The sequence below is a fragment of the Anthonomus grandis genome, chromosome 22 (genome assembly GCF_022605725.1).
Source record: "Anthonomus grandis grandis chromosome 22, icAntGran1.3, whole genome shotgun sequence".
Classification (NCBI taxonomy): domain Eukaryota; kingdom Metazoa; phylum Arthropoda; class Insecta; order Coleoptera; family Curculionidae; genus Anthonomus; species Anthonomus grandis.
The window spans coordinates 7,711,721-7,782,642 of NC_065567.1; the positions used below are offsets into that span (position 1 = coordinate 7,711,721).

Sequence of the window (70,922 nt, forward strand, 5' to 3'; positions counted from 1 at the left end):
GAAGCTATTAAAGAAAGACTCAACGAGGAACAGGTTATACAAAAGAAGCTATTGCGGCTGCAGAGCATAAACTCCAACCTTATTAATATAATTAAGTTTAAGAGCTGCCTCAAAAAGATACTCTATTCCATACAGTACTTTACAGTACTATCTGTCTGGTCGTCGTGGCAAAAAAAGCCAAACTAGAGGATGTTGTACAGCGTTAAAAAAAGAGGATGAAGAATTGCTAGTCGAGTATCTAAAAACTTTAGAAAAAAGTGGTTTTGGTCATTCACGAAAGGAGCTTTTGGACGTCATTCAACAGTATGTGAATCGGAGTCAAATTCAAATATCCTTTAAAAACGGACGTCCTGACAAAGACTGGTTTATTCTTCTTAGACGGCGTCATCATCTAGCAATAAAAAAACCGCAGTCGGTTGAATACGTTCGAAAAAAGCAAACCGATCCGTTTATTATAAATGAATACTTATTTCAATTTACTTGAGGGAACCCTTCAACGGTTAAATTTCGCTGACAAACCACATCTCATATGTATTTTGGATGAAACGAGTATATGTACAGATCCTAGTAAAACGAAAGTTGTAGGAGAAAAGGAAAAACCATCGTCTAGAATTACTGGAGGCACCGGAAAAGAAAACTTCACGTGTTTGGTAGCTGCTAATGCTAGTGGTAAAAAGACCACCACCTTTAGTAATTTTTAAGGGCTTAAACTTATGGTCCAATTGGATTCCTGGAAGTACGGATAATAAATGCCCCAACATGACTTTTGCTGCTAGTAAAAAAGGCTGGATAAACTGCGAAATCTTTATTACCTTTTTAAAGAATAATTTGGTTACCATATTCACTGAAGAGAGACCTGTACTGCTGATATACGACGGACATGCCACCCATATTACCGAAGAAGTTGTACAGTGTGCAAAAACTCAAAATATTGAAATTTTAAAATTACCAGCCCATACAAGTCATTTGTTGCAACCCCTTGACCTTTCTGTTTTTAAATCAGTTAAAGTATCTTGGGATGAAAGTTTGTGTGTTTGGCAACGAAAGATTCCAGGAAGGCGTGTTTCAAAACGAGAGTTTGCACTTCTCTTTGGAAAGATTTGCGCCAATTTGGAAACAAACATTGTTAAAAGCGGATTTCGAAAAGGAGGAATTTTACCATTTAATAGGAATGTTATAACCCCTGACACGTATTATCGTGAGATATGGTTAAAATACCAACAATTTCAGCATCAAAACAATAATAAGCCAGTATCAGATAAACCAATACAGACATTATAACCGAAAAGACACCGGAGCAAAGTGAACCATGTTTTAAAAATATTTTATTGGATACAATACGATTGAATAAACCGGAAAATCCTCAAGCGATTAGACCGCGAAAAAAAAATTCAGCAGGTGCTGAAGTCTTAACTTCTATAGTGGCACACACAATTCTTGAAAGCAAAACTACGAAAGTCGTTATCGAGCAAAACGATGTTCCAAGCACTAGTGGAATCAACAAATGGAAACCTAAAAAAAACAGGAAGATAAGTTCAAGTTCTGAATCTCCAGATTACGACGAGCCACAGAATTGACACCGAGGATGACATAGATTTGGAATCAAATAGTTCCAGAGAAAGCCTCTCAAGATTTTGTGATGTACAGAAAATTACTGAAGAATCTGATGCCTCAGAAAACATACCTTTGAGCGAATTAAAAAAACTCAGATAATCAGTCTAAAGATCTAGCTGTAGGCACATACATAAAGGCACTCAAATCTCGAAGTTGTGAGAAAATATACGTTGGCTTAGTGACCGAAATAATTGAGCCATTTAAAATGTATGACTGTTCATTTATGAATGCTGCTGTAGGACAAAAATATCCCAAAAATACTTTTATTTTCCCAAACGTAGAAGACAAATCAGTGGTGTATAAGTATGAAGTTTTGGAAAGTTTAAATAGACCGGTGGTCAGACGGGGGCTTTACACTTTTTCTCCATTTTACGTTTTTACTTAACTAAATTGCGATATGGATTTGGTTTTTTTTGTACTTTTTATCAAATTTCCACTTATTTGTTACATTCCTTTGGTTTAAATAAAAAATATGCTTAAATTTAAAAATATTGTTTCCTTTTTTCTGATGGTACGCATTTTATATTAAAGATATATCAAAAATATAATTTATTTCCATTTTATAAGCTTACTGGAAATATTATGCTCTTTCCCGTTCTTATTTATAATACGATTTAACTTCTTATTTTGTCCGATTGCACTTTCCCCTTTCGGTTGGGAAAGAGCAATCACCTGCAACTAAAAATATATATTATTATAGTTCCAAAATTTGTAAAAGTCTTTATATTTTTAATACTATATCTTTATAGGAAACTCCTGAATAAGTTCGCAAGCAAAAATTAATTCGGAAATGTATATATTTAAAAAAAATATGAAGATGTAAAGAGGCACCCCACGTTACCTTATATAAGAAAGAAATACATAGCCGCAAAATAGGGAGCAACGAAAAAAATATTATAATTATAGTTATTATTATAATTGTCAGTTTAAAAATTACACGAGAAATTGAAGAGAAGAGAAAGAGATAGAGAGAGAAAGAGTAACTAAAAAATGAAAAAATAATAAAGATCAGATAGAAACTCTTGTAAAATAATAGCTCTTGAACCAATTTGGCTTTAAAGTTTCTTTTAAAGATTGGTATCGGTAAAGAAAAGTCCATTATTTCGTATTTATTAATTACAGAGGCAATTTGATAGGTAATTAACTTCTTAAATGTTTCGGTTTAATTAGGTGGTACAGTTTAAAGGTTTAATATTGGGATATTGATGTTACGAACCTCGGTGTGATATTTAATTTTGCAGTTAAGACATGTAGGACGTTTAAATTTTATAATTTTATAAAAAAATACTGCCGAATGTAAAGATTTCAGACACATGACTACACTCTAAGTGAACAAGCCCTTATGTACCCCACATTGAAGTTTTAACATCTTCCCAATGTTTTTTTTTACACAATTTTCAATTTTTTGTACCGGTTATTCTTCATCATAATCCTCGGTTTCCTAGATAGGCCGAATTAGAAACGACAATGGCAACGCCGCCTGAGAGCCCTGCACGTGCGGCCGAGGACTGTACCAGATATTTAAAACGTAGAACAGGTTCAAACTTAATCGAGTGGCCGCCTTCGTCAAAGTTTTTGAAGAAAAAGAGGCAGTTTAAATCAAAAGAAGAACTGCCAGCAGTAGGGACAAAGACCCACCAGCAGGGTTTATGTTAAAACTAATCCTTCTACTAAAAATTAATTACCTCTATGGTCATTAAAATTATTGATATGTATTATTGTAAATAAATCAGTAGAAGTTGCAATACAATTTATTAGAATATAAATATTAGAAAACTTATTTAATTTATTAACAGATGTAATAAACCTTAATAAAATAACAAAAAAGATCTTAAAAAAGTTGCTTCATGAATAACCTATTTTTATTAAGCATAACATAGTTCATATTTTTGTAAATTCAACAAACAAAAATTTTTACGATATATCTGACTTTAACATTGTATTATGATTATCACCTAATCAAACATAGCGAGCAATGATGTAAAAAGTCCACATGAAATAGATGTTCTAATGGTAAAGGTCAATATGACTAATAACATTTCGCGGGTAAATAATAGGCATACAACAAATAATTTGTATTTATAAAATATTCATTTTTTTTTTCGCCGAACCGAAGTCCAAGAACATAAAACTTAACCAGATGCCACAATTATGCCAAGGGTACTGCAAAATACAAACATTTTATCGTTAATTTATTGTTATTGGTCTAAACGTGTTGAAATTTTTTTTTGGCGTTTATGGAAGGACAAAATTACCATATTCAGAAACAAAAATTCATAAAACAACAGTTTTAATTTAATAATATAAAATGTTTTTTAAATGAGTAGCAGTATTAAAGAGATTGATTTTTGAGTCAACAGAGAGATACATCATTTTAAAGGGCATACAATCAGTGTATAAAAAATGTAACTTATAAATAGTAAGGGTGTAAAAAGGCGTTTAAATAATAAACAATTTATTGAGTATTTATTGAGTATTTAAAACTTATTTTACTAAGTGCTCAAAATGTGTTCCGTTATTCGCGAGACAATAATAAAATCTGTTTTAAAATTACTCATGAATATTGTATTCATTTACTCGGAAATCGCATAAGAACAAAAACTTCAAATCAGCTAAAGTCTTAAACGCCTTGTAAGGTACAGAAATTTTAATAAAATTTTGTGTATATAGTTTATTTTAAATAAACTTCACATCACGTGTGACATCATTTAGTTTTCCGACGATATACATTTTCCGCGCGGCCAACTATAACTATATAAATTTTCATTTGCCCGCCATTGCCAACTTTGATTGGTTTATTTGCTGACCCTAACATCATTCAATCAGTCAGCAATCTGACTACATTTGACACAGCTACCCACTCAGGGGGCTGTATATACATAGAAGCCTGTCTCTGCCGCCCCATCGCTTATTACGTCGGGGCGTACTTTGCTGCTGTTTTCGTCAGTTCGCTTGTTAGGTGTGGGAGTTGGAAACAATATGTCTTGGCATGATAACGGGAATAGCTAAAAAAACTTATCAAAAACTTGGAACTCTTTTTAAAATGAAATGACTGTATATACAGAAACAGTTTTTAACGCTTTATAAGACCCAGATGCCGTCCATCTCTTTAGTATTGGTTTCACATATAGAGCTCTGCACTCAAACACACTTTGGAGCTACTTGATTCCATCCAGAACAGAGCCTTATGTCTTATAGGACATCCAGAGACAGCTAGAATCTTGTAATACTCAAGTACCATAGGGTTGGGTTGAGTTAGGTTAATTTGCATATGGTAGTATTGGTAGATATTGATGGTATGGATTTATCTCAAAGTAAAAATAATTAAAACTCCCCTTTCATCTCAAAGCAAACTCGATCACGATAATTCTTTTAGAATCACAGGTTACAGGTTTGTCAGGCGAGATCGAGCTGGAAGAGGGGGTGGTATGGGAATCTATATATATAAAAAGTAAATTAAAATTTGAAACTATTGATTTTAACATTGCGTCGAATGAATTTGAGTATGCTAGTATTAAATTTAACATGAACAAAAAGTCAATTTTGTTCATCACTATTTATCGTCCACCATCCTCTAATATTAATCATTTTATTGATTGGATGGAGCAATTATTTGGTTTAACTATTCCTTGCTATGACCAGGTAATATGTGTGGGAGATTTCAATATTGATTTTTTAAGGAAGAATACAGGAAAAATCAAACTCCAACAGTTACTTGATATTTTTAATTTAAAGGAAGTCATTACTTAGTAGTCATATTACTGTCTACACGACATTACCACAAACACTTTAAGTCTTATTGATCTAATAGTAACTAACCAAACCTCCATAATAAAAAAATTGGGCTCTATAAATATATCAGAAAATATAACTGACCATAATATGGTATTTTCAGTATTAGATTTTTCTATGAATAATAATAACATTAAACGAAATTCAATATAAAAATTACAAAAATATAGATTTAAATCAGTTACATTTTGATGCAAGTCAGTTAAATTGGGATCAAATTTATTACACACCTGATATAGATAGGAAAATTGAAATTTTCAATAAAAATATATTGTATTTAATAAAGAGGCATGCGCCTCTTTTAATTAGAAATATACACGATAAACCATTTACGCCATGAATTACCAGTAATATGAAATTGCGAAAAAATTACTTACTTTAATTTAATGTCTCAAAAACACGGCAAAGAATTCTGGAAGGACGCAAATAATTTAAATCTCGGCCGTAACAAGGATTCTGATCTTTCTGATACGTTTTCTGATTCAACGGCTATTAATACCTATTTTACAAATGTTAATAATACAGCTAATACATCTAATGAGAAAATGCAATTTTATAAATGACATAAACATGATAAGATAAAATCTGAATTTACTTTATTGGAACTTTACTTAAAATTGTAAAAACTATTCACTCTATTGCAATTGGTGAAGACGCTTTTTCTTTAAAAGATTTACATCTCTGTATGCCTTTTTGTTTAAAGCCATTACTTAATATTATGAACAGTTGCATTTTACAAAATTTTTATCCTACACTCTGGAAAAAGGCAATTATAAAACCCTTAGCAAAGATCAGTAGTCCAAAGGAATTCAAAGACCTCTGGCCTATAAGTATACTGCCGTTAGTATCCAAAATCTTGGAAAAATTTATTCACCAACAAATTTGGGCATATATTAAATCACATTCTTTTATTCCTGAATGCCAGGCAGATTTTAGAAACAACTTTAGTACTTCTACCAGTTTGGTTAACCTTCTTAATGAAATCAGAAAAAAATAAGAAAAAAAAGAATTAACATGTCTTGGGTTGTTAGATTTTAGTAGAGCCTTCGATACAAAGTCACAAAATGCTATTAGTAAAACTTTATTATTTTGGATTTTCTAGTGATGCAGTAATTTTTTTTAGGCTTTATTTAGCTGGCAGAGCTCATTGCGTAGTTCTTAATAAGAAATTTTGCACTGAAAAATCAAGTTACCACATTGTATCTACGGGTGTCTCGCAAGGTTCCATTTGGGGCCCATTGCTCTTTTCTTTATATGCTGCTGACATGATATCTTGGGTAAAACGCGCAACATTACAGCAATATGCGGATGATTCCCAACTATATCTTTCGTTTTCACGCCAAAATTTCCCTATAGCTCAATTTCAGTTTCAGTTCTTTTGAGGTTTCTCCCAATTTTCATGCACAGATTCGAAATGCTCAGCTACCAGTAGTCAATGAGGTCAAAAATCTGGGCGTGTATTTTGACAGTGGTATTACATTTCAAACTCATATCAAAAATAAACTTAAAATTGCATATATACGCCTAAAAAACTATATGGTCTAAAGAACTATTTACCATCTAATATTAAATATTATTTATGTAATTCAGTAGTTCTCTCTTTGCTCTATTACTGTGATGTTTTGTATTCTGATTCCTTGACTGAAACAACTGCTTACTCTATACAAAAACTCCAGAACTGCTGTATGCGTTTTGCATTCAAAATACCATTTAGGAATCATATTACTCCCTATTTAAATAACAATATTATTTTGAATATGAAAAATCGTAGAAAATGCCATATGTACACTTTTATTTATAACATTTTAAAAACTGGAGAGCCTTTATATTTAGTAAATAATTTTAAAAATCATCTTTATATGTATAACACTAGATTTAAAAATTTATTTAGAGTCCCACAGCATAGAGACACAAATTTTCAAAAATCTTTTGCTTTTGTAGCCTCTCAACATGCCTGAGCATGTTAAACAATAGGAGTATTTAAAAAATATATTCAAAATTATCTCCTTAAAAAACAGCAATGAAATGCTAGTGTTAAAAACCATGAAAATGGCTGTATACATTTTTTTGTAGGGCTTTGGTATCCGCTCGCCTCCATCTAAAATTTCTTTACAAGTAGCATTTGTTACATGCCACCTTTTCCTTTGCACCCCTTGCGCGTCTACCTACCTCCCTCTGGTATTTCTTTTACTGCTAAAAAAAAGATAAATTTGTATTAAGAAAAGTACTTATATTGGCCAGGTTAATATATATTAAGTTATATTATTATTCTTTGTTTTTTTTTTAAAAGGGCCTTGCTACACAGGTTTGCACCTGTACTAACGGTTTCATAATAGAGGCCTGGTTCTATTTATCATAATGGTTTATTAGTTGTAAATTAATAATTATTTTTGTAATTTTATTGATAAATAAATTAATTTTAAATTTGAATTCAAAATTCAATTACCTCTTTGCATGGTTTCCGCTTAAAAAAAAAGAAAACTGTTACTCTGCATGGTCATAACATATTTTGCCTGTTAAAAGCTACGTCCTAAAGATAGATGTTGCATTGAATTTACAATTTATTAAAAAAAAGGAAATACGTAGTTTATTAGATATTTGATGTATGCAAAAGATGTAAAAGCAGAAAAAAAAACAATAAAATTTTAAAAATGAGGCCTATTTTATAATTTATTGTTTCAAAACATTGATTATACAAGATAAGTAAATATATAAGCTTAGGTTTTACTAAAAAAAAAAACTTTAACATTTTTATAGAAGATCTTTTATCTCAGGAACATCAAAAACTTCTCGATTTCCTCTGCGTATCGGTTTATCTATGGACTTTAGTATCTCGTCATTACGATAATAGATTTCATCTTTACGACATGGCCATTTCCACTGCTTTCCATATGATTCCATTACGTTTATGATGGCCCCATTTTTAAGAACCTTTGTAATTTGCCCAGGGTAGTATTTGCCATCAAAAATAACCAACACGTAATTCCCGACCATTCTATTAATTTCAAAACAGGCAGTTTCTTTGCCCGTTTCTTCCTCTGCCTTCAGAATCCTCTGAGAGTTCAGAACAAAAAGGGCTGTCATTGCTTTCTGCGTATATTACGGTCACAACGCTCTCATCAGTACTTGAATCCACCGAATTATTCTTTTGCCTTTTTAGCTTTTGTTTCTGCTTGTTTGCTTGCGTGATCAATGGCAAATTATCGGAGTCTGAACTATCAGAAGCTATTTCTGGAATATTAATACTATTGGGAGCTTTGGAGGTGGAGGGTTGAGGCTGAGAATAGTTAATAGGTACGGGAGAGACCGGGTTTTGTATGTCGGAGACTGTTATTCCTTTCCCAGGAGGTACTTGGAGTTTCTTCTTTCTTCGAATCCGTGATGTCGTTACTTGTTCACACTTTTCATTGAGATGTTCAAGAAAACTTTGTCCCACAACCGTTTTAATTAAAGGATCGTCTGCAACAACATTACCGCACAACCTACTTAACACAACTTCCCTATTTAAAGGGTAAATGCCGCATTTTTTAAATCCTGCTTTGAGACTCTCAACACCGCGTTCTTCTAATTTTGACATAAGTGTCTTTAATAGTCCAGGAAAAGTGTCCTTCGGTATTCCATTAAAGTGGCTTCCTTCTGCGGTATTTTTCCAGGCATTAAGAATTTGCCGCCAGTTACTTTTCATTGGGCGAAAATAGGCAACATCCAAAGGCTGAAGGAGATGAGTGCTATTAGGAGGCAATGCAATGAACCTAATATTATTCAATTCGCACAATCTGATGACTTCCTGATTAAGGTGGGAGCTAAGGTTGTCCCCAATCAATATTTTACGACCCTCCTGTCGTTTTAATAAGGGTAGCATTAAGTTTACAAACCAATCTTCAAATATTTGGAAATCAAACCCCCCACTGCTAGTACTATTGTAACGAGTATTTAAGGGGCCACCTTCTGTCCAAGTTGACCAAAGCCTTTGGGCCTTGTAGTTGACATACACGGGAGCAACCTGTCCAGCAGCATTTCCACAAATCATAAAGGAAGTACAGGCTTTTGAAGAATTCTTTCCGGGTATTTGGTCCCTTTCCTGGTAATTACTTTTGATCGGCCTGGATCGTCAACGAGATTTGTCTCGTCATAATTGTAAATATTAGCTGGGGGTACTCCTTCCAGCTCAGTTTGTAGATTATCAAAATATTCATTGATAATTGCGTCACTAATAGCCGCTCGAGCGCGACTAATATTTTGAGAAAACCGTTGACTGAGTTCAGGCCTACGTTTTAAAAATAAGCTTATCCAATCGGGTCCTGGATAGTTATCCTTAAAACATTGCACTTTTCTGCCTCGCTTTTCTAAATAAGACTTAACAATGGTTTTTAAGTCCTCACATGTCACCGGAAACCCAAAATTTGATAAAGCAATTAGGTGTCCAGAAAATGACTCTTCTTCCTGGTCTGTAAAAACCCTTGGTTTGCCAGGCATTCGCGAATGTTTTCCGTGAAGCTTATTCCATAACGTATTTTTGGAAATTTGGTATTTTTTTGCTGCATTTCGAAGAGAAATTGACTTATTTTTAATCTCTTCAAGAGCTTGCTGAAGTTTCTCTTGGCTATAATTTTTGTAATTGCGTGCACCGAGGATACGCTGCTGCTGTCGAGGCATGACTTATCTGAAAAAAGAAATAAAAAACATAGAAACATACACTGCATCAACGGTGTAACTTTGGTACACTATATTTTTTAAATTTGTCCCCTACTTAGACATCTGCCGTCTAACTTTGGGACATGTACCAAAGTAACCTCCATATGTTATGATTTTTAGAACAAATTCAAATATTTCTTTTTTAATAAAAATTACAATTTTATATATGTTGTTAAAACTATCCTAGAATATGACTAGCTAACATGTACTTACCAGAAATTAAGTAGTTATGCTAGATTTGGATACACAATAGTAAGTTTACAGAAGTTTTAAAAACACCTGTTGACACCTGTCTACACTAACGATAAACTGCTCCCAACGGAATAAATGCAATGTTGCCAAACTTTTCAGTTTTGCAGAGTATTACCTTATTTTAGACTTTAAGCACTAAAACTTAACGTATTTAAAGAAAAAAGTCTTTTTGAAGAAAATAATTTAAAAAAACAGCTGTTGTCCCAAAGTTACAAGCCAAGTCACAACCCCGGTTTACAGTTACTATCTAAAATTAAATTATTGTTACTATCTGTGGCAGTCAGAATTAGCCCGTTGTCATGTATGTATTGAACCCAAACAATCACTTGAGAGCACCAGACCTCAAAAACTTGACAAAAAAAAAATCCTGAAAGTATTGCTAGAAAAATTAAAAATGATTTCAATATCTTGAAGGTTTTAGTTTAAACAATTCTTGTTTGTTCAAAACTTGTTGTAATTAATCATAATTAATTACCTCAAATAAAAATCCTAACAAAATTTAAGTCATTAACAGAATAATCCAAATCCAAGTAAAAAGCGTGGGGTGTATCTTACTTCATTTTCATAACTCTTCTCTCATAGATAGTTATCAACAGAATATTTGTCATATTTAATATATCGAGCACCACACACTTTTTACTCTGATTTGACTTATTCTGTTAATAACTTAAATTTTATTCGGATTTTTATTTGAGGTAATTAATTATGAGTGATTGTCCGACCTTCTACTGTAAAAAAAAACTCTGAAATTAAAAATTATTTTCTACTTTTTAGTTCGATTAACAATAAAAGCGTGTTCTTATAGTTTTTTTAAACTATTATTTATTACGGACAAAGAAATGTTGTCTACAGATGAGCTGGAATTACTAGAAGTTACTTGTGGGTTTGTAATCAGATTGGTGGCTCCGGTAAAAACCAAATGGCAAGAGTCATTTTCTATTTAGTTAGACCTTTTTTCCTGATAAAAATTCTAAAAAGTTATCGCCGATTTCTAGAAGTGAATTTATTTTGGTATATTGCTTCGTACCAGTTTTAATTAGAAATATAATGGCGGCATGCATGCTCAATTAAGAAAGTATTAAGTTAGTCTATAGTTAAGTTAGTCTAAAATACTGTTAAGAAAAAATAGTTAAATCGCACATTAATTACCGATCGGTAGGTCGTGGTGAACTCAACCATGACCTCCCAGGAATCTAGATTTATATAGTTTGAACTCATTTTTATAGAGCACTTTAAAACTTCATTTATTATACAGGGTGAAAACGAAACAGAGGTATTTTTGGTATGAAAAAAAAATTTTTTTACAAAAATCTCGAACACGTCGATTTTATTTTCGAGGGGGACAACTTTTCCTTACCAAGGCACCCTCATACCAGTAACCCTCTTCGAGAGGGTGGGATCACCCCTAAAATCTTAAATAGAAAGAGGGGTCGTGTGATACCTTATTTTAAAGGTCTTTTAATTCTGAATATAACTGCCAAATTTGAAGTGGCTAAAATTTTTTATCCGGATATGACAGCTTGTCAAAATTGTAGAAACACCGAAAATGAAAAAGGTATTTTGAACTCTGTTTTGGATAATATTTTTAAAAGAATAAGGAAGTTCTAATTTCAAAAGGGTCACTTATTAATTAAGAGGCCACCCTAATACCTGGAACCCTTTACGAGGGGTTGAAAGCACCCCTTAAATCTTAAATAGAAAAAGGGGTCGTGTCATTCCTTATTTTGAAGGCCTTTTTACTCTGAATTTAAATGGTGACTTCTGAGTGACTGATGGATATCTTGTGGATATAAAAATAGCAAGAAATATAATCTTTACTGCCAGTAAAAGTGGAGAGATAAGAAATACCTACCCTTTTCCTTTTGTGTCTTTTAAATAAAACAAGTTTATTTAAATTGCGTCAATTTATTAAATGTTCAAATTGTGCCCCGCCTACTTCCATGCAGGAATACAGGTTTTGCTCAAAACGATGCCTGACGTTTTGTAGAACTTCAGGTGTTATCATCTGACACTTATTTATAATTCTCTGGCGTAAGTCTTCTAGGGTGTCTGGTTGGGTAGCGTAAACTTTTGTTTTTAAATGCCCCCATAAAAAAAATCTAATGGGGTTAAATCGGGTGACCTAGCTAGCCATTCCATAAAAGGTCCTCTCCTTCCAATCGAACGATCAGGAAATATCTCATCAAGATATTGCCTCACACCAGCAGCATAATGTGGAGGCGCTCCGTCTTGTTGGAAAACGACTTGATCATCATCAGAATGATTTCCGCCTTCCATTATTTCTACTATTCTTGGATATACGGCATTTTCCAAGAGATCTCGGTACATTTCTCCATTCAAATTTCCGGGCAGAAAAAACGGACCAACAATGGAGCCGCCCAAGATTCTCGCCCAAACATTTAACTTCTCAGGGAACTGGGTATGAACTTCACGAAACTGGCCCGGATTTGCATTTGACCAGTAGCGGCAGTTATGACGATTTACGTTGCCATTAAGAAAAAAAGTACATTCATCTGAAAAGCAAATGTTGTAAATAAGACGCGAATTAACAGTTATCATATCACTAAGCGATTCACAAAATTGCACTCGTCTGTCAAAATCGTCCTCATTCAGTTCTTCCACCAGATGAATTTTGTAAGCATGGAATTTATTATGCTTAAGTATCCTATGAACACTACTTTTGCTTACTCCTGTACTCGTCGCCAATTTTCTGACACTTATTCCTGGCTCGGCATGAAGTTGACCTAGGACAGTTATTTGCATTGCTTCATTGACAACAACAGCATTTTGAACCTCACGCTTTTTATTTAAGACACTGCCAGATTCCCTAAATTTAGCAACTATTTCTAGAACGTATTTTCTGTTGACTCGTTTTCTGGATGAAGGTCATTAAATTCTTGTACCGTTCTATTGGCACAATTGTTATGCCGAAAGAAAAACTCTATCATCTCAACCCTCTCTGCAGTAGAATAAACCATTGCTAACAGTGTTTCAACACGTAAAAGACTGGGTAATAATTTAAAACTATTTAAATAAATGCTGTTTTATGAAAAAAGTACCAATGATATTTAGCAAGCTAAATAAATTCTTCAGATACTTGTGTTTGCATTTTATTTGGTATTTTGTTTTTATTTATGATATGCTGATAAGGTGTAATAACAATAATATTAACAATACTAATAAATTTTTAATCATGTTTTAATGATCCAATAAAAAAAATTGTAAGAAAGGGTTTCAGGCATAAAGGTTTATTTAAAGAATTTTTTCATAATTTTATTTGGCTTTCATATTCAGAAGAAATCCATCAGTCACTCAGAAGTCACCATTTAAATTTAAAGTGAAAACGCTTTCAACATAAGGTATAACACGATCCCTCTTTCTGTTTAAGATTTAAGGGGTGCTTTCAACCCCTCGTAAAGGATTCCAGGTATTAGGTGGCCTCTTAATTAATAAGTGACCCCTTCGAAAATAGGATTTCCTTGTTCTTTTAAAAATATTATCCAAAAAATGGTCCATAATACCTTTTTCATTTTCGCTGTTTCCGCAATTTTGACAAGCTGTTTTATCCAGAGAAATAATTTTAGCCACTTCAAATTTGGCAGTTATATTCAGAATTAAAAGACCTTTAAAATAAGGTATCATACGACCCCTCTTTCCATTTAGGATTTTAGGGGTAATTCCACCCCCTCGAAGGGGGTTGCTGGTATGAGGGTGCCTTGGTAAGGAAAAGTTGTCCCCCTCAAAAATAAAATCGACGTGTCCGAGATTTTTGAAAAAAATAATTTTTTTCATACCGAAAATACCTCTGTTTCGTTTTCGCTGGGACACCCTGTATTGTAAGAAATCTACAATAAGCACTTTAGAAAATGTGATTAATCGTTTTCAGTGATCGCATCTTTGCTTTCGTTTTAAAAAACCAAATCTATCGATCGTTTTTTGATGGAAAAGCGTGAATTACAAAATTATGAACAAAAACTTATAATCAAATCAGCCTATCAATGATAAAAGAGTTTGAACAATATTCTTAATTTTAAAATAAATCACGAAATCAATATCTATCAAAATATGCACGTCAGCGTTCCACGCAAACGCGCCACGCTTTTCATGAAAAATAAGTATGGTGCATAAAAAAATCCTTAATGCGTATATTAAAAGGGTTAAATATCTAAAAAACTAATGGTTTTAATTGAATACTTCAAATTTTTAAGATCGCATTAATTTGCAGATTAAAAATGGTTTTTTTTTTTATTAAAAACTGTATTGAAATTAGCTAAGAGGTCTAGTCTCTAAAAGTTTATCTTGTATTCACTTTCATATTTCTATAGTAAATTGTTTTTTTTGTAGTTGTCAGGGCCGTATTAAGTGCGACCTTGGAAAGGAAGTCTGATAAGGGCTTACCGGTTCCTCCGAGTTATAGCTTATTTTAGACATAATGAAAAATCAACCAAAAAGGCAATTCTATATTATATTTAAAAGAATGGAGATGATGATGATAGTATAAACAGCGTAAGAAGTAATCAAATACACCAAATCGTAGCAGGACAAAAAAATACAAACTGTTGTATTTTCATCTTATCTTTATGTTCATAAAGTTTTGAAATATTTAACAAATTGCATGTCGGCACTAAATGATGTAAGGTAAGGTGCGGTAAGTGCGACCAAGAATTTTAATAGTGCCTCTTTACATCTTTATATTTTTTTTAAATATACTCATTGCCGAATTAATTTTTGTTTGCGAACTTATTCAGGAGTTTCCTTAAGAGATATAATATTAAAAATATAAAGACTTTTACAAATTTTGGAAATATAATAAAGGGGAAAGTGCAATCGGACATAAAATAAGAAGTTAAATCGTATTATAAAAAAGAACGGGAAAGAGCATCATATTTCTAGTAAGCTTAAAAAATCGGAATAAATTATATTTTTGATATATCTTTAATATAAAATGCGTAGAATCAGAAAAAAGGAAACAATATTTTTAAATTTAAGCATATTTTTTATTTAAACCAAAGGAATGTAACAAATAAGTGGAAATTTGAGAAAAAGTACAAGAAAACCAAATCCATATCGCAATTTAGTTAAGTAAAAACGTAAAATGGAGAAAAAGTGTAAAGCCCCCGTCTGACCACCGGTCTATTTAAACTTTCCAAAACTTCATACTTATACACCACTGATTTTTCTTCTACGCTTGGGAAAATAAAAGTATTTTTGGGATATTTTTCCCTACAGCAGCTTTCATAAATGAACAGTCATACATTTTAAATGGTTCAATTATTTCGGTCACTAAGCCAACGTATATTTTCTCACAACTTCGAGATTTGAATGCCACTTTTATGTATGTGCCTACAGCTAGATCTTTAGGCTGATCCTTATCTGATAGGTTTTTTAATTCGCTCAAAGGTATGTTTTCTGAGCCATCAGATTCTTCAGTAATTTCCTGTACATCACAAAATCTTGAGAGGCTTTCTCTGGAACTATTTGATTTCAAATCTATGTCATCCTTGGCTCTTCGTAATCTGAAGATTCAGAACTTGAACTTATCTTCTTGTTTTTTTTAGGTTTCCATTTGTTCATTCCACTAGTGCTTGGAACATCGTTTTGCTCGATAACGACTTTCGTAGTTTTGCTTTCAAGAATTGTGTGTGCGACTGTAGAAGTTAAAACTTCAGCACCTGCTGAAATTTTTTTCGCGGTCTAATCGCTAGAGGATTTTCCGATTTATTCAATCGTATTGTATTCAATAAAATATTTTTAAAACATGGGTCACTTTGCTCAGATGTCTTTTTGGTTATAATGTCTGTAGGTTTATCTGATACTGATGGCTTATTATTGTTTTGATGCTGAAATTGTTGGTATTTTAACCATATATCACGATCATACGTGTCAGGGGTTATTTATTTTATTTATTTACACCACATAAACAGATTACAAAATCCAATTATTTAGTGGGAAAAATATCATAATTACAACTTAAAATTAACTATCCAAATACAAAACTAACGTACAATGAATAAAGATAACAATTTAATGAACTTAAACTACAAAGTTTACATTTTTAATATTTCTAATGCTGCAGCTAAATATGTCACACTGGCTCTGCACAGCATTATATATATCCCCAGCTCTGCGCAAGGGAGAAAATTTAGAAATATTAGTTCTGGCTCTTGTTGAGTAAAAGGTTGAAGGATTTCTTGTTAAGACTATTGGAAGGTGAAAGTTTAACATTCCCAACAAGTCTGGTGAGTCGATCAAGTGGTTTACCAATTTATATAAAAACTGCAGATCAGCTGATTTACGTCAAACATTAAGCGGTCGTATGGAAAATCTGTCAAGTAAAGTTTGATGAGGAAAACCGATCTCCGGATACACTTTGTCACATTTAAACCAGAGATATTTCAAAAATTTTCGTTGGACATTTTCGATATCTTGAATATGACATTGATAAAAAGGAGACCAAGAATGGTTCTATCGAGCGAAAAATATATCATTTTAACGTAAATATATTGTTAAAATGCTGTGTATTTCGAATAATAAATCCCAAGATTTTATAGCTTCGGCTCACTATATCTGCAATATGTGGAACAAAAGATAGACTGGTATCGAATGTAATCCCCAAGTCCTTTAACACCTCTGATCTAGGAATAGGTACATTGTCTATAGAGTATTCGTAGTGTATGGGATTTTTCTTCAAAGTATATGAGATCACAGTTCACTTGGCAACATTAAGAGGAAGATTGTTGTTTTTACACCAGGTGTGTATGAGGCTAAAATCATTTTGAAGTACAAGGCAATCAGATATATTGTTGATTTTAAAATATATTTTATTATCATCAGCAAACAATAGACTTTCTACTTTAAGATGCTTGGACATATTATTAATAAATGAATCAAAAAATAGTGGCCCCAAAATTGAGCCCTGAAGTACACCAGATGTGGGAATTATTTTAACCGAGGTATGACCATAGCACTCAACAGGCTGTATGCGTTTTGTTAAATAGGAAATAAAAAAATTATCTAACCGTGTGGAAAAGCCATAATATTGATCAAAATTATTTATGAGAATGCTACGGTCAAAAGCCTTAGAAAAATCGGTGTATATCACGTCTACTTGAGAATTTGAGTTAATTGAGTCGGCAATAAATTCGGTTATAGTAACTAAATTCGTGGTAGTTGATCTACCCTTCATGAATCCATGTTGGCGAATATCAATTATATTTTGCATGCGTGGATAAAGTATAGAATGCAGAGTTCGTTCAAAACACTTTAAAAAATTATTGATAATAGTTATAGGCCGATAGTTTTCAATTTTATTTTTATCATTCTTTTTATGTACAGGAATAATTTTTGAAGCTTTCCATAAATCTGGAAATGTTTCTGATTTTAAAGACAAATTAAAAAGAACTGTTAGGGGCTTGGCAAGTACGTATGCACAATCAGAAATAAAAAACGCTGGAATCTTATCTGGTCCCACAATACTTTTAGGTTTGATTGTTTTTTAAGGCACATAATACTTCTTTTTCTGTAAATACTGTTGTGTTAATTGTGTCGGCATTACTATTGGTATTATTTTCCATATTAAGGGTATGTGTAGAAGTGGTATATGAGCTTTGAAAGAATTTAGCAAATGCATCAGCTATATTTTGGGGCTTAGATAAAAGATTTTCATTTGTATCAGACATATTCTGGGGTAGAGTATTATTGCATTGTGAACTTTGAATTAATTTCCAAAAACTATTGGGATCAGTAATCAAATTATTTTCTGGTTGTGCACAGTAATTTGTGTATGAAAGTTTAATATTATTTTTTACCTGACAACGTAATTGTTTAAAGTTATTTAAATCTTGCTCAAAGCCATATCGCTTACAACGCTTCCAATGATTAAACTTAACTTTTATATCTGAAATAATCTGCGTCGTGAACCAAGGAAGATAGGTTCGTTTCCTACGGGCAGTTTTGGGAACATTAACTTTTATATCTGAAATAATCTGCGTCGTGAACCAAGGAAGATAGGTTCGTTTCCTACGGGCAGTTTTGGGAACATTAACATTATAACATTCCTAATAAATAGTAAAATTTCTCCTTTTCGAAATCCGCTTTTAATAATGTTTGTTTCCAAATTGGCCCAAATCTTTCCAAAGAGAAGTGCAAACTCTCGTTTTAAAAACACGCCTTCCTGGATTCTTGTTGGATTTTCTACTATACTCTCTTCCTGGATTTTCGTTGCCAAACATACAACTTTAATCCCAAGATACTTTAACTGATTTAAAACAGAAAGGCAAAGGTCTAGGGGTTGCAACAAATGACTTGTATGGGCTGGTAATTTTAAAATTTCAATATTTTGAGTTTTTTGCACACTGTACTACTTCTTCGGTAATATGGGTGGCATGTCCGTCGTATATCAGCAGTACAGGTCTCTTTTCAGTGAATGTGGTAACCAAATTATTCTTTAAAAAGTTAATAAAGATTTTGCAGTTTATCCAGCCATTTTTACTAGCAGCAAAAGTCATGTTGGGGCATTTATTATCCGTACTTTCAGGAATCCAATTGAACCATAAGTTTAAGCCCTTAAAAAGTTACTAAAGGTGGTGCCTTTTCACCACTAGCATTAGCAGCTACCAAACACGTGAAGTTTTCTTTTCCGGTGCCTCCAGTAATTCTAGACGACGACGTTTTCCCCTTTTCTCCTACAACTTTCGTTTTACTAGGATCTGTACATATACTCGTTTCATCCAAATTCCATATGAGATGTGGTTTCATTTGTCAGCCAAATTTAACCGTTGAAGGGTTCCCTCAAGTAAATTGAAATATTCATTTATAATAAACGGATCGGTTTGCTTTTTTCGAACGTATTCAACCGACTGCGGTTTTTTTATTGCTAGATGATGACGCCGTTTAAAAAGAATAAACCAGTCTTTGCCAGGACGTCCGTTTTTAAAGGGTATTTGAATTTGACTCCGATTTACATACTGTTAAATGACGTCCAAAAGCTCCTTTAGTGAAAGACCAAAACCACTTTTTTCTAAAGTTTTTAGATACTCGACTAGCAATTCTTCATCCATTTTTTTAACGCTGTACAACACCCTCCAGTTTGGCTTTTTTGCCACGACGACCAGACAGATAGCACTGTATGGAATAGAGTATCTTTTGAGGCAGCTCTTAAACTTAATAGGTTGGAGTTTATAATAATAATAATAATAATAATAATAATAATAATAATAATAATAATAATAATAATAATAATAATAATATAATAATAATAATAATAATAATAATAATAATAAAGTTTATTATTTTACCATGGAAATTACATAGAATATAAACTTACAGGTGTATTCAATAATTGAGGTAAATAAAAGCTAATGTATCAGACTCCTGCATTGAAAATGCAGGTTCTGTTCTACCTACATAGCTACAACATAAAAAACTTTTTAAACTAAACTACTTTTTAAATAAAACTAACGAATTAAACTAACAACTAATAAATTAAACTAACTACTAGATATAATGTACATATATTACATCTAGAGAGTTGATTATTTGGTACAGATTACAACAATACAACAATTAAATACGGAAGAATATATCTAATACTAGCCATTCAATTACAATTTATAAACAAGAAAAATGAAAAATAAATCTTCTAGTTCTAATATGCATGTCACTGATTATCCAATAAGATTTGCCTTACTTTTGTTTTGAATCTATAAATGGAATTCGAAATATCAGTTATATCGGGTGGTAGCGCATTAATGATATGAGAAATATTATAAGAGAATGATTTTTTGAAAATTTGATTTTTGTGTTTAGGAATAGTTAAAGATTTACTTCTTAAATTTAAGTGATGAATGTCTGTCCGAAATGTAATTTTGTTGTATAGGTAGGGAGGACTGCGGTATTTAATAATTTTATAAAATAGCACACTGGAATGTAGCTTACGTCTATTAAACATATTAAGCCACTTAAGATCATTAAGCTTATGTGATACATGACCTCGCCTATTAATGCCATAAATAAAACGAATACAAGAGTTTTGCATTTTTTGAACTCTATAGGAGTCTTGACCATCTAGGCAAGGTCCATAAACCACATCACAATGATTAAAATTTGACAACACAAGACAGTCGCATAGCTCACGTTTAATATTCAGATCTAAGTAATGTCGATGAGGGTACATGGTTTTTAGAGCACAATACGACTTTTTAAGATTATTTGATATGTGTCCACTAAACTTTAGCTGTGAATCGAGTGTTACACCCAAGCTCTTGGTGCTCTCAACTACTTGAAGTTTTTGATGTCCAACAAACAAAGAAAATTCTTCATAAATAGTCCTTATTTGAACGTTACTTCCAAAGAGAATAACTACACATTTTTTAGGGTTTAATTTTAACATATGCTTACTAGAGACTTTAACAAGTGCGTCAAGATGAGCATTTATATGGTTCAAAGCAGTTAAATAATCAGAAGGTGCAAAGGAGTGATACAACTGCGTATCATCTGCATAGAAGTGATACTTACAGTATTCAAGATATTGAGGAAAGCATGTCGTATAAATACTAAATAGTAGTGGCCCCAATATACTACCTTGAGGCACCCCATTAAGAACTGAAAGACGGCTTGAAAAGGTTGCATCAATTTTTACCATTTGAGACCTATTACTTAGAAATGACTTTATTAAAGCTATAGCATGATTTGAGAATCCTATGTAGTGCAGTAAGGCTACCAATATTTGATGATTTAAAAAATCGAAGGCTTTAGTAAAATCTAGCAATACCAGAGCGGTGACTTTGTTATTATCTCGGGCACGAAAAATGTCATCGGTAATATCTGCCATTGCTGTTGCGCAACTATATCCACTGCGAAATCCAGATTGCTTAATGGGTAATATTGAAAATCTATTAATATGGTTCCTTATTTGTACATCCAATACGCGTTCTAATATTTTAGACATAGTTGGTAGCACACTAATGGATCGAAAATGTGTATAGTCAGTAGGGTTACTTATTTTTGAAAGGGGTAAGACAATGGCTTCCTTCCAACAATTGGGAAAATAGTTAGTTTCTAAGCATTTATTTATTATGTGTGTAATATATTCGCAAATATGAGGACAGCAAAGCTCAAGACGAGTTATGTTAAGACCGTCTGATCCAAAGGCTTTACTTATTATTTTTTTAATTATGTTAAATACCTCATAATTTTCCACTGCTCTGAACTGCAAAGAGAAATCTATGTCACTTTTTTTATTGGTTGAATAAAAATTTAAAAGTTCCTGATCTAAAGGCTGGTTTGAGATAGTAGAGTTTATAAAAAAATTGTTAAATTGATCAACATCATTAAACTGCACCGGAATATCTTTTTTCTTAGACGGAGTTAGTTTATTAAGTTCCACCCATTTTTCTCGAGTACTGCAATTTTTAAATTTATGCTTATAATAGGCTTTGCGTTCCATTCTTATTGAAGCTGTTGTTAAGTTTCTTAATGATTTATAATATTCCCATTTTTCTGGACGTTTAGTGCTTTTAAACTGCTGAAGAGCTGCATCTCTTAACTTCTGCATTTTCTTAATATTCTCTGTAATCCAGGGTAGGAAGGGTTTTTTAGGCAATGTAATTGTTTTAAGAGGAGCGTGAATATCAAATAGGCTAGTTATAGCATTGTTAATAAATACGACTTTTTGATTAACATCAACGATATTGTCAACATTATTAAACGGTATCGATTGAAGGTCATTTTTAAATAGGTTATAGTTTATATTTTTTAGATTTCTAGAAATGATAGTTCTTGGTTTATAATTTAATTTGGCCATTTGTATCTCACAATAGACTACGAAGTGGTCGGAAAAATCAGAACAGATAACACCAGTGCTTTTAATTTGGTCATAATTAGTGACTATTAAATCAATTAGGGAACTAGAAGACTTCGTGACTCTGGTTGGCTCCATTATAACTTGTTTCAAATTAAAGGGCTCAAACATCGAAACTAACTTTTTTGTGAAAAGATTATCGCATTGTAACATATCAATATTAAAGTCTGCTATACAAAATATGTTGTTATACAAAGAAAACAAGTTAGAAACAAGGTCCTCCATTCTGTTTAAAAACTACTGAATATTCGATCTAGGTGGTCTATAAATTATTCCAATAACAAAATGTTCTTTCTTTATTGTAATTTTTGCCCAGATACATTCTAAAAACTCATGACTCTCAGAAAAGAGAATTTCAGTTTTAAATTGATTTCTAATATAAAGAGCCACGCCGCCCCCGCGGCCATACGCCCTATCGCATCTTTTTAAGGTATAATTATTTAGTTTTATATTATTGTTTGGTATATCTGGACCTAGCCAAGTTTCAGTCACACCAACAATGTCGAAATTATTGTTGAAAATGGTAGTCTTAAACTCGTCCAAATGCGGAACTAGTGATCTAACATTAATTTGAGAAATACGTAAAGACATATTGTACCTACCCTAAACAATTATTTGAAGTGAGACAAAAGAATGTTTTATACTCTCACGAGATGTGTCAATAGCTTCTTTTGTATAACCTGTTCCTCGTTGTGTCTTTCTTTTATAGCTTCTAACCATCTAAAACCATAAAACACCCATCGAGAAAGTTCAATCAAATGATAGTTGTATATCGGGAAAATGCAACCTAATTATTGCACTTTCTCTACAATATGTGGTTGCACTTGCCCCACGGTCGATTTTCGACGAGGCAAGTGCAATCATGTAAACAAACAAAAAATAATTGGCGATACTTATTTAAAACAATACACTTCATAAATAATACCCTTATACCCTATTATTTTACCTACAATAAAATACTTACCTTCAAAGTTTTTCGGCAAAAGCCAGCAAATTAAAAATACACGTGCTTCGCGTTAATGCAGTCTCTCGCGCTTAGCTTGAAACTAAGACGTATAAACAATAGATGCATTACTATAAGGATTCGGTCTTTATGATGAGCTTTTAGGTTCACGTTAGGAACCAAATGGCGCTGGTTTTACTGGCTGAAATATACTAGCTTTGTGTGTGGCTTGCGTGGTTGCATTTTCCCGCTTTTTGCACTTACCCCACCTTACCTTATCTTAGAAACTAAAATAAATATCACAACAATGAAAACATATTTTTTTACTTCATCTTAAGTACCCGTGTTGTAACGTTGCTTTATAAAAAAATAGTAACCACCCTGTGCAGTATATTTTATTTATTTAAAAAAAATTAGCAAGACAATTTAATTGGTGCCCTCTATTCTCTTTTATTTAAACTAAATTAGGTTAAACGGTATGAATAGTACGACACAGTTTCCTTGAGTAAGTTTATTGATTGATATGTATATGCGTTTAAAAGAAATGAACAACTAGTACCATCTGGTATCGGTTCCTCGTACTACAGTAATCTTTTAGGCGGTACCGACCGAACTAGACCCGACATTTTACCTGCTCAGGTATACCTTTCAGTTCCATTAATTTTATTCGAAGTGTTGTTTTTGTGCTACGGCGCAAAAAAATTGTGCTTTATCTACTTATATATACTTTGCTAAAACGCATTAGAAATTAAAGTAAGTACCTTTTTTATATTTACAATGTTTTAGTTGGTTAAGCCTAAATATTGATCGAAAGAAGTGGATACTGTACGTAAAAATTATTAAACACAAGATACCCTAACAAGAACGAAAGGTTACTTCCTTAAAATTATATTGTCACAAAGCTAGATAAGGTGGCTATGATCGTTAAATTTTCAATTATTTTGATTTTTTACATCATTTTTTAAATTCTCCAAAGTAAATTTAAGTAATTGCAATAGTCCGAAAAGAAAATAAATACAAAATTATATTTTCTTGACCAGACAAAGGAAACATTGGTCTTCATTTAATCTCAAAGGTAGTTCTAAGGTACTTAACCTGTTATGCTATCGAATGTATCCACTTTTGAATCGCCTGACAATTATATTTCTCAATTAGATATTACAGTTTATTTGATGTTTTTTATATGTGGCAATGATTTACTTAGTATGAGTGCTACTGTTTTACCTCATAAAGGTGAAGGTATTTACGCACGTATATCTTCCCATAGATAAATTTATAAGTAATACTAATTATTAATAAAATTGTACCATGTGGTGGTATATGAAACAAGAATTCTTAAAAAATCGCACATCAAAATTATTATATTTATTGTCAGACCTACATTTACTTATTAGACTGTTTAAAATTTAGCACCAGTAAATTAGTACATATAATTCTAGCTTCTTATCGAATGTTTTTTTATGTTTATCTAAATTTATTTAAAACTTATTTACAAGTTTCATATCAAATTACACGGTATACAATTAACAACCAGAACATCTTTAAAAACGTGTGGTATGAAGTAAATAGTAAGTGTGTCACTGGATAAGTTATTCTTTAGAATTTTTTAAGAATTATATTCATAGGTATACAATATTATTAGTGGATTTAACTTGTCGTGATTTTAATAACTTATGCAACAGTCTGTTCAAAGTTTGATCATTTAAAGGCAAAAAAAAGTTTTGTATGTATTCAGTTAAATAAACTCTTTTTAGGAATACATTTCTCACATTTTCTTACAAAGCTCATGTTAAACAAATTTGTCAATTTTTATTTACTGTACTCAGTATCCATACATTTATGCTTAGTAATCTTAATACACAAAATAACACCAAATATTATTACAATAGTACTTTGGAGTGTCGGAATGTTCCTATGCTATACAAAATATTGCTAGTTATTAGTCTACCTTTGGTATCGGTTAAATTCACTGTATGAGAATTTTAGGTTTTGTGCAATAATTAGGTAAAAATGAGTTTTCAATGACGTTTCAAGAGAGAGTTGAAATTATTTCCGTTTTCTTTAGAACTAACGATTGTGATAGAGCAACTGCATTGTCCTACAATGAATTGCATCCAAGTGCACACTTATCCTATACGTACATTATAAATTTAGTGGCAAAATTTCGTTAAACAGGGTCAGTTGCAAACAGACCTAGAAATGTAATAAATCCACTCCTAAATGAAGCTGTAGAAGTTGCAGTTTTGGGTCATATATCACACTCAGTACAAGGAAAGTGAGAAAAATATGAGATGTTTCACGTATAAGTGTCCAGAGGATATAAAAAAACAGGTTTTATCCCTACAAAATTAGCTAGTCCCGAAACTTAACGAGAATGTAATGACCGGCATTTACAGTTATGCGAAACTATAAGTGAATGAATCATTGGCAACCCAGAATTTATTTTGAATGTTTGTTATTCAGATGACTGCAGCTTTTTTCTTATTGGTATAGTGAACAGACCAATTGCATTTCAACCCTAGATTATTTAGGAAAGTACATACTCAATATCTTGAAAAATTAAATGTATGGGATGGAATTTTCGGAATCCGCATTATTGGGCCATATTTTTTTCCTGGAAATTTAACTGGGAAAATCTACACTGAGTTCCTGGAAACTACTATTGAGCCAGCTGAAATATTAACAGTGTCTATTTTTTGTATCTCAATAAATAAAACATCAAATTGTTTTATGCAAATTTATTATTCAAAAATATAGCAACAAAAAATAGTTTTGATTCTAAAAGAAATATAACCCAACTAAATTAAAATCAATTCAATATTTCGTGTAGTACCCCTTCCCCTTTATAACATCTGCACATCGTCTTGGCATGGACTCAATTAATTTCATAATATAGTCATTGTTTACTTCTTTCCAAGCTTTTTCCACTATTTCAAAGAGAATATTTGTATTAGAGCATGTTAGGTGCCTGATTTTGGTGTCAATGTAATGCCATAAATTCTCTATAGGGTTTAGGTCTGGCGATTGAGATGGCCAGACCATTACATTTATTTTTTCATCGGATAGCCACCTTTTAACAAATTGAGAAGCATGTTTTGGATCGTTGTCATGCTGAAATATGGCTGTTACTGGCATGACTTCATCCATATATGGCACTAAATGTGTTTGCAGAATGCCTTTGTACATGAAACGATCCATTTTGCCCACTATTCTTACTATGGGTCCCATGCCACGCGCCGAGAAACATCCCCATACAAGAATATTTCCCCCTTCATGTTTAACTGTGGGGCAAATGTACTTTTTGTTTAATCTTTGTTCACTGGGGCGTCTGACGTACATCACTCCATCAGTTCTCAATAAATTATATTTAGATTCATCACTAAATACGACTTTCTTCCAATCAGCTACAGACCAGTGGACATGAGATTGGGCAAAGTGAAAACCAGCCTTGACGTTCTTCTTTGAGAGTAACGGTTTTTTGGCGGGGCGACGAGCAGGTAAGTTGGCATCCAGTAATCTTCTCCTTACGGTACTGGAACTGAGGTTTACTCCTCCACCCTCTTTTAATTTTGCCAAAATTTGGGAAGAAGACAAAAAAGAATTTTCTTTGGAAATTCGTAGCAGCTGCCTATTCATCCTCAAATTTGTTTTTCTGGGTCTACTAGGAATGGGCGCCGGTGCAGCTAGCTGTTCCAGTAAGGCGAAATTTTTTGCAAACTCTGGATACGATTGACCTGTGAAGCCGTAAGCTTCTTGCAATGTCACTCTGCCTAACACCATTTTTGTAATGCTCCACAATGATTTTTCTTACATCACCAGAGACGGTTTTTGAGCGACCCATTTTAAGTTAATTCTGAGATTCAAAAATAACAACTTTACAGCAGTTAAATCGATATTTAACTGATAAAATAAATGCGAAACAAGAATGTTGCTATATTTATGCACATTGTCTAAATAAACAAACATGAAGTTCCTTACTCTGCATTGGCATTCTTATGATATCTCGGTATATTTATAAATAATACAGAGGCGTGTACTTAAAAGTAAAGAAATAATATGGCATAAATAAAGGAGCAAATAATATTTTTGAAAACATCGCTTGTTGCTATATTTATACACAATACTGTATTTATTGGTAATATAATTGTTTGTAAGTATCTGACACTTTTCATTTAGTCATTCATTAAACAAAAATGAAATACATAATTTCGGTTCCTATTCTGTATGTTATTATTTAGTAATGAAAGTGATAATATAAAATCACTTTCAATTTTAAAACTCATTTAAATATTTTTTTAAATCAGGATTCAAATATAAAACATAAACTTTTATCATTTAATAATTTTTAAAAAAGGTCAGTTTTCTCTGCAGTAGACGGGGCCTTTTAAAAATTTTGAACTAATAATTTATTTGAAAGGTCTTTTGAGTATCATTTAATACCCATGCTGAAACGCTATTATTCTTAAGGGTATTAAATTGATAAATAAAAACAAAATCCTTTTTTTTTAATGTTGACAAGCTATGATATCACAGAATATGAAAACAGCAAATTAAAACTTTGCCATTATAAACCACATAAAAAGAGCTTAAAATTGAGGTATCATGTTATCATCAAATGTTAAAAGTAGCTGTCACCCTCTCGTAGAATGTACTCGTTGATGGTACAGGTTTATAAATGCGAGATTATGTCATCCCCCTAAAATCAAAAATCGACAAATGCGAGAGTTTTTTGATTTTTTATGAATCTCGGAAAAATTCGGGGTCTAAAGTTTTCGGTGCGTCACCCTGTATGTAAGCCCAATAAAAGCACAAAGTTTAAATATTCTACTTATAATTATTATTTTAGCCTTTTTGATTACGATATATCCCTTGTGATTCCTTTAGCCAAGTGACTTACACAAACCCGCGCCTTGGCTAGCGGTTAAGGATGCTCATAAAACTCAAGAAGAAGACATTATATGAGTATGAAAGAGTAAAAACTAAAGTCACCAGGAATAATCATTCCTGTATATATTTCTCCATAAATATGTAGGAAACTTTGTAGCAACGGCCATAAGAAACAAAAAAAGAACCTATTTCAATTATAAAGATATGTCAGACTTTATTAAATATTTAAAAATGCAGTCTAAACCTAATCTTGCTTATCCATAGAATATTTCAGACATATTTAATCAACACTTTACTACAGGATGACTACGTAAATCCCAGTGATCATGAGTCAGATGTACTTGATCTGTATCGTAATAAATCTTATGTTCAAGAGAACGATAGTTCGTCGAACATTAAGTTTCGGGTTATTCCATTTTTGTCACCCTACTTAACATATCTAATGTATAAATCTCTAAGCTCCACTATGTTTTTCAATATATGGAAAAAAGGCAATATAATATCGATTCCAGGGAGATATTATTATTATTATAAGTTATTATTATTATAAGATATTATTATTATAAGCCGAGTATCGTACCTAAATATTGCCCTATTTGTTATGGTGTACTATCTCTAAAATATTTAAAAAAATTATTACCGTACCACTGATTGATTACCTCGCAGTTAATTAAACTTAACCAGTTAGCCAATCAGATTTTCAATGAGAGAAACCGCTCTTTTAAAGATACACCTGAAAGTATGCCACAGGGTAGCGTCTTGGGGACGATATGTTGCTTATGTACTGCTGAGTTTCCAATTTTTTGTTTTGTGTCCTTCGTCAGATGATCTTCAATAGTACCATTCCTTCTCTTACAACGAATGCACTGATGCATTCGGTCATAAAAACCTGCCTAAAGGCGAATAAACTTAGCATCTATAGGTTCTATGGCTCTTGTTGGACCAGTATGTCTTTCTCTCACATCACCGGTCTCTTTAAATCTCTGCCACAATCTTCCTATAGTGCTCTTAAATATTTCGGTAGAATTTACAGCTTCTGCGGACACCACGCATGCTTGTGTTTATACGACTCTGTATCATAGAAACACAGTTCCGAGCTTGTGTTTCACGATCAAGATGTTGTCTTTGTATACTGACTATGTTGCATGCACAATTTAAAAATATTCTCACTACACTGGCAACAAAAATTTTACTGAATAAATTTTTCAGTTTACCAAATACGCCTTGAAAAATTTAAATTTTATATTTAATTTTAGCAAAAAATCATGTAATGTGAATGTAATAAGATATGTTCAAAGGAATATCCAATAAATAATAAACTTAATTTATCTTGAAAACAACTTTTTAGTCTCAAAATAAAACGCCTTTTTTTCGGTGCCTCCAAAACCATTTTCATGTGTGATATTCAATATGCAATATGTCAAAAAAAAACCAAACTATTAAAGTAAGAACTAAAAAATCAATTGCATAGTTGCCTGTGAGTTTTGATTACATTAGTCCTTAATCATATGAATAAGTCTCAATGTATGATATTCTATTGGCGTTTCTGTACATTACATATATTAAGAAATGCGTCATTAGCTTGAATACAGAAAATTTCACGTTCATTTTATATTAATATTATATTATATAATTTTTAGAAGAGGCGATAATTTTAAATGCCAAGTTTAAATGAGTCATCTCCAAACTTTTAAAATGATGGCAAAATCATGCAATGTTCATATTTTAGATAATAAAATAAATAAGAGCAAATCCCGACATTGACAAAACAAAAAATAGCACAGGTGGAAATATTTTTAATTTTTTTTTTGTTTAAACATATTCAGAAGTGTGGGTGTAATTAACTAGGTAAAATACAACTGTGGCGCCGCCATGTAGTATGCTTACTTTAAACACTAGTCATTATATATTTCCTTAATCATTATATTCATATTATATTTATATTTTATATTCATTATATATTCCCTTCAAACAATTAACACGTGCCTCAATTATATAAACTGATAACCCGCAAATATTCTCAAAAAGACTTTTTAATTACATCGCAATTAGACTGTGATTCCCTCAAATCATAAAATCTGCTTCTAGTATTAGTCAGTTGATTTTGAGAAATAAGACAAGAGATAAAAAGAAATGTGAGAAGTCTACCCAAAAAATTTGGTGTCATAGCCTAGTAAGCATCCATTTGATACCATCTTATTTCCTGATTTTCACCAACAAATTCTTGCTGCCTGGTTCAGTTTGACTTTATAGTAGGTTCAAATAAACTTACCTTGTAAGGTTCTATATTCTATAGAAAATGGTCCATTAATCTGTTTCACGGAGATTTACATCTAAATACTTTATTCCATTAGGAGCAGCGTTATCTAAAATCAGTTAGTCAGTCTCATAGTACTTAAGTCAAGTTTCACCTTGTATGGCAAATATTAGAATACTGAAAATATATTACACTTCTCACACTTTAATCTAATTTGATGGCATAACATAAATTAAACAAAACAATGACCTTAAGAAGAAGGTCAAAGTCAAATCGAAAGATTAAATCAACGTCATCGTTTAATCCCTTATTGAAAATTATACAGTATGAACTTCAGCGAGAGGGTTTCTATTTTGCCTTATGAATACAAATATAGTAATGACGTTAGTAGATTGCCAAAAAATACAAATTAATGTATTGGAATTCCCTATGTCTATAATGTTCAGCCTAAAAATAAAATTTCATTACACTAAAAAAATGTGTAATCAAATTTCATTTTATTATGAATCACTATAAACCCCGCCCAGAATTATAAAGTTTAATAGTTAACATAGTAAAATCAAATGACAACGTTATTCCGATGACATCAATTGGGACATTTTGGCTACTTATACTAATAGTTATTTGTTTTTTTAACGTTGTTAAAATCCAAATAAAAAATTTGGCGGTAAAGAACATTTATAATAATTCATACAATATAATAATATCTGGACATCCAAAACAGTTACTTATAACGATGATAATTTTACTTGCAATTTCTAAAAGCATTACAATAGTCCTATCAATAATATGTATTTCCTTTTTGAATGTAAAAACAATAATTTTTATATCATATTAATATCACACATCCTGATCGACTTTTGATCATTTTCGAAAAATACGCCAATTAATGACTTCATATTTCAGGTGTAAAGTAAAACATAGTTTTCAAGAATTTTCTCATATTAAGAAAGTGCGGTTTGTCAATCTAAATCTTTGTCTAAATTTTGGATTTTGTTGAATTAATTCAATTTTACCATCGGGATTTAAGTATTTGAAAAATTAAAATACTGTCATATTATAATGTCGACATTATACGTATTTTCTCCGTTTATTTCCAACCCAGCAGCAAAGCAGCGTTGCGGATTGTTATATTATAAATTACGGTGTAATAAATAATGAAATTATGCGGATTTTTCAGAAATGCTTTTAAATAAATACTAATTGTGTGGTCTTAAAACGTTCATAAAAAAACACATGTTTAAGCCATCTTCCTTATATTTTTAAAAATATGTTAATGTTGTAAATACAAATTGGGAGGCTTGTAAAATATTTAAAATGGCTTTAAAAGTTAAAAAAAAAACTGGAAATAACCCAAAGACTTTGAACTGTATTTAAAATTAATCGTTTTTAAACTATTTAATTAATTTTTAACAATAAATAATGAGCTCTTATTATTTGAGAATAATCTATTAACATTATTTAAAATATTAAAATATGTGTATATATACAGGGTGTTTCAGAACTATGGGATGAAACTTCTGGGGGTTGTTCAGTGCAACAGAAGAATCCATTTGAGTAAAATAAAATTTTTATTTTGAAAAACCCATGTCCGGAAATGTGTCACTACGCCACTACGGTCCTAAGACGCGTTAAAATTTATAAAAAACATTAATTACCTAAATAGGATCTCCTGCATTTATTTTCACCTTTTGTACATGATACCATAACAAAAATTATTTAAAATCAACGCTTATCAATGTCAAGTCTCAATGTCATGTTTAAAAATTTTATAGCTTACAATTTTTAAACATTTATTGCTAATGGAAAACTTTACCAATAAAGAATTGGCGGATATGCATTTGGCATACGGAGCAACAATCTGCAATGCACGAGCAGCATCGCGGTTGTATCATGAACGTTATCCCGAACGACAGCATCCTGGATACAAAAAAATTATTACGGTTCACCGGCGGCTCGCTGAGACAGGCATGTTTAAGACCAAGATGCATGATACTGGTGTTGCTTGAACCGTAAGAACGGTCGAATTTGAAGAAGAGGTGCTTCAGCGAGCTACCGATGAACCATCAAATAGCACATGTGGCGTCGCTAAGAATATGAATACGAGTAACGCTTCTATCTGGCGGGTACTACACGAGCAACAACTCCATCCTTACCACTTCCAGAAAGTTGAAGGTACGACTGCAGCCGATTATCATCCTAGAAACCGAATTTTGTCGATGGCTTCTGGATCACATCATTACACAACCAAATTTTTTACGATATGTTTTGTGGACCGATGAAGCCTCTTTCACAAGAGACGGTATTTTTAATAGTAGGAATAGCCATGTTTGGGACGAAGAAAATGTAAAGTCTTTAGTCTACGAAACTCCAGTAGAATCAGAGCTAGACTTAATTGGACGAATAACAGCAGCATTTGAAATCATTCAAAACGAGAATCAAATTTTTAGTGTAGTCCGCCGAAATCATGTGCGGCGTTTAAATCGGTGTATTGTGGTTGGAGGAAGACATTTTGAACAATTGTTGTGATGGTATCATATACAAAAGGTAAAAATAAATACATCAGATCCTATTTAGGTAATTAATATTTGTTCTAAATTTAAACGCGTCCTCAACAAAAATATCAAATCACGTTCTTCACCATAGCTTATCCACTTATCATGCCTTTAAACATAAACATTTATCAAGTAGCAGACGGACATTCTCTAAAGCTTATAACAGACTAAAAACAAACCTTTAAAAAGGGTTCAAACAGGGTGCAGTTAAACAAACAAGAAATGAAGCAAATATATAACCAGCAATAAATAAAATATTGTAGCGTTTTGTATTCTGTAAAGAACATTAGTCATGGCTTCCAGCACTTTCCCTAGACCCTTCCGTCTATTAAGGTCATAAAGTCAAACTAAGTCACCTCTGTCATTGATATCATATGCATAAAGGACATCCGATCGCTGGCATTTTTAATGGAAATGCGTACTTGATTATGCATGACATCCATTCTCCTACGCAGCTCACTGATGTAGTGCTTCCCGGCAATATTAGTTCCTCGCGGGCAACCAAACTTTTCGAGCATGTGCTTTTTATGGAGAACCGATCGAGAAGCCAGCAAAAACCAATAAAGAAATCGATCCCAGTCTCTGTGATAGCTAGAGACTATTTTGGCCAGACATTGATTAATGGTCCAATTCATTCCACCATGCCATCTGACTACGGGTGTAATACAGCAGTCCGCATTGTCCAACAATACAGTTGCCTGCGAGTTAAGAAAACTCGTGCTTAAATAAATATGTGCTTGCAAGAAATAAACTCGGGATACTAGCTTTTCTAAAAAGTAAGTTTAATTACATTTCTGAAAAGTAAGTTTAATAAATATATAAAACCGCCAGGCAGCTTATACATGTATTTATACCATCAAACCGATCTATTAGGCGCGTGGTATTGCTTGCCCAATATCAACTTGTTTATTTTAAACAGAATACTCTATATATTATTTTATTTCTAGATTTTATATAAAATTCATACTTTACTCCCACGGTTGATGAAAAATACTTGACTAAAGAAATTTTCTTGACCTGGAGCGGTTGTGGACTGTCAATTCTTTAATGTTAGTTTTTAACGTTAATTCAAATTTTTTTGGTTTAGGTGTAACTTAAAATGTATGCACCAAATAGATTCTAAAAAGTTAAGATAGGAATGTAAAAAGAATATCATTCTATATATGATAAATAATGTTGGCTTTACCATAATAAATCTTAATCATTTTTAGACCAGAAATATTAATCGGAAACCATCCACCACACCAATTTTTTAATTTAACGAATTCTTTCAAAAGAAATCGTGAAAAAGGCGATTGTCCCTCTCTAGTGTCTTCGCTATTATGTTCAATACATAGCTGTACTCTTTCTCTTGTAGATAAAATGACATATCCAATTTACTCTTTAGGCTAGCTGTGAATTGCATTTTGAATTGAGGATAATATTTTCCTGGTAGTAGACGTAGAGTGAAAAACAAGATCTTTTACTCTTTTCTATAGGTAATATCACACCATATGTTTACACTCTAGCGTCCTTAATGCTGAACTTCTTGCACCCAATGGCGATTTTTGACAGACCAATATTATATTATTGCAATTTACCATTGCTATTAAAAGCAGCCTTGTCTGTCTAAAGATTTCTGGATAGAAATTAAGGGTTTTCGTTAACCATGCCCAAAGACCAATGACAATCAAGGCGCCTATCGAAATGCGTAGCCGTTAAGGCTTGGTGAAAAACGACATCATAAGGATGTAAATTTTTTGATTATTCTTTTTACAGTAGATGAATTAAGGAACATTATTTCGACCGAACAATCGACTAACCAATATTTGCACTTTACGAATAGTGGCAAATAAACTTTCACCATTTTGATAATCCGGGCGCGGTGTTCTACCGTGTAATGCTCCATTTGCTTACTCCCATCTGTCAACTGTCGATCTGTGACGTCATAATCATGCAACATTATGCCTCAAACATAGTGTGCAATTCAAATCTTGCGTTTTTATCGAAACACCCTTTATAAATCAGCGCCGCCTCGCGTATTCCAGAAAAGCTATGCGTATGCTGAGTTTCTTTCTTTACGTCAATTTTCATTTAACCGTAGGTTTTGTCAACTCGACTGAAGTATTGGTAATTTACGACAACTTTTGTAACTTTCATTTTTCTAATGGTCACACTTCTTTTAATAACTTCCCTAATATATAATATTCGGTTTGCATCAGCCTGTCCAGCTTTGTTCCCTGCTTTTAATAACGAAAATATACAGGGTGACTCTTAACATATATTACTTAATATCATTCGGAAAATGTTTGATCCAAATGCTCTCACACTCGTTCCCCAAAATGTGGTGGAGCACCATCGTGAAGAAATCACAAATGCAGTCTAACGTTAAAAGGAGCTTTTTCAAGGAGTATCGGTAAATTATGTCACAGAAATTTTAAATAAAGAGCACTAGTTATCCAAAATGAAAGGGTCAGTAAGTATTCTGTTCACAATTCCAGCCCACACATTCAGTGACAATCATTGTTTAAAGTGTGTTCGCCGAATAACATCCCGATTTCTCAATCATGCGTGTTGTGAAACTTGTGAATAACATTGCGTGTGATATTTGCTTCACCCGTAACTAAATGCTCATGGTAAAGTTTTGGTTTAACTCCTGCTGATGTAACAACCACTCGCAAAAGTTTAATCGAGGCGGATAATCCCTTTGGAAGTAAAGCGTGTACCTGTCGCGTCGCACGTTAAATGAATACAGTAAAGCAGGCCGCACATCTACGATACAAATGTTGCGCCACAAATGCTTTTCCACAAATGTATCGGACAGTATTTAACGCGTGCGTGTTATTTAATTTGGATCCACACACCTAAGATGCATTTGCTACCAAACCGCATTTGAAGCCACACCGCATTTGTGTTTACTCCCCGGATAATCAACCTGTCCGATATTTGTTGCGGCGTGTCGTGTCACGTTTTGAAATAAAAATGAAGGACCATATTACACAAACCATTTTATTTATTCAAGAAGTAGAGAAATATTATATGACCACACTTTGCAGGTAACATTTAAAAGGTAACATTGTAATGTAAGCTTGAAATTTCTCATCATCATTTAATAATTGCTTTGATACTTCAAAATTTCCCTTTTTGGAACAACCATTATTATAGGTATAAACCCAGTACTGACGTTTTCTTCGGTTTTGACTTAATAATTGCCACATCATACAATCATCGTCATCAGAAGACGACGACATGGGTACAAATGCGGAACAGAACTAAGCCCTCATGTGCGTGCTTGTACCGCATTTGTGGCAAATGTACAAAATGTTGAACGAAATTATGTCGAAGGACAAATGTGGCGCCACATTTGTAACTTAGGTGTGCGGCCGGCTTAACGGCTGCTTTAAAATTCGTTAAGCTATGACTATAGTCGTAGCTAAGCTACGACTATGACAAATGGTTCTAGTGCTTATGTCAGGCTGCTCTTTGATGACATTTAAAATCACTTGCCCCAGATTCAAAATGCGTCTAATAGGCTCCCCCATATTGCCCCGGTATTGGTCCAAATTGCCAGTTTCTTTGCTCGGCTGTACCACACGTAAAAAAGCTTGACGCCTCGGATGATACCTATGGGGAAACCTTTGAGCATAAAGATTAACTGCAACAAACTACGTTTTGTTGGGATTCCCCATATGCCAGTAACATGTCCGTAAGTTCTTCACTTGAAAAAGTCTGCGACAGAATTTTAATTTTAAGAGTGAAAAAAAAAACAAAATACCATCAGAACTGATAGCAAAGTAATACTAGAAATAACAAACATCATTTGAACTTGTTTGTTAGCTTACAAATAAAATTCCACTTGAAATGATTCCACCTTGATAAATTGCGAACAAAAAACAGATTATTTCAAAATCTAATTTTTTTTTCATTATTTGTCATCAGCAATAATTTCTCAAGTTTATGCGTGTAAGTTAAGAATTACCCTGTATGATTCCGTTTGAGATTTTTAAAATAAATAAGTCGAATAAAGTAGGTAACTCCCAAGTCAATACCCCCTAGTGCATTTTAGCAAGAGTTAACAGTAATATTTTTTTCGATATAAAAATAAAGCAATAAAGGAACTTTTAAACAAAAGGCGTGTAAAAATTTACTCAGAGCTTCACTTTACGCTACTTTTCTCACTCAAGATAAAAACTCTCTCGAGCAATTTCAATATCAAATAATAAGTGACATAAACTCAACTTTTGTGGTTAAAACTTTTTTGTGTGGAAATGTATTGTAGATTATTACGATAATATTTTCGGGTGCCCGTTATTGAAAATTTATTGGAAAAAAATAGAATCTTAAGTTTTAAAGTAGCTGTAACGCTCTTTAGCGGCTGACCAATGAACTTGAAAATACTTTTCAGCATTTCTTGGGCCACTTTTAGAACAACGTTTTTTTTAAAGGTTCTACGTTCATTAGTTTCTGAGATACAGTCGCTTACCTCGCTTAAATGACCACCCGGTACTTTAAGCATTAACAATTGGGATGAGTGGTCAGATGAACCATTAAAATCTACATACTATATTTTCAGCAATTTTACAGAATAATTTAGAGCGGAACCCTCCTCCACTGTATCTTGTAGGAGCATTAATACGGCATGCAAAACCATAGGATGCCAATATATCTAAAAGTTAACTTCTATGTAGAGACTGTTAATATTTAGAACTCCCAAAAGTATTTTTTTGACTATTCAATATTCAATCGTGGAGTCACAGACGCCAACCTGCGTCCGTATTAAAAAAAAACAGGCAACTTGCTGGAAGCACCATTAGAATATTAATTAATTTATGGTATTGGTTACTAATTGTTAGTAACTTATTTGTTTATAATATTTAAATGACTAGGATTTATTAAAAGAGAAATATATTTTAATATACTATTTGGTTTACATGTGACCTTAGAAAAGAGGAAGTTGCAGTGAACAGATTTATTAATTAATTTAATAAAGTATAATGAAAAAGAGGTATACTTAGGCAAACTTAAGTGCATAATTTAATTCTATTTATTTTTAAAAACAATAGACAACACAAAAAATTGATAATAGGTTAAAATCATAAATAACTAAATTAATAGCGAACCGTGGTATGGATATCCTGGATGTTTTGCACGACCAAAAGCAATTATTTCTGCATATATTTAATAGTAGGAGCTTTTCCATCCAGTTTAAAAAAATGGTTTTATGTTTGCAAAAATACCGCTCACAATATTATAATAAAATCAGGAGAATCGCTAGGAAGTTTAACTTGAAAAATGTCTGTACGTCAAATACAACCATACGAGGTTTAGTGTCGAAGACCGGATCAGAAGGCCTAGTGGACACCAAGAACTGTATATATCAAACACCATGTGAATGCGGGGACTTATACATTGGCGAGACAAAACGACCCTTGGAAGTTAGGAAAAAAGAGCACTAAAAGTGGAGCCGAACAGGAGAAGTTTCCACATGCAATTCCTGGCAGAACACACTTGGTCCAACGGGCACAACATACATGGGACAGAAGGAAAAATGTTATGTAGGAAAACAACACTGGAAAAAAAGAAAATATTTTAAAGCAAAATAATCTCGTGCAAAATCAAGGAATCTTCAGCCAGCTCAGTCTCGAAATTCCCAACATCTGCAGACCTCTACTGTCAGGACTCACGATATAATGCATTTTACGCATGACCAAATGTTCCACATGGCTGCGCACATCATTAGTATACATATAAGCCCGTAGAATTGTAGCTGTTTTTAGTTTATACTTGATAACGGTTGGAGATTAGCCGAAAAGTGTTAAATATAAAAATAAAGGTATTGCAAGTTCGAAGATTTAGTTATTACTACTGTACCAATGTCTACCGCCGAAGGCAATGGGTGGCAAGGCAAGGGAGATGGCAATTTAATATCGCGGTGCTCGATTGCGGCTAAGCCTTGAAACGGAAAAAACCTTTAATAGGGGAATGTTAATTAAGTTAGAGGGGCTACTTTTTAAAATTAGTTTGGGTGATACAGATTAAAATTTAAGTGAAACATTGATTTTCGTGATATTTTTAATAACTAGGCAACGTCGCATTTTAGGGAAAAACTATTGTAGGGTTAAATGAGACTCCCATATCGGAAAAAAAATATAGGTGGTTCTATTTAAAACATTCAAATTATGTACCACGCTTTTTTGGGACACCCTCAAACAAATTAATTTTAAAAAGTAGCCCCTCTAACTCAATTAACATTCGTCCTATTAAAGGTTCTTTCCGTTTTAAGATTTAGTCATTAACGTAGACATTACGTGCCAATCGAGCACCGCGGTATTAAATGTAGACCCTGTAGTATACTATTACAAAACGGAAGTTTGTAAGCAAGACAAAAAACTATTTAAAACAAAACAAAAGGAAATGAAAATATTCAACAACTCAATTTAAAGTTTTATCAAGGAAATGTTTTGCATAGTCCGCTTTATCATATGTTTGACTGTTAAGCATAATCTATAAGCATGCGAGGTTCCAGGATACACTTTTGACAATAAGGTGTTGGCGTATATCTATTTCGGAAAACGTTTGCTTAAAAAACGTTTCTTAAAAATTAATATTTTGGTCGCAAGTCAAAATCTTTGACATATTTAAAATACTTAGATATAATGTAAAGATATTAGTTGTCTCGAGACTATATAATTATTTATGGAGAAAAAAGAGAGAGAAATAGATTTTTGGTAAAGGAAATAACATTTAGTAACAAGTGTTTAAATTAGTCAATAGAAACTGAAAATGGGCTGCCAAAATTGGCATGTAAGATTGTCTGAACGTGGATGGGTTTCTTATCAATGGGAAATACTGTCATTTTTGAAAGAAATGATTTAGTTTTAAAAAGGTTTTGTCAGACCCGAAATGGCACTGCTGGTCATAGTGATGTAAGAATAGAAAGAATATTCTTGGCCAGAAAATTCTCGCCTAGAGATGGACACTTATAAAACTAAACTTACAGCTAATTTTTTTGTTCTATTAGTTCGCATTTACAGAAACCAATAAATACATAGAAATTAGAGAGAAAAGAGGGCATATCGGAAAAATTATTATAATTTAAAAAACACAATTTCTTTGTAGCAGTATGTATGTTGTTTTTGCTAATTTAACTATTATATTTTTCTCAATCCAAAACTGATAATTCCTTAGCATTCTTTTGGCTATATTTGCATCGAAGTAAAGCAAAGTTTGCTACAAAGCCTAGAAGCTATTACAAGTTGTTAGGCCACTCTATGACTGAGCATGAAAAACAAAATCCCACAACTTCTCATTAGGACGTACAGAATGAGATAATGATAGAAATTGCTGTTAACAAGAAATCCATTTTTTATGTTGTTTAATCAAAGAAATTGTATGTTTTTCAATTTTCTATATATGAAAAGTACTATTGTTTCTTCTCAAAATTTTGTTTATAATTTTATGATCCTTAATACCCTATTTTATCTTTAAATATATTTCATTCTCGAAAAATTCTTCATACCCTTTTCGATACTCAGAATTAAAACCCAAATATTCCTTTTTATTCTTTGACAGTTTGAGTGAGTTACCATATTAATTTAAAATGAATCCCTAATAAATAAATACGAAAATATAATGCCAAGTTTTCCAGCTCGTAGATGTGAGATTTGTATTCTTCATTGCAGGTTCAATATTGAATATATGTAAGCATTAGTTTCTGTTTCTATGTCAGTGTAAGCAAAAATGTCCATTTCTAGTACAGTCCAATGCTTTTTAACCCCAATACTGCCTTATTATTAACATGAACTAGCTGTTTCAATTGTTTCTTAGGTTAGAAGAGAAGGTTCCAAATGACAGTTTAGCGTATTGGCCATTTGTAAGTAGAAGTCCATTCTTGAAGTGAAATGACTATAATATAGCGAATTACGAAGCGCGGGAAGACTTTTCTCCACAAATGAAAATGCTAATCTTCTGTCAATAGTAATGCATTTTGATGGGTTCACTCATCATCAACAGACTCTTACAGGTCATAGCTGCGATGTTTACTGTTCCGCTATCGGCTATTTTTTGGATAATAGCTACAATCTCTCCTGTATATATTAAGCAATTAATTTCCACAACCTGAAGCACAAAATTCCTTCTAAATTAATAGGCATTTCTTTTCCCATTTTTTTTACAATTTCCCCTCGCTAGATTTATTATAATCGCTTAAAAGAGTTAACAAACCAATAACTGATTTGATATTGATGTTAAGTACAGCAGTCCTGATACATTAATTGATTATCAGTAAAAATAAATCTAAAAAATTAAAACCATATTTGTTTCTGGCATACTCACATAGCATATAGGATACAGATGGCGCTGATTTCTAGCTAGACGTGTGTCAGACAGCTCCAAAAATGATTAAATTTTAACATATTTAAAAAGTATTTTATTAGTTAAGAGTGTGCTTTTTGATCCTTAAGTATTTCCCACTAAGTTTTGAAAGTATTTTTTGCGCTATTATGGCTTCCAAACCAGCTTCTAATATAAAAGAACTAAACACCCGCATGGAACAACTGTCAACGGAGTTCAACAGACAAATAGCAACTTGGCCGAGCTTGAAAAGCAGATCAACACTTTTCAAGCATGAATCACTACATTGCTGGAAAATTTAATTCAAGGCAATGTCAATTCTTTTCAAACAAAGACAGAAGAACACCATAGAAAACTACGCAATATGGAGCTTAATTACAACTCGACCTGTATCCTTTTACATGAAATTGAAAACAACCAATTCGAAAATGCCGCTAAAATACTTTACAGCGACTTAAAATTAAACATCAATACATCGGATATTTCACACTGCTGTCGTTAATATGATGTCGATAATAATGATACTGTGTTTAACAACAAAAAGCTACTTAAAGGCACGCGTGTATTACTCACGGAAATATTAACAACCGAAAATTTAAAATGGTTTAAAATGGCTCGAGAGATATACGGAAACCGGTGTGGACTTTCAATGAAGTCGTTTATGCTGAAATATCGGGACAGAAAAAAAAATAGAATGTGAGAGTGATTTAAGTTCATAGGATACTATTTGACAGCTGTTTACTATTAGACACTTAAAGGTACAAACTTTTATTATTCAAAATTGTATTTCTTGGCTTGTTTTACATAACAACTAAGCAACTGTCCTTTAAATTAAGAGAGTTTTCTGATATTGCACACTTACATACAGTTAGAACATTCTTAATCTTGAATTTTGTTTTATTTAATTTTAATATTGACTTTCTTTATCATTACTGAATCATGGTTAAGTCAAAACGTTAATGCCAATCTACTTAACATTCCAGAGTATTATTTTACACACAAAGATAGAACTGGACGGGGACGTGGTATGGAAGCATACATTAGGGACGGATGGAATGTTGAGGTCGCGCAATTTAATTTCCAATCAAGAATCACTGCAGAACTCAAAAATATTTTTTAATAAGTCTTTTTACCAAATAATAAAATTACTATAGGAGGATTTTACAGCCCTCCTAATACAAGCATTAAAAATATGATCGGCGACTTTGAAAATATAATTAACGACATTTTTCTTTATTCTGATATCATTATATGTTTGGGGAATCTTAATGTCAATTTTCTTGACCTGCAGAACTCCGTATTAAATACCTTTAGTGCCTATGGTTTCGACCAAATTATTGAAGAACCAACGCGAATAACGAGTAGCACAATTACGCTAATAGACTCCATTTTTATTAATAACAGAGACTTTGTAGGCAGCTTTGGTAGGGGAGACCGATGTCAATTGTAATAAAATATGCTTTTTTATTTTTCATTGGTTAATCTTGCGCTCTAAAAAACTAAATTTATTTTGCTAAGGATATGTTCTACATTCGATAAAACTTGTCGGAATTTAAACTCATAAAATTTATACTAAAATAAAACTATACCACTTTTTAAGAGGCTATGACAACTGTTACAATTGGCACCTATCTGGTGTCATTGTAACAGTTGTAAAGCATGGTGTTAATTGTAACAACCATCTATACTGACGCAAAAAGTAAAGAAGGGGTTATAATAAAATACTTCACCTTAAAATAAGTTTATTTTTTACGTAAAATAGGAAATATAAAAATATTAATTTTATAATTCATCATCAGAATTACAGTTTACGCAAACATAAAATAGGTTTTTATCTGTGCAGGTTAAATGCGCCCATTCTCTGCAAGTTCTACATTGTATCCATTCTTCTGAGCTTAATGAATATGATCCAGAACACACTAAACAGATCTTTGCCAATTTGCCGGTTTACTGAAACTTTCTTCTTTAAAGTTTGTTCTTCAATAGAGTTTTTTTCTGGTGTGTCAGTCAATATAGCAGTTTTTCTTTTCATTCGACCCCCTTTTTTCGCTTTAGAAAGATCGGCTTTGGGCAAATGTTTTAGAACATCAGGTGTAATAAATGCTACCGGTTGTAGTTGAGGCGAAGGAGTGGTGTCCCTGATAGTTGATGGTCCTGGCTGAGGTGAAGAATTAGTGTCTCTGTCGTTGATTGTTCCAATTGACTTTCAGCTATTTCAGCAGGTTTAGCTCTAGGTGATTTTGTTATAGATTGAGTTTGCTGTAGGGTTTCATCTAGTGGTCTATCAGTTACCGTTGATGGTAAAAAAGCTAAATCTTGAAAAATTCTACGGTTAAAGGGATAAATGCCGGTGCAAGAAAATCCTGATAAAATATTTGTTGGTGTAGTGGCTAAAGGTAAAGATGATTTAACAATTGATGGGAAATCATATATTGTCATACGCTTTCCTGGATTGTTCTTTATCTATTGATCGGCGTAGTTGTTGAAATACTTTTTAAAAGGACCATATACACCACGATCCAGTGGTTGGAGACGGTGGGAAGTGTGTGGTGGAAAAGACAAAAATGTTATGAAATTTGTTCTGCAATAATCTATTAATGAAATGGATACATGTGAAGAGTGATTGTCTAATAAAACCAAAACTTTATTAGTCTCGCTGGGTTTAGCGTGTTTCACAAAGTGTTTTATAAAGTTAAGAAACTCGTTTTCTTGCATCGTCCATTTCTAATAAAATGATCCTTGAAATGCAACCGGGGAAATACAAACATTAGCGGAATTGCGTTACCAACAGCGTTTACAGCCACACACAGCGTAACAAGTGTTCCACGCTCCTGACTTGCTACTGATCCTACTTGCTTGGTTCCTTTTTTTGCAATGACCTTGGTTGGCTTTTGCACCGTGGACACACCAGTCTCAATATTGTAAATATTTTGTGGCTCAAAATTGTGTCTTTCCAAGACAGTTGCCAGTTTATCAAAAAAGTTGGAGACATTTTCTTTGTTAAAATTCATGGCTCGCGCAAAACTTGTTGCTTGGGATGTGCGAAGTGTTAAATGAGGATTTCTTCTCAGGAAAGCTACAAGCCAATCTTCACTAGCCTGTTCTACTTCATTCTATTTTTGAGGAGTTAAGCCGATTGGCAGATGCAAACTGAAAGGCTAGTTTACGAAGATCCCGTGTAGTGAGGTCAAAGTACAAATCGACAGTTTTTTCACAGTATTTGACTAGCTGTGACTCTTGCTCAACAGGAAATACCCTGTTGTAAGGATTGTACCCTACCTTAGGCTGTAAATTATTACGTAGAGCATTTACAAAGCGATTTAATGAAACATGGCATATTCCATAACTTTTAGCCACTTTTCTGACGGACTGCTCATTATCAATAACCTTTCTTGCTGCTTCTTCATAAATAACTTTAGGTATCAGTCCCCTGTCGGTCTTTCTTGGTCTCGGTTTCACCATTTTTTATGACTATAAAGAAGAAAATATTTTTTAAAGAAGTCGTTAAATATTCTAAAAGAGACTTGATAATTATTTGTTGTCGTATTAGCTTATAACAATAAGACAACAAATAATTTTGCCATATAAGGAGTCAACAGATAAATAAATAAAATCGGCATAAAGTTAAAAAACAACTTTGATTTTATTACGTACTACGGTATCAATTGTAACATGTTACAGTTAGTACGTGTTACAATCGACAATTGTACATACAATGTACATTTCTGTCTACTTAAGAAAAAACAGCCGACCGCTATCCACTAAAAAATAAAGCAAAAGCTTTATCAAAGCCTACCTTTACCTTAAAATATTGTCAATCTTAACACTTTGGGATTCACAAACAAAAATGTGACGACACGTTTATTTACTTTTTCGGCAGTTTATTAAAATTTGCCTACAGAACGAACGACACGCACGAAAGATATATTCAAACTAATTACGGGTCAGCATTTTGCTTTGGCCCATACGCGTGTTTCCATAAAATTGAACCGCTGTTGTCGGTCGTGTTACTTTCGACACCGGTCTCCCCTACTATTCCTTTTAATGGACTTAGCGGCCATAATCTGGTTTTTGTCGATGTTCCTATATATTTAAAAATGCCCCCATCTCACTTTTTTGTATATAGATCTTTCGAAGGCATTGACTGGCATAATTTTACAACCGATTTACAAAATCTTCCTTGGCACAGAATTTTCTGGGAACGTAATCTTGAGAGGAAAATACAGACGTTGAATGAACTTATTATAGCTGTTTTTGACAAACATGTCCTGCTATGACAAGTTAGAGCTACGAAACCGAGGGCACCATGGTTAACACAAGACATTTGAGAATTGCAAAAATTAAGGGATAAAAGCTGGCAACAATATAAAAAAACTAAAATAGAAGCAGACTATATTTTTACAAAATTTTAAGAAATTACACTCTATCATATACGAACAGAGAAGCAAAAACATATAGTAAATATTTCTCAACAAAATAACCCCTGTAAACTTTGGAGGAGTCTGCAAGATCTTAACATTACTTCGCAAAAAAAATACAATTATTTTACCTCATTTTTACAGTCTACCTCCAACCAATGTACAAAAAAAACACAATTTTATAATGCAATGGGCGTTGATTCAATAAATTTAAAAATTTTGCAAATATGTAGCCCTTTTATAGATACTATTATTATGCATATTATAAATTATATAATTGAGACTGGTGACATTCCAACTTTTTGGAAAACAGCAATTGGTATCCCACTCCCTAAAGTCAATAACCCAACGGACTTTTCTGATCTAAGTTTAATCAGTATATTGCCAAAACTGTCAAAAGTTATGGAAAAAGTTCTGTATAATCAACTTTTTTTTAATGGAAAATTAAATGAATCTAGATTTTCAATGCGGATTTAGAAAAGATTTTAGCACCGCCTCAGCGTTGGCATCCGTTTTTGACCATATTATAAAAGCGTTCGATGAAGGCCTTGTTAGTACTTTGATTATGCTTGATTTTTCTAACGCATTTGATACCTTAGATCATAAACTTTTACTGGTTAAACTCAAATACTGTGGCTTTGACACCAAATCAAACAAACTTATCGAATCTTTTCTCAGAGATAGATCTCAGAAAGTCAGCCTGCATGACTCCGTTTCCACCAGCATATCAATTAAGTCGGGAGTTCCGCAAGGAGCCATTCTGTCTCGTCTTTTATTTATTATTTACACCATCGACATAATAACAGCTCCGTCTTTTTGTAGCACGCAGTCTTATGCTGATGATACACAAATCTACCTTTTCTTTTAATCGGGCAAATATACAGGAGGCGACGCAAAATATAAACGCGGATCTTAACTAAATTAATTTACTGTCTTTTTAGCATAATCTTAAATTAAATAGTGAAAAAACGAAATTATTATGTTTTTGGAATAAAGCTAAGAGAGAGTTTGTCAAAAACACTTTAAAAACACTTAAAATATTAATGGCTCAAGTTTTTCTTTTGTGCCTACTGCAAAAAATCTTAGGTTTCATGAACACATATAAAATATTATTAGAAAGGGATTTTATGCCCATAAATTAATATATAATAATAAACATATTTTTTTTTTTAAATGTTATGTGACAGTCTGGTTTTATCTCACTTTAACTATTTTGATTTTCTTTATGGCCCCTGCTTAACCGCTAGTGACAAATATAAAATATAAAAGGTACAAAATGCATGCTGCAGCATTATTTATCGAATTCGCAAATATGATCATGTTTCACACTTAATATCTGAAAGTAACTGGTTAAATATGGAAAATCGCCGAGGCATCATCTATCAATTTTTGTTTATAAGTTGCTTAATGCCCCTGAATCCTCAAAAAAATAATCTAAATTTTTACCTAGGACAGCAATACATAATAGAAATGTAAGATACCGGCACCGCTATACTATACCACAACATAAAACTGCTATGTAAGATCATTTATATATAACGCTATCAGCATATACAATTTAATACCGGATAATTTTAAAACTTTTAATATCAACAAATTTAAATTTAAGTCGCGACAGTTTTTTATGGACATACTTAATTATGAACTTGCTGGGTGATTTGTGGTGGAGGAGGGCTGGCTGCCTGTTGGAGATTTCGACCTGTTAATTTAATTCATTTAATATCGTTGGTCATTTTATTCTTTCTTTTCTTTATTACCTTGGAACAGCAATATATATTTGCCAACTCTTATAGCAATATAAGAGTTGGCAAAATGGTGGGTATCTTATTAAAATAATTATCATGTTATATGATTTTTTTATGTGCAGGTAGCTTTTAAAGAAATGCGTTAATAGTCAAACTATGTAGAATTTGATATGGTTGAGTGAGAATAGCAAAATTTGCTAGACTTCGCCTATCAAAGGCACACAAATATTTTTTATGGTAATTAACTCTTTTGTAATTTCTTAAATAATTAATGAAAATCGTTTATTCTTATTATTATTTTATTGAGGCTCATGGGTGGTGTATAAAGAGGCTCAGTGCTACTGTATAAAGTGGTTCGTTGCGGCTTTTATTATAACTATTTTATGATAGTAATTTTATTAAGAGAACAAGGTTTGGTTGCTAATACAATTACACTATAATGAGGCCATTCGCTCGATAATACAAAGGCAAAAAAGGAAGTCTCTAAAATTAACTTGAATACTACGAAAACAATCCGTTTAATTTACAATGAAAATGTAACAATTGAACTTGAAATGATTAACCAGTTCCATTTTTTTGCGCATTGTCGAACTAAGCGTTTTCTGTCACAAATCTTTATGTATATTATCTTTACGTAACAAGCGATGTTTTCAAAAATATTATTTGCTCCTTTATTTATTCCATATTATTTCTTTACTTTTAAATATACGCCTCTGTATTATTTATAAATATACCGAGATATCATAAGAATGCCATTGCAGAGTAAGGAACTTCATGTTTGTTTATTTAGACAATGTGCATAAATATAGCAATATTCTTGTTTCGCATTTATTTTATCAGTTAAATATCGATTTACCTGCTGTAAAGTTGTTATTTTTGAATCTCAGAAATAACTTAAAATGGGTCGCTCAAAAACCGTCTCTGGTGATGTAAGAAAAATTATTGTGGAGCATTACGAAAATGGTGTTAGGCAGAGTGATATTGCAAGAAGCTTACGGCTTCACAGGTCAATCGTATCCAGAGTTTGCAAAAAAAATCGTCTTACTAGAACAGCTGCACCGGCGCGGCGCCCATTCCTGATTTGAAACAAATTTGAAGATGGCAGCTGCTACGAATTTCCAAAGAAAATCCCTTTTTGTCTTCTTCCCAAATTTTGGCAAAATTAAAAGCGGGTGGAGGTGTAAACCTCAGTTCCAGTACCGTAAGGACAAGATTACTTATGCCTGCTGTCTTTTGTTGTCATACTTACCTGCTCGTCGCCTCGCCAAAAAACCGTTACTCTCAAAGAAGAACGTCAAGGTTCGTTTTCACTTTGCCCAATCTCATGTCCACTGGTCTGTAGCTGATTGGAAGAAAGTCGTATTTAGTGATAAATCTAAATATAATTTATTCAGGACTGATGGAGTAATGCACGTCAGACGCCCCAGTGAACAAAGATTAAACAAAAAGTACATTTGCCCCACAGTTAAACATGGAGGGGGAAATATTCTTGTATGGGGATGTTTCTCGGCTCGTGGCATGGGACCCATAATAAGAATAGTGGGCAAAATGGATCGTTTCATGTGCAAAGACATTCTGAAAACACATTTAGTGCCATATATGGATGAAGTCATGCCAGTAACAGCCATATTTCAGCATGACAACGATCCAAAACATGCTTCTCAATTTGTTAAGAGGTGGCGAAAAAAAGGAGGATCTGATGAAAAAATAAATGTAATGGTCTGGCCATCTCAATCGCCAGACCTAAACCCTATAGAGAATTTATGGCATTACATTGACACCAAAATCAGGCACCTAACACGCTCTAATACAAATATTCTATTTGAAATAGTGGAAAAAGCTTGGAAAGAAGTGAACAATGACTATATTATGAAATTAATTGAGTCCATGCCAAGACGATGTGCAGATGTTATAAGGGAGAAGGGGTACTACACGAAATATTGAATTGATTTTAATTTAGTTGGGTTATATTTTTTTTAGAATCAAAACAATTTTTTGTTTTATTTATTATGATACAAAAAATCTGATAATTTGAAAATATAAACAGGTTCTATTCTCATAAATAATTTATAAACCTTACTTATAAAATAGATACTAAAAGATATATAACAGGAAAGTTCAATGTTGCTATCTTTTTGCACAATACTGTAACTAATTGTTCATGAGGCTTTCTTAAAGTTCATACATTCATATAGTTTCATCTTCTAACAAAATTTTAGTTTCTAATTTAGACAAATTATTTGAGTGGTTATATGGAATTATTTTTTTCCGAAAAATCTATTCTTTGACTCTCCGTGCTAATTGACTTTTTTTTTGAAAATTAATTTATTTTTTCCATCTTTTAATTTTTAAAGGATACGTGAATGGTCAGTGAATAATTGGAATTTATTAAAGGTATGTTTTATAATTAGGTAGGATATTGAAAAGAACATGCGAGCTCAAGGGTCGAAAGGTAAATCATTAGCTCTCGGGTATATTAAAAAAAATATTAAAATACCTCAGATAATAATTGTATTTAAGAATTATTGGATTAAAATTGAATTTAATAACGAAAAATATCGTTGGAAATTTTAGTTTTTCAATTTTTTCCATTACGTAAAAAAGTTCTATTTTCTTAATATCCGATTGAATAAATGACAAAAATAGCCATTATGTTTTGGGGTTCCACAAGGTTCAATTTTAGGGCCTCTTCTTTTTACCTTATATACTTCCCAAATGGCAAAATACATTGAATCTTGTAATGTACATTTTTATGCAGATGACACGCAGGTCTACAAATCTTTTAATCCGGGTCGTGTTCTCGAGTGCATAAATGAAATAAATAAAGATTTGGAGTCACTGCTCTTAATTTCTCATAAGCACTGCGTCACTCTTAACCCCTCCAAGTCTCAGGTGTTGCTCTTTGGCAGAACTCAATCACGACAGTTGCATAAGGATAGCATTCAAATAAATTTAAATAATAATAATAAACTTGCACTTGTTGACCACGCTAAAAATCTAGGGCTGGTTCCGGACAGTGATTTGAGGTTTACTGAGCATGTCAGCATGTGTATTAAGAGAGCATTCCTAAATCTAAAGCTTATATTTAAACAAAGGCATCTATTGACAGAGTCATTAAAGAAAATGCTTTGTGACTCTTTAGTGCTTTCGCACTTCAATTATGCCGATGTAGTTTATGGCCCATGTTTGCTGGAAAGGGATAAATATCGCATTCAGTTAATACAAAACCACTGTGTAAGACTAATTGGGGGTATACGGGGCGGAGAGCGGGGAGTGTCGGCTAAGTTGAGAGATGTGCATTGGCTTAGAATGGATGAGACGCGCGTCTTCCATTCAGTTGTGTTATTTTATAAAATAATAGCAAGAAAGTGTCCCGACTACTTATACAGGAAAATAAAGTTTCGCTCAGAAATCCATAATCTAGATCTTCGCGATACGAGCTGTGTAACCATACCTCTTCACTCAACTTCTATTTTTGAAAGGTCTTTTAGTTACAATATAGCGAGACTTTATAATAGTGTTCCTCTGCACATAAAATCTCTCGCACTAGTTTCTTTCAAAAAATTTATTAGATCTAATATTTATCAGTTATTTATGTAGAAGACTTTATATTACAATAGTTATTTCTTTATGAAAATGGTTGCTGTAATTGGATTCATACTGTGATTAAGGGCATTTAAATTTGGATGTACATAAAATGTTGATTTTCCTATGTTTATTTATTAACTTATACATATTGATATTCTTCTGATAGGTGAATGCTTTTTGGGGTTATATGCTAATTATTATGACAGATCTGTGTTATTATTTAGGTTTAGACCAATATCAAATGGTTCAGTAGAGTAGCTTCTAAGCTAGACTGCGCCATATTATATCTTGTAGTAATAGCTCTTTACTATATTTGTTATTGTATATTTTCAAATAAAAGCCATTATTATTATTATTATTATAGATGAAAAAAAAATCTATTCATAAGAACGACATAGATTTTACTTATAACAATTAAAACAAACCTTAAATACTCACCATGCGCCCTATAAAACAGAGACCTAGTAATAAAAATGTCTTAAAATATAATTATATTATTTATAGTGATTATTATGTGTTGTTGGGTAACTATGTGATATTACATAGTGTGGACGTTAAAAGGCTTTTAAAGGCCTGATGATGCTCTAGCCAGAGCGAAACACGTGTAACCATGTTGTGAGGTCGTGACTGTGTGTTTTCTTAGTTTTCGTCAATATACAGTATTGTGCAAAAAGATAGCAACATTGAACTTTCCTGTTATATATGTTTTAGTATCTATTTTATAAGTAAGGTTTATATATTATTTACAAGAATAGTTAGAACCTGTTTATATTATCATATAATCATATTTTTTGCATCATAATAAATAAAACACCAAATTGTTTTATGCGAATTTATTATTCAAAAAAATAGCAACAAAAAATAGTTTTGATTCTAAAAAAAATATAACCCAACTAAATTAAAATCAATTCAATATTTCGTGTAGTACCCCTTCTCCTTTATAACATCTGCATATCGTCTTGGCATGGACTCAATTAATTTCAATATAGTCTTTGTTCACTTCTTTCCAAGCCTTTTTCACTATTTCAAAGAGAATATTAAGTATTAGAGCATGTTAGGTGCCTAATTTTGGTGTCAATGTAATGCCATAACTTCTCTATAGGGTTTAGGTCTGGCGATTGAGATGGCCAGACCATTACATTTATTTTTTCATCGGATAGCCACCTCTTAACAAATTGAGAAGCATGTTTTGGATCGTTGTCATGCTGAAATATGGCTGTTACTGGCATGACTTCATCCATATATGGCACTAAATGTGTTTGCAGAATGTCTTTGTACATGAAACGATCTATTTTGCCCACTATTCTTACTATGGATCCCATGCCACAAGCCGATAAACATCCCCATACAAGAATATTTCCCCCTCCATGTTTAACTGTGGGACAAATGTACTTTTTGTTTAATCTTTGTTCACTGGGTCTTCTGACGTACATTACTCCATCAGTCCTGAATAAATTATATTTAGATTTATCACTAAATACGACTTTCTTCCAATCAGCTACAGACCAGCGGACATGAGTTTGGGCAAAGTGAAAACGAGCCTTGACGTTCTTCTTTAAGAGTAACGGTTTTTTGGCGGGGCGACGACCAGGTAAGTTGGCATCAAGTAATCTTCTCCTTACGGTACTGGAACTGAGGTTTACTCCTCTCTTTTAATTTTGCCAAAATTTGGGAACAAGACAAAAAAGGATTTTATTTGGAAATTCGTAGCAGCTACCTATCCATCCTCAAATTTGTTTTTCTGGGTCTACCAGGAATGGGCGCCAGTGCAGCTGTTCCAGTAAGGCAAAATTTTTTGCAAACTCTGGATACGATTGACCTGTGAAGCCGTAAGCTTCTTGCAATGTCACTCTGCCTAACACCATTTTCATAATGCTCCACAATAATTTTATTCTTACATCACCAGAGACGGTTTTTGAGCAACCTATTTTAAGTTAATTCTGAGATTCAAAAATAACAACTTTACAGCAGGTAAATCGATATTTAACTGATAAAATAAATGCGAAACAAGAATATTGCTTTATTTATGCACACTGTCTAAATAAACGAACATGAAATTCCTTACTCTGCATTGGCATTCTTATGATATCTCGGTATATTTATAAATAATACAGAGGCGTGTACTTAAAAGTAAAGAAATAATGTGGAATAAATAAAGGAGCAAATAATATTTTTGAAAACATCGCTTGTTGCTATATTTATGCACAATACTGTATGGCTATGGCATCGGGTTGCATTGTTGATCATAAAAATATAAACGTCTTTTTATTTGACTTATATGAAGTTCACAATTTATATAATACAATTATCTGGCGAAGTATAGCCTAGGGCTATTTAAACTCGTCCAAGAAACAGGTCTTTTCACTTTTTTTTTAAAATTTTTGGTTAAAGTAGCGTTCCAATTTTCATAAACAGGTTTTTATTTCCGATAAGACCAAAATTTTTAGCCGCTGAACGTCTTTCAATAGAATCATATTGTTTTGGTCGCTCTCTTAATAAGGTCCATTTTTCTTTTGACCTCCTTTTTAAAATTTTGCTTGTATATCATCTATCGATCTATCTCTTAACAAAAACTATTCATTGTCCTGATAAAACACTATAAACAAAACGAATTAGATCACTCCATTTTGCAAAATAGCCAATAAGATTAAATAAAATCGTGACTAAATTCAACACTTTAACTGCGAAGCGTGAACACTAACCGAAGTCAAAGGCGTACTTAAATTTTGCTTTGATGTACAGCCTAGGGTTAGTGAAGGGAAACACATGCAATTAGTTCATTAGGATATATACCACTCGCTAAATTAGCTCAGTCGGGCACATACGTTCTCTCAATATTGACGCGCCTTAGTAGAGATAGTTGTTGATTTATATAGAAGGACATGGCAAACAGATATTTTCAAATTATATATTTTCCTCCTGATCCGAAAATGTCGTATTTTTTATTTTTCATTGTTATTAAAATCATATTCTTAATCTTTCTCCAGTTTTTTGCTTTTTGTTGCCCAGAAGTTACTTTAAAAAAAATCATTATATCTGGTTGTCTTTGTCATTCGTAATACTCTTTAATCAATTATCAAATTATTTAGACATAAGAAATATGTATTCTTAATTATTAAGCCTTCATTTAATAACTAACTGCTATTTTCTTTTTCAGATAAATGCAGATCTTCCTATTATTAACCGTAGTATCGGTGGCGTTAGCCCTGCCACCGGTTAGTCCCATCAATTGCATTAAAGGATGCAAATGTAAGGATATTCTTCCGAATATTCTAAGCGTAGTGGATTGCGAGGGCGTTTTAACCATAAATTCCACTATATTTAGTCGTTTGGATAGAAGAATCATAACTGTTATGAGTTTTTCGAATGTGATAATTGATCACATTACAGAAGATGCCTTTAGACGTCTTCCTAATCTTGAAGATGTAATTATCAAAAAGGCGCAAATAGGATCTATTGATAGCAAAGCCTTTAATAATATAAAAAAGGTTAAATTTGCTGACTGTGGATTTGAAGACAGCCCCAATATTACGTCGGAAAAGTTAGAAGAAGTTCATTTTGGAAGTTGTAAATTAGATGTAATACCACCTTTAGATAACTTATTTTCATTAACGTTTTTAAATTTATCGGGAAATTACATTAAGAACATTGATATTATGAGTTTTACCGAACTATTCGATCTTGAGTCACTTATCCTCTCAAACAACGAAATCACTAGACTTCCTGCTAATGTTTTCACTAATAATGAAGAACTAAGCAGTCTTTATTTGGATAATAATCCTCTTAAGGCATTTTACTTAAATACTACTAACAAACTAGAGACACTCTCTTTAAAAAATTGTTACTTAAGCACCTTCGATGAGAGATCTTCAGAAAGATTAACTAGTGTAAGCGACTTGAACTTAAGCAATAACAAGATCACTAACTTATCAGCTAAAGATTTGGCTCATATGAACCAGCTCACAGTGGTTGACTTGTCTTATAATAGTCTGAGGAACCTTGATAATGATATCTTTAGTGCCAATCCTAAACTCCTCAAAGTGACTCTTGATGGAAATAAACTGCAAAATTTGCCGAATTTCACCCTAGCTCATGATGAGAAATTTCAAATTTACCATTTCTCTTGCAAGGATTGTGGACTGACTACTCTTCACCGGAACACCTTTAAAAATATGCCAGTCATTATGAGTTTAAACCTGGCTTACAACCACTTTACTTCTATTGAGAACATGTTTGCAGACATTAAAAGTTTAAGAATGCTGGACATATCTTACAATAAAATTAGTTCACTATCACAAGCTTTTGAAAACAATAGAAATTTAGAAACTTTAAATATTGCTGGAAATTCTTTCACAGCATTAAACCCCAATGACTTTTCTAACAACAAGGCTATTGAGAAAATTGATGCCAGTAGGTGCAAGCTTAAAAAATTATGGTCAACAAATGGCACAGTTCTATATTCTTTAAGAAAACTACTGCTCTCTGAAAATGAACTTACAACTTTAAGCATAGCAGATTTTAAAATAATCCCTGGATTGCATGATATTGATTTGCATGGAAATGCGTTGGAGTTCGATGATAAAGTTTGTTTGGTTATTAATTATTTAGAAAGTTTGTCAATATACCCAACTATTTATACTAAGGGTACTGAGGGACCCTTAAGTGATGATATTGACAACTTCTCATCACACGGTTGGTATGAGCTTCATAAAGGAAAATGTCCCGCATATAATTCTAATAATGTTCATGAGTTTGATGACCAAGGAGAGTATCTTGAAGATGACAAAGATGAAAGCTTTGACGCCTTTAAGAAACTAAATGTTGAAAATGATGATAAAGAAGACGACAATGAGGAGGACGATGAAGAATATGATGAAAGTTATGACTCCTATAACGACTATGATAAATATGAGGAAAACAATGATCATCCCGAAGTTGTCGAGAGAGAGAACATAAATCTTGCTAGGGTATCATATATTCTCTCAATTACGTCTGTATTTGTCTTGACTGCTTTAGCCGTATTAATAATGGCGGTTGTAATTACATTATGCATTTTAAAAAGGAACAATAATTTCAACATGCAAAAAGCAAACTTGCCCAGGTTTAAAATTCCACTTTGGGAGAACCAGCTTACTCAAAAGAAGCATAGCGGCTCAGTCTATCGACCATTATCAGAGGACCTCTCTGGACCAAAAACACCAACAATGAGCCGATACGAATTTGCCGAAGCTCCGACAGTACACTTGAGTGATAAATCTTAAAATAAATATTCGTATTTTGCACTCCGGAGTGTACTAAATTGGTTAAAGATTTATTAACATTTGGTTATCAAAGTTATTATTTATTAGGTTTTAGGCTGCTAGATTATCGAGTTTAGTACACCCCGTGAAGTCCAAAAAATATAAAAATAGAGCGATTGTATGCGTCATCATCGTTTTATAAGTCTGTTATAGTGTTACTGTGGTTTATTAATAGTACAATAAATCTCTCAAAAAAAGCTGTTTTCGGATAATTAACTAAAAGAAATGCTCCCTTATAAATCAATCCAGGGTTATGAAAAAAGCTTAACGGTAACTATTGAGGGACCACCTCTTCTCCAAACTATATAGTTTTTTGAGCACTATGAAAAATTTGCAAAAACTTTTTTTTAACCTACATGTATTTCCTCATTAATGGAATTTTTATTAAAATAATTGTAGTTGTGATGAGTGTTCACGGAGCAGGTTTCTCGCAATGTTGCTTTAAGTTTTTCTCGAAAAACTAGTGATTCATAAAGAGAAAACAGATCATGTATTTCAAGTTACTTTTCCCGACAAACAAAAAGATTTATTGTACTATGATACCCGGCTGAAAATTAATCTGAAGAAATCTTAAATAATTTATTATTCGTAGCATATGTTAATTCATTGATTATTTCTAAGTAATTTATTTAAATAGCGTATGTTTAAAATAATAAAATTATTTAGTTAGACTTCTAGTGTCATTCTACGGCTTCTCTATGCACTGTTAAAGGTATTTAGATCCTAACTTTAAAGCGATATAGTAATTAACCCTAGTAATATTACTAATTTATGCGAATAACCATTTAATATCAATTATTTGCAATACGTTTTTAATTATTTTTAACTGGTCATAGATAATGCCGTTAAATTTATTTGTTAATATATTTAGACGTTGGCCCTGTAGATTATACATAATTATATCATATATTATTGACTATAACATTTAGTAAGTATTCTAACTTTCAGACATTAAGCACAGCTAGATACATTTTTTCTGTGAGGATGGCCTCAAAGTCAGTCTGTTTTGGCTAAGAGGACAATAACTACTACCTACACTTTGTATGCCATAAACCCGATAGTGTGTACTTAAATTAGTTGGGTTAATACTGCTTTTCATATATTTTTAACACAATAATTTAATAGCATAATAAAGTTACGGTTTAATTTAAGTGGAAATTTGATTTAGTATTCCTTTCTTGTATATTTACTATATTTTAAAATATATTAAGTAGTTTTTAGTAACTAACTGAATTCCTTATTTAATAGCAAGCTATTAAAAAAACTGAAGGTGAAAATTGACTAATTATTGAAAAATAATTGTAAATCATTTCGAGTTAAAATACAAGTAGGAAAATCTTTTTACAAAAAAAAAATTGACACTAAGAAGAAATAATAGAAGACTAAAAAATTCCCAAGCGATTTTGATAATATTCGTAGGATAAACTGATAAACTGGATGTTTTTCATGTCTTAAATCTTAATTATTCTTAAAATGTCCATAAGAATATTTTCTAATAGTGAAGGAACTCAAAGAATGCGTGAAAATGGTATACAATACACATAATGTCTTTTTAAAAAGTCATAAAATTAAACCTCTTAAATAGGTAAACATTTTATTAAAAGTAGAATACAAGTAAATTGGAAAATATACTAGAAGCTAAAAATTACAAATATACAGGGTATCCGAAAGAAGGAGGCCAATCCGCCGGTCACATATAGGGATGACCAATAATGCGACTTTCGTTATGCCATTTTTTAAAAGTAATTTTTGCTATACCTTACAGAGGGCACTACCTGCGGTATACTGCATGTGTAAAAAATACCAAAATTTTTCTATACCCCTGTATAATAAAGTTCTAGCTAAACGTTCTAATTATCCATATTCTCTTGTGAAAAAAGTATTCTTAGTAAATATCGGCCTAAGAATCCGTTTATTAGATATCTTAATTTTAAAATTCAGATACATTTTAACAAGTTAACAAAATAAACGTAAATTATTTTTTCTAAATTACTTCATATAATAAAAATTATAGAATATTGATCCTAAATTATTTGTTCTACGTGACCTCCATTTATTTGTATACACGTACGAGCCCTATTTATTAAAGAAAATCTAAGGCTTGGAAAAATATTTGGTTTAAACCTGAAATGCCCTCCAGCTGCAATGATTCTTTCCCGATCCTTGTTTAAAATTGGAACCATATACACAAAGTCTTTCATACATCCCAAGAATGAAAAATCCAAAGGTGTAAGGTCGGGCGAACGGGGTGGCCACGGAACAGGAGCATCTTGACCCCGACCAATCCAGCGATTAGGAAATACTTGATGTAAATAGTTCCTAACATTTATAACAAAATGAGCCGGAGCACCGTCGTGTTGAAACCAAAGATTTTGTCTTAAATTTAGAGGCAAATCGGGCAGTATTTCTTATTGAAACAACAGGAATGAATAACCAGTCAAATTACCTGGTAAAATGACAGGTCCTAAAAGAAAGTTATCTACAACACATGCCCACACATCGACTTTAAAATTTAATTGATGATGTGTCTGAACTATGGCCCTAGGATTCTCTTCAGCCCATGTGCGTTATGGATATTTGTCATACCGTTTCTCGTAAACGTGACTTCGTCAGTAAATAGAATCGCCCTTATAAAATCCACATTTCTATTATTCATTTCACATAACCATCTACAAAAAGCAAGTCTTGCCTCGGGATCGTCGGGTAAAAGACCCTGTACTTTTTGAAGATAAAATGAGTAAAGTTGTTGACTCCATAAAATATTATCTGCCTCGGTTTTCCCAATATTTCTCACCCGTTCAGGCAAAACCCTAGTACTAATGTTTGGTGATTCTTCGACAATTCTTAAAATTTTTTCCTCTTGCCCTGGTTGAACCGCACGAGGTAGGTCGCAATTACCCTTCCGTCTTTCGCTGAAACTTCCAGTTTCCCCTAGGCGGTTAATCAAATTTAAAAAAATATTTTCTTTTGGGATGAAATTGGTTTGGGAATATCTGGGCATAGCGTTTAGCGGCTGAACTAGTATTGGAGTCAAATTTTCCTAGTTGGAAATTGACAGGTATTTATTTATTTCATTTTTTCATTTGATTTATTTATAATCCAAAAATTTTGTTACATAAATTCTTATAAAAGTACAAAATAAGCACCTAAGTAACTTAATACTTGTGTATGCCTATATAAAAATATATTATTAAAGAAATTTGTTTATCTCTACCATGTTTGGATTCCAGCTCTTTCTCAAAGTTTTTTAAATGAATAATTTAAGTATCCAAAAATATACATACACATACATACATATAGAGATGATGATATATATATAAAAGAGAAACAATTCAAAAATTAGTTGGTAATCAGCACTATAACCTATTATTTTTTGAGTAATAAAATTATCCTAATAATGGCCTAAAACTATTAAAATTTTCATGAATTTAATTATTGACCTTCCGATTGAAGACTTTCTGATTATAATATATATTTCTGATTATAGTTATATTCTTAATATCAGAGAGGATTAAGTTATACAATTTTGCTCCTAAATAATCTATAAAATAAAGGTTAATTTGCTTATGATTCTGTGGCAAAGTAAGATTGTTATGCGTATTACTCCTGGTACCTTGGGAATGCGTGATTTGTCTTTTTGAAAAATCAGTGCTATGTACAAAACAACATACTTTTTCTATATGATTGATGATTTATATCGGTAATATTAGAGTTGTACAGTAGCTCAGTTGAGTAAAGTCTATTTTTCTTATAAATTACTTTAAGAATGTAATTTTGGACAACTTTTAACGGTTGAAGAGTAGACTTGTAAGTACCACCCGATACTATTATGCAATAAGAAAGGAGAGACTCCACTAAAGATTTATACACAAGCAAACACAATTTGTTGCTTAGTATTTCTCGAAGAACGTAAAATTTTTGTATTAGGTTTCGGAATTTACCACAAAGATAATAAATATTTTGTTTTGCTTATTTCTGTGATTACTTCGTTTCTTGTAGTGTTAACAGTGATACTAGTAAAAAGTGGTCTGCTCTTATTACATAAGGAAAAAGTTACCTATATAATTTGTTTTTTCCATGTTAATCGTGAGTTTCTGGGTACATAACCAATCTCTTACCTGCCCAAAACCCACACGCAAAGTATTTTTTACTTCTTCCCATGTATTGCCTCTAAATATTAAGGTCATGTCATCTGCAAAGCTGACTATTTGGCCAGATACTTTTAGTTTAAGCAAAGAGTTTATGTATACTTATGACAAATAGAATTGGTCCCAGTATTGTACCTTGTGGCACACCTATGTTTATTATCTCTGGATCGCTGATTAGTTTGACGTATTGTTCTCTCTCTTCAAAGTAACTTTGGGGTACCTTTTTTGCTAGACCTCTAACCCCATAATGCTCTAACGTATCTAAAAGGATATTGTGAGGAACAGTATCAAAGGCCTTAGCAAGATCAATAAATACAGCTATGCATTTTTTACCGTTGTTTTGATTTTTAGTAAGTTCTGATGTTACTTTATATATAGTCATTTTATAAATGACTTGATTGAGTCACTCACTTATCATAGGCTGGCTTTTGCCGATGATTTGAAGCTATATTTAAATGTGTATGGTTCGGAGGATTGTGTTTTTCGTCAGAACTGTCTAAATACATTGGAGGTATGCGCTGTTAACAGGTTAGGCTTGAATGCGGCTAAATGTAGTGTGGTTAGTTACTCTAGACACCCTTAAATTTTAATTACTTTATTAATGATACTATTTTGAGTAGATTAGAGCAAATTACTGATCTTGGTATCACCTTTAACTCTGAATTTACATTCGTTCCACACTTCAACAACATAGTCAAGTCAGCTCTGAGAAGGCTTGGGTTCATACGAGTTTTACTTTGGAATCTACATTAAGACTGCTTTTCTGTTGCTTTGTGAGATCAAAACTGGAGTTTGGCTGCATTATATGGAACCCGCTCCAGCAGAATCATGTTGGTCTCCTTGAATCTGTTCAGCGTAGATTTGCTAAGTTTTTGGCCATCAGGCAGGATGGCATATATCCGGTAAGAGGGTTTGATCATCGGCAACTATTGGAACGCTTCAATCTACATCCATTACATCTCAGAAGAATGATCTTCTCTGTAAAATTCCTGCATGGGTTACTGAATGGATTCAATGATAGTCCTGTACTTCTTTCTGGTGTACGTTTCATGGTGCCTAGGCTTAATGCTAGACATCCCCTAACATTCTTTCTGCCAAGGCCTCATACTAACATCCTGTTGAAATCGCCACTATATACAATATGCGCTATATTTAATCGGATCTGTCACATGTGCGATATAAATTTCTCTCCGGTTCATGTGATTGTCGATATCTTGGTGGATCATTACTCTTGGGATTAAGACCCATGTATTTAAGTTATAGTTAGTAGGTATATTGCAGTTAATTAAATTTAATTTTGTTGAATATGTGATTATCTTGTTAAACTTTTATAATTGGGTTTTTATATCATATTAAAAGTTATTTGTTCTAATTTTTTGGATAACTTTTGAGATTGTGACTTTACTTTACTATTTTTCTTTTCGGTTTGTTTGTGTGTGTTTTTTTTAACTATATTTTTTAATGTTTTGCAACTGTTTCCTGTTATTGGGCAAGTTGCCTGTTGGAAATAAAGGGTTATTATTCTTATTATACAGGGTAATTCAAAAGTAAGCGGCATCCTTTCAGGGGCGTAATCCTTGTATGAAAATAAGGCAAAAAGTTCATATTAATATGGGTTCGAAATTGCTTCCTAAGGGAGCTACGCCCCTTTGAATAGGACCCCTTGAAGACAATTTTTTCTCTATAACTTTAAAACCCTTTAGAATTAAATTTTGAAAATTGGTGTACTGCATAAACATTTCGTTGTGAATAACATTCTAAATTCAAATTTTTTAAATTTTATTCAGGTGCGTCACATGCGGGGGTTGGTAAGGGTAAAAACATCCCTTTTTCTTTTACTCTTTAGGTTATTGTGATTTTGTTTGAAAATTATAAAATTTTAGAGTCTTATACGTAAAAAAGGTACTCTTAGTTCAATTCGATAGAGCGTACCATTTACGAGAAAAGCGACTCTGAAAATGTTCTGATTGCGTATGTTTATTGATGAAAATTAATTCGCATTACGATCGACAAAAAGACACTTTTTACTCACATTTTATTTAACAATTTATAGAAAGTGTTCAAAATTATTACCATTCGCGTCACGGCAAGCTCTTAATCTTTTTATTAGATTATGGTGCACACGTGGTAGAATTCTTGGATTGTTTTTAATTGTCTGAAATCCTTCCTCTATTCTTTGCCTGAGAACATCAATATTGGGTATAGGGCGGGAATAAACTAGTTGTTTTAGGTGTCCCCATAAATAAAAATCAAGGGGGTTTAGGTGAGGAGACTGTGGTGGCCATGGCACTGGACCCCCACGACCTATCCAGCGGTTTTAATAGGCATATTTAAATGTTCTCTAGCGAGAATGCTAAAATGTAGGGGAGCACTATCGTGCATAAACCACATTGAAGTGGTAGTAGGTAGTAATAGTTGAATAGTAAAGTAATAGTAATAGTTAAGTAATTAATTGAAGTGGTAGATTTTCTAATATTTGTGGTAATTCATTCTGTAAAATAATTGTGTAAATTTGTCCATTAAGTCGTTGCGGCATAAATACAGGTCCTTTTAAATGCCCATCGATTATTCCCGCCCACACATTTAAACTAAACTGCTGCTGATGTGCTTTCTGTACCGTAGCATGGGGATTCTCATCCGTCCATAGGTGGTTGTTGTAGAAATAAATAAAAAAAGTGTACACGAGGAAGGAAATCTCGCTCTTCCAAAACCTGAACCCGTTGAATATGATAAGGGTAGAGTAACATATCGTGCAAAATTCTCCATACGGTTGACTGAGAGGACCCTTCTTGATTTGCGATGATGCGAGTGCTCAAAGATGGATTTTCTTCAATACGATCTAGCACGCGTTCTTCTAATGCTAGAATTCTGGCATTTCTTGGTCGCCCAACAACTTCCTGTCTTTGAAATCTTCCTTAAGCAAAATTTAAGTAGATAATATGCAATATTACTCACATTTTTGAATTTACCTGTTTCCCTTAAATTACGATCTACTCTTGCGAAAACCGTACGGTGTGGCACTCGTCGATTAGGAAATGCCTCATGATACAATCGTCTTGCTTCAACACAATTACCAAATGCTCTTCCAAACATAATGTGAATATCAGCTTGTTCTTGATACGTAAAATCCATGTTTGCTTTTTAAACTTAGAAACACAAAGTACCAAACTCAACAAAGGCAATGCCCTTCTTATTAATAATAAATAGTAATTTGTAAAACACTCTATGAAACTAATTTTACTTTGACAAAGTAAATTGTATTTTACAATGACATTTATCAGTCATTTAAATGCCAAAAAACAACCGCCAACTTCGTTTTAAATGCGTATCCAGTAATTTTATTATGTATTAAACATACGCAATCAGAAAATTTTCAAAGTCGATTTTCTCGTAAATGATAAGCTCTATCGAATAGAACTAAGAGTACCTTTTTTACGTATAAGACTCTAAAATTTTATAATTTGCAAACAAAATCACAATAACCTAAAGAGTAAAAGAAAAAGGGATGTTTTTACCCTTACCAACCCCCGCATGTGACGCACCTGAATAAAATTTAAAAAATTTGAATTTAGAATCTTATTCACAACGAAATGTTTATGCAGTACACCAATTTTCAAAATTTAATTCTGAAGAGTTTTAAAGTTATAGAGAAAAAATTGTCTTCAAGGGGTCCTATTCAAAGGGGCGTAGCTCCCTTAGGAAGCAATTTCGAACCCATATTAATATGAACTTTTTGCCTTATTTTCATACAAGGATTACGCCCCTGAAAGGATGCCGCTTACTTTTGAATCACCCTGTATATAGCATGTGCTGACCCTCTGAAAAGCCAAATTGATTATCTGAAAAAACTCCAAGTAAATTTGAAAAACGATCTTAAATGCTTTTTTCTAAATTTTTTGAAAATTTGTTTATTAGGCTGATTGGGCGATAATTCTCAATTTTTGCTGTGGGGCCTTTCTTATGTATTGGCATGACATTCGACTGTTTAAAATATTTTGGTATTGAGCCGTTTGTGAAAATAAGGTTTACAATATGGCTCAAAGGCTTTGCTATATTTATGGCTCGCGTTGGAGTTGATCTTTTCCTGATGCAGCACCACTTTTGAGTGTCGAAATATGTTTAATTATTTCATTTGTGTTTACCGGCGTTAAATATATTGAATTATTCGATGGTTCTGGGATGTCGGTAATAACAATGTCTTTCTCCGGTGGCTTTATTTTTTCTTTCATTTTATTTCCAATATTTATGAAGTAATTATTGCAATAGTTGGCCATATTTTTATTTAATGTAAATTTCTTGCCATTGGTGTTCACTATGTTTGCTTCCATCTTCCTGTCTGCTTTTGTGTTTATCGCATCCTTTATGATTTGATAGATTTTTTACTATTTTGCGAATTTTGGTTCTTATAATATTCAAAGTTGGTTTTTTTTATTAGATCGTTCACGTAATTTCTAAACTGTTTATACTAATTTTTCAGTGTTCAACTAAAGTTGTTTTGTAGCCAAAGTAAAGCCAATTTCTTTTTGAGTTTATCCCTCTTACGAATATTAATTATTAGCTCCGTGGATATCCAATCTTTTATCTTTGTTGCCTTATGTTTGTTAGATCTTTCAATTTTACATGAGTTTAGAATGTCTATAAACTTTGCTGTGAATTTGTTAGTTGCTAAGTCTACGTCTGTTGTTTCCATGGTGTCCACCCAAAATTCGTTTTTGATTATATTAAGAAATTTGTCATAACCTATTATTAAATACGTATTTTTTTGTGTTTTTTTGAATTTGCCTCACTTGTGAGTCAATTTGTAGCATGATCGGAAAGTGATTTGTTATGTCTGTATTTAGGAAAAATGAGTTAGCCGATAGGTCATCATCACATTTTGCAAAAAAAATGGTCAATGCAAGTTTCGGTCTCATTTGTCACCCTAGTTGGAATACAAATAACCCAAAAGAATTTAGTGATGATATATACCTATTTACGATTGCTTTTTCCCTATCGTTTGTATTAAATAAGTTTAAGTTAATATCCCCAGGAAAAATTTCACAATATTCCCTTGCATTTATTGAAAAAAAGTTTTCTAAATCATGAATTTATTGGAATTGGAGGCCGTTTATAAACCGCAGTGAGACCAAAAGTAATACGATAAATGGAAAAAACTAATTGGCTGAGGGCTGCTCCAGAAATTGGCAATTTACGTGTTAAAACAATAACGTCAATATTAGAGCTTATGTATACTACAACACCATCATTTTTATTATAATTATCTTCATTGTAAAATAGGTTGTAAGCAGGAATATGATAGCAATTGATATTCTCAGTATTACAAGTTTTTGTAAAAACCAAAATATCACAATATGAAAGGTCAAAACTTTCTATTTTAGGATTTCATCAAAATTATGTTTTAAACTTTTTATGTTGAGTTGTAAAATATTAATTAGTTATAAGTTTACATTTATTTCCCTAGATAAATTACTAAAATCTAAAAACTGACCTACATTATCACTTTGGTCGTTTAATTCATCTAATAATTCAGATTTACTTTGGAAAAGCTCTGGAACATACCAAGGTCTTTGACTATGAAAGTGTTGAAGTACCTATGTAATTTTAAATTCGCTGCAAATCTGTTTCTGATTTTATCCAAATGCGTCTATCAGTACTTTTTTTCTTGATATAAATTTTGCCGTTTAAGTTTATGCTGAGTGGAGATTTTTATTTTTCTTTAGTTCTCTAGCCCCCTTAAATAGCGTTTGTTTTTGTAATGTAGGTCTTCACTAAAACAAATTTTCGATTGACCTCGAAGGTTGCAGCTGCTTGGACTGATTCCCCTTAGTTCTCTGCTTCTCTTCATGATTTTAACCTTAGTATTCCGATCGTTTAGTCACATCATAATAGGAGAAATTTTTTCCTAGACGATGACTTTCTATTACACTATTGGCTGGCAGTTCTATATTAATAGAGCTCAGGATTCGTGTAACTATCTTTGTAATATCTGTTTACTCTTGTTGTGAAATCCCAGTAATAATCACGTTATTTTCCTTTTCTCTCTCTTCCATTCTCTTGGAAATTTAATCTCGCTTCAAAATTATAGATTTTTTAATTTCAGGCATCTCCTGTTCGATGGCTCTTTTAAAAAGACCAAGGAATTCAGAAACAAGCTCCTTCATTACTGCCCTAATTTTCCTTTCATCCATATCAGCACTTTGTTTAATTATACCCTTGCTGTAAGTTGTATTACTTGATGACTGGCAACAACTATAATAATTTCCTTTTTGTGTTCTATGCGTTTTGTAACCTTAGCAACTTTGGCACAGCTCAGATGGAAAGCGGAGTTGCAATGCTTGCAGTGGACAGATTCAACAACGTTTTTTTTTTACAAAATTTACGCACACTGTCGCTCATGACTATTCATAAAATTTTCATCTTCTTGGATCTAATGAAGAAACCTCGTAAATAGCCTCTTTTCTTAATTTGTACTAAGTTTTGTACAAATTCCAATTCGTGCACAACCAAAATAAATGTATTTCACACAATAGGATTCTTAACACCGAGAACAATTAAAATGATATTTGGTACCTTATAATATAGATAAGCTTTGTTTTTACTTGGGAGGCTCTGATGCACTTTTCACAGAATTAACCGCGACTACTAATCACTATCTCGAGATGTAATATAGCATTAAATATCACCCAATTTCTTACATAACATCGATATAAAACATTTTATGGGCGACCGAGTATGTCTATACAAAAACTACAATATTTGAAGAGCAAATTATTAGTCGACTTGACGAAATAGCTTGGAAGGTACGACTGACCCACCACAATTTACTGTTTACAATAATATTTAAAACTTACCAAACATCAAAACCATATCCGCCATTTCGGAAAAGGGTACATTTCTTGGTCTATGAGCCATTATGGTTTTATAAGTTGTAAGAAAACACACCAAATACAAATATGTAATTAAAAGAGGTAAATTTTTTTCAGGAGTAATTTAAAAGCTTGTTAAGAGCGTGAAAGGCGTTTGAATTTGTCACTTTGACAGTACGTAAGAAGTTACTGCTGCCCGAGGTCAGCCAATTTGTTTAGAAAGAAGTATCTAGGTTTTAAAATTAAAATATCTAATGAACGGATTCTCATGCCGACATTTACTAAGAATACTTTTTTTGCAAGAAAAGATTGAATAATTAGAATTATTTACTAGAACTTTGTTATACAGGGGTATAAAAAACTTTTGGTATTTTTAACACGTGCAATATACCGCAGGTGGCGCCCTCAGTAAGGTATAGCGAATCCGTGAACGGATTTCAATTTCTCGTTCCAAAGAACCTCTTTAAATCAAATTTTAATATCTTATGAAACACTCGACTTACTTTAGAAAAATGATTTTATATATCTCTTTTTGATGCCCTGTATATTGAATACCGAGCGCCCAATTAAAAAATTGTATAACGAAAGTCGCATTATTTTGGTCCACCCTATATGTGGCCGGCGGATTGGCCTCTTTTTTTCCCTGTATAGCGAGTACGAACAATAAAGATTTAATAATAAAAAGTACATTTTTTATTTATATTACTTTCCTATGCAATGACTACATTTTATTTCAATTAAAAACGGTAATTATTAAAAATTATAAAAAGTCACCATAATAGCACCTAAACAATCAAATTTAATATATAAAAAGGCCATTAATATATACATCTCCTCGTTCTAAAATATATTAAGTACGTAAAGTTTCTGTTAAATCATTTTAATCATTTTCTTTGGAATACCTCTATATTCGAGAGACAAATTCATTTAATATAGTGAGTTTTATAGATTGATTAATTGTCTTTATGATGTAAGTAAATGCTTTATTGTTGCACTTCTCTCTTCATCAACATACTCAGTATTAATCTACGTTGCAATAAAAAATAGATTCAGTAGCCGCCCCAAGAACAGAAACTTGTCTTGCTTGAAACGGAATTACTTGTTCATAAGTTTTCAACTTAGTAGTAGTAGTAGTAGTAGTAAGGGTGGGGGGAGCTGGAGCTCGCCAAGTAGGCCGAAAAATACTCATTACAATATACAACTGTTAAAACTAGAAAATTAAACCAGGCATTCAATGGATTAAATATTTATTCACGACGAAAGTAGAATCAAAACTGAATTCAAAACTACTTCTTAAAATTACGTAACAAAAGTATCTAAAACCTCTATGCCCTCTTTCTCTGTTAACATAAACAAACCATTAAGATAAAAACATTAGGCACCACACCAGCACTCGGTTCTTTTATAGCTAGACATCAAATTACATAAATGGGTACCGTTCTGTTGACTAAAGTTCTTTTTCTTATGAAGTGAACAACTTAAAATCTAAATTACATTCGGCCATCCTATATTTTTTCCGTCCTCGGGAATGCTTGCTTCCCTTTGTTGCAGTTTGGCTTCTAGAGACTTCATCACTGCCTTGAAGATACCTAATAAACAGAAAAACTAAGGCAGTATCTCTTATTCACTTTTTTTACACTTGATCCTTTTCTTTTTATTAATGCAAATTTAATTTCTATACATTTAACACAGGTCTATTTTAAGCCGCCCTTGTACGGTCCCTATCCAGGTCTCACAACTTACCTTTAAAGTCGTCCAGCCCGACTATTAGAAATTATTAAAATGTACGATCAAGCCTTAATGTTAACCAGACAGCTGTATGGTTATAAACCACTAACTTTCTAATAAATCTATTAAATTATCTCTATCTCGTAAATTAGAATCAGAATCGCTGTCTGATCCACTATCATCTCTTACTGTAGAGCGGAAAAGTCTGAGAGAATCAACGGCGGCCAACGTACTAAACTTGTTGTACCCTCTCATTCCCTTTACACTTCTTATTCATCGGTATCAAATACCTTCTCAATAAAGTATGGGCCCGAAAACATTCCACTTAACTTACTACAAGAACCACCACCCTTCCATAACACCCTTTTTATATTTTCGTGGTTTCTTACGCTTTTTGTGAAAATGTTTCTTTCTAGCTGTTAAAATAGCTACATCTTTTAAATTTTTACTCGCCCTTTTCTTTTTCTGTTCAAAATCAACAGAACAAGATGCATTTTCTAAATTACCCTGTAAACTACCCTTATAACCAAATAAAAGTTCGAAAAAAGTGTGTTTAATGCTGTCATTAAACACACTTGTATGTATTATTAATTGTCCCAAATTATTTCAGGCAATTTATCACTCCAATTCAAATTATTATCGCTAATTGTTGTATGCATTGCATCCAAAAGCGTTCTATGGAACCTTTCTACTTGTATATTTCCCCTAGGGGTCGCAGTAGCTGTTCATAGATGTTTAATTTGTTTACTGTCAACGAATTCTTTAAAGTACTTGTAAATGACAGACAATTGTCAGATATAATTCACTTGGGACATCCTAAAAATCCCTGAAATATTTCTCTTAGATTTTTAATACATTCCGTAGAGCCTAACGTACGCGATGATTTTACTACCATGTACTTTGTAAAGGAATCTACCATAATAACAAAACCCGGAACAACTTTTTTGGAATGGACCAATGTGATCAATATGTATCGGGCTATCTGGTTTCGGAATAGGATGTAATTTACTCAAGTTTTCCATAATTACCTTTTTTATAATTTTATCTCATTTTCGCAAATCAAAATTTATCTTTTATTAATTTTAAACAACGATTATACCCAGGATGTCCAACTGAGTCATGATATTTTTGTAAAAGTTAAAACCTACCAACTTTTCGAATTACCAAGCGGTGGGCATTCAATGTTTTTCTATAAAGACGATTATTTCTATAGATATATTTGTTGTAAAACAAGGTCTTGAATTTGAATTGTTAAAAACCAATCATCACTATTTATTTTAAATACGTTAACGGACGGATTCCGACTAACCGACTAAGGGAATCGCACGTAGATGGAAGATCCAGGCCCATGTTCAATTTCAAAATCCAAGTCTTGTATTGGCAGCCACCATCTAGCGATACGGGGTACTAAGTCACGTTTTAAAAAAGTATATCGAACTGCAGAAGAATCGGTTATTATTTTAAAATTATGGCCAATCAAATAAATCCTAAGACGTTTTAAACTTTCAATTATGGCAAGTGTTTCTAGCTCTATAGCTATGCTGCTCTGCCGGACTAGTGACTATTAAAATATGCAATCGCTTTAAGTTGTCCGCTGTCGTGAACTTGAAAGAACATTCCGCCTAAACACTTTGGACTAGCAACTGTGTGTATTTCGATTTCTAATTAAGAGTTGAAGGAAACTAAGACTTTAATTTAGAATTGAAGGGAAAAAGCAGAAATTTGTGGTTCTTCCCATTTAAATACGGCATTCTTTTTGGTTAGTTCGGTCAAAGGAAGGACTGACCAAAGGGCATTTATAAGTATTCAAATTAACCATCTGGAGCACCAAAAGCCGTTTTATGCACTGAGTCTTTTGCTACAGATATTTGATGACAACCTATTAATAAAATAATATTTCTCCCCTAACATATTTAATTGTTCTTCAATATTTTTCATGGAGT

At 32.5% G+C, this 70,922-nt stretch overlaps 1 protein-coding gene across 1 annotated transcript; it reads left to right on the plus strand.

The window, feature by feature from the left end:
* Positions 1–23,742: 23,742 nt before the first annotated feature.
* Positions 23,743–57,388, plus strand: LOC126748218 (leucine-rich repeat-containing protein 15-like). Its single transcript, XM_050457301.1, has 2 exons — positions 23,743–23,909; positions 54,095–57,388. Exon 2 carries the CDS (start codon positions 54,099–54,101, stop codon positions 56,196–56,198), a length of 2,100 nt encoding a protein of 699 aa, XP_050313258.1. The 5' UTR covers positions 23,743–23,909; positions 54,095–54,098; the 3' UTR covers positions 56,199–57,388.
* Positions 57,389–70,922: the final 13,534 nt, after the last annotated feature.

Bases quoted from the DNA above. Each gene is read 5' to 3' on its own strand.
- LOC126748218 (XM_050457301.1), top strand. From the start codon at position 54,099: ATGCAGATCTTCCTATTATTAACCGTAGTATCGGTGGCGTTAGCCCTG.